At 40.0% G+C, this 72,089-nt stretch overlaps 1 protein-coding gene and 1 long non-coding RNA gene across 5 annotated transcripts in view; both read left to right on the top strand.

Moving 5' to 3' along the window:
* The first annotated feature begins 352 nt into the window (after positions 1 to 352).
* On the top strand, positions 353 to 30,763 carry LOC140659582 (uncharacterized). 2 transcript variants are annotated; one of them, XR_012045161.1, is made up of 3 exons: positions 353 to 489; positions 28,883 to 28,974; positions 30,646 to 30,763. It is a non-coding gene; the product is annotated as an uncharacterized lncRNA (long non-coding RNA). The 2 variants fall into 2 exon arrangements; XR_012045160.1 differs by lacking the exon at positions 30,646 to 30,763 and adding an exon at positions 29,772 to 29,948.
* Positions 30,764 to 52,573: 21,810 nt separating this feature from the next.
* ZNF217 (zinc finger protein 217) overlaps positions 52,574 to 72,089 on the top strand; it is a 28,952-nt gene continuing 9,436 nt past the window's right edge. Inside the window, exons 1-3 of one of the 3 annotated variants that reach the window (XM_072879523.1) lie at positions 52,574 to 52,723; positions 67,527 to 69,315; positions 71,522 to 71,647. In XM_072879523.1, coding sequence (XP_072735624.1) covers positions 67,917 to 69,315; positions 71,522 to 71,647 — 1,525 coding nt within the window. In that variant the 5' untranslated portion in view covers positions 52,574 to 52,723; positions 67,527 to 67,916. Of the gene's footprint in view, positions 52,724 to 53,122; positions 53,191 to 53,228; positions 53,392 to 67,526; positions 69,316 to 71,521; positions 71,648 to 72,089 lie in introns of those variants that run through there. The other 2 variants (XM_072879525.1, XM_072879524.1) reach the window with 2 other exon arrangements.

Here is a 72,089-nt window from a genome sequence, read left to right on the forward strand (position 1 = left end):
AATGAAATATCGTTGAATATTTTTACACACCCATAGTTATCTGAGGTTTCATTGACATCCCTGGAGCTGCAGACAGCGAGCCCAGACGCAGTATCTGTTTACCACGCTGCTGATAGGAAAGGTCATGATCTAATTTCTTAGCTTTGCATGAAGGCACAAGAGGAATATGTGACCAAGAATTACTCAGTACCAAGTACTCGGTTTGAATAAGCTGACGCCGGGTGTTACACAGAGCCCGCGGCGCTGGTGGGAAGCGGCTCGGCTTTGCACAGGACCGTTTCTTCCAAACAGGGAGGAAAGATAAAAAACCCCGTAGGGAGAGTCACGAGTGACAATATTGTTCCTTTAATGGGTTAACTACAGTATGCGAAAACAGAGAGCTCTTCTTTAAAACGGTTAATTCAGTCAAGCCTTATTCAATAGATAAAAGCGGTTTAAGGACAGGTGCCAGCCCATCAGCCCCTTTGCAGCAGCGCCGAGTTTCAAAGGGTAAGTCACTTGCAAATGCAGTCTGTCAAGAGGTGAGGCATCACTGGCAGGAGTAGGTAGTCACTGGGCTCTCGCTAAATGGCACAAAGGGTAGTTAATACCAAGTTACATTTGCAGTGTGAAACTTCATTTTGTTTGTTTATCAACTATCTCTGACTTTATAATTTATCCCACCCCCACCCCCCGGTTATTTACAGAGTCGGTTCAGGAACACTTTCGGAGCTCACATTTCTTTGTTCTAGCCCAATCGTTCAGAGAAATGAAATCTCTCCGTGTGGGGATGGAAATGCAATTTTCTGAGAAGCCGTGTAACTGGCCAGGCTTGTTTAAAGCTAAGAGAGTTTAACTCTATTGACTTTACTGCTTTGCTTTGCTGTTTAGTTGTACTTGAGTGACTTCATTAAAAAGGAGGGCAGTTACTTAATCGTACAATCCAAACCACTGGTGTCATTTGCAGTTTCCTGTTCTATTCTTACTCAGTGAGCTGAACGAGAATTCTCCTTTAAACTTCTCCTTGAGATTTCATCTGAACAAAAATCTTCTCCTTACACTGCGAGATTTCCTTCCTATCATTTTCTTAAGAGAGCATGTTGGAAAAATTATGCTTTATGGTTTGCTGTAAATGCATTTCTAGCTCGGTTAATGCCACTTTGAAATTCTACCCGCTTGCATAGGCGAACGCTGCCATACTTTATAAGGGCTAGATTGTGTCTCAGCATACCCTTGGCAGGAGCTGATTACCTTTGTTTAGTATTTGTAATACAGTAACACCAAGAGGCCCACTGTGAATCCCTCATAAAAGCAGGCATTGTGTACACAGCCTTCCTAAGGAGTTTAGCCTCCAAGTGTAGGAGACAATTAGTGAATAAAACAAGGGGAAGCGCAACGTGACAGCAAGAGCATTCGGATGCGTGTTCCTGCAGTCCAGTCGAACAGATGCTGGTGCCTCCCAGTAGAGATGGTATTTAAGGAGGAACTTGGAGGAGAGTAGTGTAGTATTTTGCTGTTTCGTTTTTTCTGTTTAACCTGGGAAGTTCCCTTCATACATTAATATTTATTAAGTGATTAAGTACTAGTAGTGCCATTACACAGGCCTGGCCGCTGAGCCAGATATCAGGGTGTTGGTATCCGACACTTAACTTTTACACATGTACACGCAGAGCTGTGACGCTGCTTTTCAGGCACAAGCTTCAGTGCAAACCCTCTTTTAAGGAATTTCTTTTCTGAGGAGAATTAATGAACTTCAGTTTCGTATGCATTTGTGTTACATGCTCTTATATCCCCCTATCCTGCCAACATAACACCAGACAAGATTTTGATTCCCACTCTGTGCAATAAACCCCAGCCTTCTCCCCATCCAACTGCAATACATCTCTTTTTGTACTTATCTTTTTGCCTGCTGGCTGGGCAGGGCACCAGGATTAGGCTGTTGGCAGGTATGTGCTGATTAGTTACCTGACGGTTAAATAGCTATGGAATTTTACTTGCCTTTCCCTTGGTTTGGGTGCTCTCCCCTCTGCCAAGTCATCCATTTGCATAAAAACCAAGGGATTAATCATCACTGTGATGAATTAATCAAGAAATTAATTAAGAAATTTCAGCAGCTCTGCCAAAAATGGTCTGCAGGTTCTGAAATTGTCAATAAGGGGAAGGAGGGTGCTAAACAGTTTGGTTTCATGAGCACCCTTCCTCAGGTGGCATGACTGTGCATGCTCAAGCGTTAGGGCATTTGCAAAGCTTAGTTATACAGAGGCACTTTGAGAGAGGAAAATTGGATACCTGATCATGTGTAAGGTAAGATTTTTTTAAGAGTAGAAAAAGTGCACCTGTAGTTTCCCAAGTAATAACACATAAAAGTATATAATTTTACAAATACACATAGAATTATATAATAATATGTTTACATGCAAAAATTTGTGGAAATGAATGGGCAACAGTGAGGAAAAAACGTAATTTTAAATTGACTGAGTTTGTACCAAAGCATCCCACCCACATGCTCTGACGTGGTGTCCCTCAGCCTGCCCTAAATACCTGAGGAGCAGCAGCATTGTTAAAAACATCATTTCCATCTTCTGTTCCGTGTTGTACAACTGCTTTCTATGTGCTGCTTTATTTTTGGGAAATAGCTAATGCCTCTGCAAGTAATCACACTTTGCATTTTCCCCAGCATTATTCTGTGTTGCCTTTCTTTTAGCTCTGTTCTGACAATTAAAAAGTTACATGCAATTATCTCAGACTGTTTCACACAGTTTTAGGGTGGCCTGGCAACAAATGGTGCTCGAGTCCCGTGAAGATAATCTTTATTTTACCTTCACATAAATATTGCAGAAAAAAGTTCAGGGTACGCATAAGGTTAGGGTGCAAGAGTCCAGGATGGCCTCATTTTTAACTCAGGCCTCTATTAATTTTTCTGTAAGCTTGAAAAAATCTCAGCAAACACTTTTTCCTAATAATTTGAAAATATAATTGCTTGTTTTGTAGGTGTTTAAATGTTATCGAGAATACCCATAAATAGAAGGAGGAGGAGGAGGGAGGGGGGTATCTATTTGTAAGACGAGAAAAGGAACCACTGCCTATTGTTTGACCTGAACAGCTCCCTGATTGACTGGGAGAAGGAATATCTCCATGGGAACAGATGAATGTCTGGTTTTCATGTGGTGAAATCCCCAATCGAGCTCACAGTGGCTTCACTAACATGGCACTCTAAATTGGTTGTTTGCATGCTGTTTCTTACCTTTCGTTAAACTAAATAAGAATACTTCCTCCAAAGTTACTATCCTCCAAAGTATAATAACGAAATAAAAATGCAGGACAAATAACAACCTAAATTAATGTTGGTTTGGGTTTTTTTAAATTTATTTTGGTTTTTAAGTAAAGCAGGCAAAATAATTAAATGAGATTAAGCATTTAGTATGGAACAGTCTTTTCAACGTGCTCTTTTTTGCAGATTTGGGTGATACGGGAGGTATTAACATGCCTCCTCATGACAGAAGAATGCTGTTCGTTTGGCGGAATTTGGAGAACTCCCGAATCTATTGTGTCTACGGGTTTGCTACAGCCATTTACAATGGTCTGTTTTCCCTCCTAAGAGGAGGGAAATGTCAGTTGACTTCAGTACTGCTGAATCTAAAAATAATTTTTAAAAAAAAGAGATTAGAGGTAACAAAAGAACCACAGTTAATGTAACAATAAAAAATTTGCAATCCAGGTTGGACGAAGGAGTGATTCCTAAATATTAAAGCCCCAGTGGTCTTATCTGGACCAGCTGCTTATAATGTCTGTGAGGAATGTGGCACATCAAGTGTGTGAACACTGCAGCTATTGTATCCTAACAGGCTGATTGAACCCTGGATAATTGGCATGTAACCTTCTCTATTAATAGTGCAGACAGATATGTGAATTAGCTGAATGCCTCAGACATATGCCATGCATTAACCAAAAGGGCTTACAATTCTCATAACAACTTGGCTAACTATTACACCAGTAATTATTCTTTAGAACTTGATAATATTAGAGAAAAATCAATAAATAATTTGTAGTTTCAGGACAGATTATGAATAATCGGTTGCACTGTAACGTAATCGCCAAAGGTTGGATTGTAAGGAAGATTCAGGACTGATAGTGTGGCACTTTGATGTTTTTAAAGGGGTCAGAGTGTGATTCTCTGTCTTTGTTTAGCTCTTGTAACTTGAAGGAATCGATAGGCATGTGAAACATTTAGAATAATTTCAGGATTGCTATTCTTTCTGTTGTACAAGAGATGTACAGTCGGGGCCATTGTCTTTGGAAAGACAATAGATTCTTTTCCTTTGTGAAATATGATGTAGAGGGGTAAGTTGGACTTCTTAACTTTTTTATTATTATTATTACATTGTCTTACTGTTCTGAAGTTCTCATCCTTCCATTTCAGTTGTTCGTCTAGGATGAAATGGCAAAAAACACCTTTTACTTTTTAATTAATAGGCTATTCTTAATTAATAAATAGGCATTCTTTTGCTAAAGTGATAGATTGTATGACTCAACTCTGAGTGATCTTTAAAGAATGCAGCATTACAACACTTTAAAAGCAGAGAAATATCAACTATGGGCAGAGAATATTTAAATATGGGAGCCCCTAGAGCTGCATAACCTGTCTGGGAGTGTGTGTTTGGTGTAACAAGCTGCAGCAAACAGAATAATCTGACAGAGCTATGAGGCTTTTTGTTATTTGAGAACCATTTGCAAAGGACTTTTCCTTAGAAAACCTTCTTACAAATTAGTGGGAAATAATTGGATATTTTAGCATTGAAATTCAAGTTTAGATGTTCCAACACTTATGATGATTGTGCTGTTGTTTTGCCTGAAGAAATGGAGATGCATGCAGTCTCTTTTGCAAATGCTTTAGTCATTTAAATGCTACGCTTAGTAATTGCCATGTCAAGTTGGAATCAAATAAACACAGACATAAAAAGTATTTTAAACAGCTACAAATACTACACAAATAGAGACTCTTTCATTTCTGAGGTAGTTTTATTTACATTTGCCATATCCCACAGAGGCTGAGTTGAAAACAAGGTCTTTAGAAGATGTTATAGTATTAGGGCCAGAATTCAAAGAGCTCCCCAATAAAAAGCGAGCACCTAATTTCAGATTATTCCTTGGCATTGATCTATCTTAATGCAGAATCTAAAACTTTTCTTGCCCTTGTCTGATTGTCTCCTGCATGTGAGCTTCCCATCATCAGCTTACAAAAGCTGTAACACTTTCTTCCACCTGCTGCACCTTGTTCTCTAATTACCTGCCTTCTCTCTTAGGATCCTACCAGTATCTCTTCTTTACGGGCTTTTCAGCCACAATATAGCAATTAGACCAAGACTCATCTTTCAGGTTTAAGATGAACTTCCTTCTTTCAGGCCCCCAACTACTAAACCCCTGCATAATCTCAGCTACTGCCAGCATCAGAGAAAGCCCCTAGTTCATGAATGCACCCAGTAATGTGATTTGCACCAAGCAGTTGCAAATGGTTGGAATATGCATCGTATCTAGACAAACTGAAAATCAGATCGTTGGTCTGAACTGTGCTGGTTTGGTCTTGCTCATGCCAGTTCAACAGTATTTATAAGGAAACTGAGGTAGCATAAACATTGTAAAACTAACTTGGCAGTAGTGTTATAAAAAGCTGAGAAGCTAGCATGGGAGAGGGCTGAAATACGTTCCTTTGTGTGCATGAATTTTGCTGCTCGTCTTTCTCATTTCCTGTCTTCCCAATGGAAAGATAAAAAGCAAGAAAGCTCTAAGAGGCAATGGTGTGACCATACAGTCACCAGAACGAGATCTAAGCCACCACCCCAGAGCTCAGCTCCTAGTTTTGGGAAGAATCGGATCTGAATTGATCTTTGCCACTCAGCCCCCTCTCTGACAGCCACAGCGGTGTTGCCTGCCCACCGCGGAGGCTTGGCTTGGAGGCCCATCTGTGGCTGGTTTACGACGAGCTAATTTCCTATCAGCAGTAGGACGTCAGCAAATCAGCACGGTGGAAGTCCTGCTGCCTTTGCTGTTTCCCTTTGGAGCTCTCGGGACACATGAGAACAAAGCAAAAGAAGCAGCCCAAATTATGGCACCCTTTACTCTTGAAAACGGAGGTTATGCCCAGTTTCTCAAGGTGATTTTACCGGGGCTGAATCTCTGCCAAACATGGTAGCCTCAGCCCTAATGTATAATTCCAATTCAATGGATTGCCATCTAGTTCAAAAGGCATGTTATTCTGATTTGTTGGGAAGTCAGAACAATTTGGTATGGTCCTTCACTAGCTCTTGTGACCATAGTAATAATTTATATAAAGATTTTTTTCTCTATATCCCGGCAGATTTTGGGGGAGTGCATGTCTAAGAAGACTTTAAATTGTGCTTGTTTGAACTCAAATAGGTATTTTTGTTTGATACCTATTTATATTTTCATATGTCTAAACTGTGTCATCTATAAAATGTATATAAACTTGTTTTGTGAGAAACGTATATTAAAATGTACATTCATTTCTGTCCTGTCTGTATTGGGTACATTTTAACTGTCTCTATGTACACAAAATATATAACTATATAAGCCTGGATTTATGTCTTTCTCTGCAAAGATGCAGAAAGACATATACACTGCCTCAGAAGTTCTCTGGCTGCATCCATTTGTCAGGTTTCATATTTTCCTCAGTGGCAGACGTGCCACAGTCAGCAGCGAGGAAAAGACTAGTAGAAGCTCGCAGATAGATGACCTTAACTGGGATCAATACAAAAAGCTTCAGGAGCTTATGATATAAAATACTTTGAAGTAAAATGCAAAATTGGATTTCACAAGCCATCATTACTGTTTGTCACTTTGGGGAGGGGAGAAAAAGACCTATGTGCTGTATTTAAAGTGTTCACATAGGAACAGGACTTGAATGAGCTGAGTTCAGAGCAAGCTTTAAAGATCACACTGCCCGTGAGCAAATTACTTCAAAGTCCCCTTGCTTAAGGGGAAAAAAAAAAAAGTCTAAGTAATAAGCTGGTTGATTTTGTGTGTCACCCATGATGGCCAGTGTCAGAAGTATATGCTGAACTGAGAATTCATATATTTTATAGCTCCAGCTTCCCCAAGATTTAGGGCTGTAATTCGTAGCTGCATATGGGTTTAAGCAGGACAGCCGAGGCACTCGCACCTTCCTGGGGGCATCCATCTCCCCTTTGGATGCTCGTGGCCCTGCCCCAGGGACAGCTACGTGGGCATGGATCTGCCCTGCTGCTTCTTCCTTAACGCCTGATGGATTGTGGGCAGAAAATTAAACACGTGGGTCAGGTTTCTCTAGATGAGAACTTGCATTAGAAGTCGGCGTCATAGAAGATGTCGGTACTGTCTTTCAGCCCTAACAACATTAATAATTTCCAAATCGCATCTCAATTTTGGCTGCCCCATTGTTGCTATTCTGAGATGATCAGATTTATTTGCGCTATTTTCACTTGATTATTAAATCAAAGTGTATATTGTCGTTCAGGGTTTTGAATGACTGGTAAGCGTTGACTTCTGAGATGGGAAGCCTTTACTTCTAAAATGAGGGAAGGTTTGGTTTTTCATCTGTATTTAGCATCTGGGAGGGCTGGGTTCGCCAGGCTGGGTTAACCTGATGGGACTCCACAGTTTGAAATTGTTGGAACTTTCTTGGCTGGTGGGTGAGGAAGTGTTTGTCTGAGGGTCTTGCAAAGCACAGAGCTGCTCAATCGAAAGTTTTTGGCATTTATCCGGCAAAGTAGGAAAATATGTTTCTGCTTTGGTCCTTAATGCCCACCCACCATCACATTTTTCTCTCCTGCTCCTGAGAAGGATTAGGTGAGGGGAACAGGAATCTGTCTTTGATTTAGAGTCCTTAGGCATAGTTTTCTCTCTCTTTAAAGTACTGAGCAACGATTTTCAGCTTTTCTTAATCCTGGGAACACCTAACCTTGGAGGGAAAGAAGTCCAAACCTGGTAAAAGTTAAAATAAACTTTGGATATATCTCTTTTTTTTTTTTTCCATTTTCTACCTTTGGTTTGCACTCATGGGGAAGGTTTGCTTTGTTTCATTTGGCAACAGCTTTGTGAACTGCCTTCTTGATGTTTAAAAGAGCAGAAGTAGTGTGTGGCCCTGTGGCTCGAGAAAAATGGAACTGATGCTACTGAAACTGCCTGCTTGGGTAATGCAGATGGTTTATCCGAGGTGGAAAGGGTTATTAATGCAGATTTGGCTTCTGCATTTAATCCAGCTGGTAATAGTTAATAGTGGCCACTGCAATTAACCACAATGCAGAGTAAATATTTCAATTTGATGTTGACATAGAAAAAAGCACAATCTTGCACAAGCTGTGGATCTGTCTCAATTCCGCTAAAAGATAGTGAGATACCGATGACAAAATACATGCACTGCAAGTGGGAACTTTGTGAACTAACCGAAGAGTGGGCTAGAATTTCTGCCCCAGAAGATGTTTGGTGAACATATACTATTTAATGAGACGGTACCGCTTGCAGAATAACTGATGACTTTGTGGCTAAGGCTCCTTCTCAGGATGGGGTAGCAGCAAGTTTTGAGCCTCTGATTTGGATTTCTCTGGGATGGAATGTTGCTCAGAAGCGGGCAGGAGGCTGGACCCACATGTCAAGTCAGTATTAGGACATATGTGTAGAGTGGTAGCATCCGATTAGCTTAGTGGACAGGAGCTATTTCATATCCAATTTCCTCCTAAAAATGAGGAACCAGAACATGATAATCAAGACCTTGTCTTTGTAATTCAGCATCAAAATCAGAAGGGAGACCAGGAATTCTCACTATTAGCTTCTTAGAGTAGAGATCCCAATGTTTATGGAGATTAAGAGAGGTATTGATTTGTCACAGGCCATAAGGTTTCCTGTGTGCCTGACTTTTTCTTTAATTCCCCTGGGTTTGACAACATTGACTTAATCTATTTAAGGACCTATGATGAAGGATAAAACATCACCATCTGCTAATGCAAAGATTTATAACTTACAAAAATCCCATCAACTTAAGACAGTGGGATAGAGAATAAAATCTTCGTGTACCTGTTTAACGTGGCGAAAGAAAAAATAATTCGGAGTTCTTTTAAAGCATATACAGGATTAGCTGAGGAAGAAGATCAATGGATAGAGAGCATCTCCTCGATTACAAACAGATTTTGGTTTATGATGAAATGATACAACTTGGTAGGCAACAGGATGTATTGTATTTAAAATATGTGTTTTGGTTAAGATGTCTTTGTCAGTAAGTACTGTTGCAATCTATATGCCACATACAGTCACAGACACACAGACAGACACACAAGAGCTGTACTCACCTTTCCTTACAGACACTATGAGTCACAGAGTAGTTTGTGTCTTCCTCCACACAGACAATGTACCAATAGCAACATTTTGTAGAATGACAAAAAAGTGACTCACTAGACAGCTTGGTTTCATCAGAGATAAGATTCTGGACACTTAGACTTATTATTTGGTCTGGTGCATTCTGAAAATGAACTCCTTTGATGTGTTTTGTGTAACAGCTGCCACCACAATTCCTGCAAATCCCAATAAACAAGGTATTCTCTCAGTCTCTGTTGGTACTAACATGATGGCTGGCAACATCTAACAAATATTGCTGCAATCATTTGAGAATATGCTCCTGCAGCTGAAATTAGTATACTGAAATATATGCATCTTTCACAGCTTTTCAGTGCTTAGCGTAAGCCCACCTTAACTGATAGGGCAGGGCCTTATCTCAGACTATCTCAAACGGGACCCACTAAGCATGGACATATCTCCTTCCAGCTGTGGGGCAATAACGTCCCATCAAAGCCACCCCACTTTGAGCTGATGCTGCTGCCCTTGCCCTTGCCCTTGCTGGGAGGGGGGGAACCTTGTATGCTGGGCACTAACAAACAGCTGGAGGCAGTAACTTCTTAAACTGCTGCAGCTATATCTACCTTGAACATCAGCCCACAGCCTATGTCTATATTGCAGTTGAAGGCATGATTGCAGCCTGTGTTGACATATCCAACTCTCACAAATTAGCTAATTTAGGTAGTGATAACTGTAAAGCTCTGAAACATGGACTTCAGGCACTTGTACAGTCTGAGCTTGAAGCAGTGCTGTTACAGCTACTTATTATCTGCTGTCTTGATTTCTCATTGTGTTGCATAGACTAAAATATGCAGCAAGTAAAGTGCAATTTAACATTGCACTTAAGCCAGCCTAATGGCTAACTGGCATGCAAAAGAATAGTCTGTTAGATTGGTCTAACTGCTACATCAGGCTGCACGCTTAACCATTTGCTTTAAATGTCCCTGGTTTTGTAAACCCAGCATCATTTACACTTTCTGAAGCTCACTTTCACAAACAAATGTGCAAACATAGCTATGTTGCTCGACTGTAATACTTCTGAAACTCCTATTTATGGCTTTCAGGGTCCAGCCAATTTAGATCCTGTTCAGAAAGTTGTTTTGTGTGTAGCCTGTGAGTAGCAGGTAGGAATTGTTTACATTGATAACCATGATTAACATTGTACTCTTTGCTATGAATAAGTATGTGTGAAGGTTGAACCATGCTGAGTTTATTAGGCATGTTAGTGAAAGAGCACAGTCCCTGTTAAACCTCTGATTTTTGAGGCTATTGTTTTTATTAAAAGAGAATGGTTTTGTCAAAAGAAGACGTATTGCAGCATATTCCTTTTAGGTCTCTAGTGTAATGATTATTCCATTTTTTCAGCATCTCTCAGTCTACACAGGGCACAGCCTCAAAATCATTGAGACCAATGGGAGTTTTTCTTTTGATTTCAGTGAATGTGGATCAGGCATACGGAAAGCTGCACATGAGATCCTGGGAAAGGGCAATGTATCCAAATGAGAGGTTTGTTAATGTAATGTAGACATAAAGCCCAGATTTAAACAGTTCACTAGCAGAAGCCTGTGGTGTAACTGCAGGAATTCTTGATACCTTTACTTCCTGCGCCTCTTAAACACACAACAAAGCAGGAGGGAAATTGTTCATAATAATTAACTGGTTAAAATAAGAGTGAAGAAATCTAATATCATCAGGGTTCAGCAGTTATTGAATAGTGCATAGACCTCATGCTGATTCTATGTAAAGAAATTAATTTCAGCTGCAGAAAATAACCGTCTTCTAATTCAGTACGGACTGGGTCCTCCTTATATAGATGGATGGTTAGCAACGCTGGGGGGGGATTCTCAGGGCACAGTTTGATATGTTTGCTTCAGGGAAGAAATTTACTTTAAAGGGTAATTTGGATGATCTGGGTTACAACACAATCTTATAGACATGTTAATCTATATAAATTAGAGTGGTGAAGTCTGGCCATGGCAGGAAAGGGTGGAGGGGAGGGGGTGGAAAAGGGTTAGGAATGTCTTGCCAAGCCACTGCTGAAGAAAATATACAGTATAACTCTCTATATCAAATATACTGATATGAAAGTATCATTTAACCTGGGCAAATTTTGTTGTTTTTTTTTTTTTATTTGGACAGAAAGATAATTTTAATGTAACATTATGTGATCTTACACTATATTATGTTGATCCTTATCTTATGTAAGAACATGGGCAACCCTTCCCTTGTGCTTTGGAGGAAAAATAATTTTATTGGTGACTCAATATCTACAAAGCTGAAGATTTGTTAATAGGCAGGTACATGGAAAGAAGAAAAGTGGGAGTGAGCACACGTGGGCATGCTTCCTTTGAGTAAATCTTAAGGAAAGTCCTAGCAAAAGAGGAAAAAATATTGGAATGGAATTCATAAAGTCAAACAATAAAAATACATAAAAAAGAACGGATTGTCAGCTGGTATAATTCAGTCCTCTGTGGGCTGTGAGAGAGCAGCGTTGCCAGATGAGCGTGTTTCTCACACAGTATATAAAGGGTGCTTTACCCAAATGTTTTTTTAATCAGTCCATTTTTAAACAATGTAAGCTGACAGCAGCCCTTTAATATGCATCGCCAAGGCTTTCTGAATTGTAAGTAGAAAGGACGAGTAGATTTCCCTGAATTTAGGAGCATGGTCTGGAATTTCATAGGTGGAGAGAAAAGGCTGCTTTGCTTTGAAGTTTTCTGCTTTATATGCTAAACAGTGCTGTTGACTGATTTACTGCAATTTCACATTCAGGGGGCGGGGAAAAAGGAAAGCAGTGACTTTTTGTTGAGTGTGATGAGGAATTATTGACAGATAGGGGTACAAGTTCCTCTTGCTTGCAAATTTGCTTTCAAACACAACAAGTTAACACAAGCGAGGGCTTGTAACAGTGCAATGCAACATTTAGTAAAGACCTGCCACATCTGGCAAACTTAAAACATTACCTGGTTTTCCACAGGGCTTAGGAAAGGCTGTGCTATTGAGGGAAATGCATAGTTTCCAGCTAGCATAAACATATTTTTTATTTTACTGGAAATGCTTAGTGTACCACACTCTTTCACTGGTATTAGAAAAGCTCTTTTACCCTATCTTTCTACTGAATGTTTAAGATTCCTGGAATATTTTGTTTCCACTAGAACATTTAACCAGCCTGATTATGCGTCAGTGGCAGGGACGCATCCTCAATAATAAATTCATATGCATGTGGTGAAATGAACTGTAGCATATGTGGAGTTCCAAGACCAAAAACCTTTGTGACAAAGAAATTCCTACTAAGAAGTGACCTACTAAATTGTGTTCTAAACACTTCGGTTAGAAATTGTATCTTCCCAGTTTTCAGGAATAAATGCCAGACTTTATGTGAAAATACTAAAGCACATTGTACAATCTCATGTCAGCATGTGCAATTTTATGCATAGTAAAAAAAAAGGAATGATACGAAGCTATGAGCAAGAATTCAATAGAGGTTTTGTTTTAGTGTCTCTGAAAGGAAACGGTCTCCTTGAGGAGAACGCTTCTTCCTCGATAGCATATCATTAGTTACTTCTTTACATGCTATGGAAAGATGTTTCTTTGAATCTTTATGTGTGGAAAGAGGCAGAAAAGAGTGTACGATAAAAGAGTCTGCTAAATATAGCATAAGCATCTGAATGCACTAACTCGGTGCATACTTATATGCAAAATGTGTAACAAAGGGAAACATGCCTTATCACATCAAAATATTATGTTTTGTTAGTATGTATTTATGTTCTTTAATGACATTTATATTGGGAAGGAAATGCTTCCTCCTCCTTTGGCAGTAACCAATAGGACAAATTTCATTAACTTAATTCCCAGAAGTGGCATTTGCTCATGTACAGTCCTGCTTAACTGAACCCTTCTGTGCCTTAGTTTCCTGTCTATCAATTATACTTGTTGAATTCTCAAGCATATTATTAAGTCATTTATATGTTTTTAAAGCACTTGGATATCTCATAAAAATGATTGCATAAAAGTGCATTTATATTAGTACACCTTAATAAAAACAGATCATGCCAGGCACAATTAAACTCTTTTTTATGTCCCACCATGCAAATCTTCCTGTATAGCTTGAAGTTTAACTTTCAAAGCTCAGCTGAGTTTATTCAACTGATTACTATCTAATCCACCCACCCATCATCCCACACTCCCTCAAAAAAATGTTACAATCCTGCCCAGAGTGATATTTTTATTTTTAAACTTGAATGTCTAAGCATTCCTCACAGATGTGAGAAAACTTGAGCCTTAATCATTACAGTAAAGCCATGCTATCATTAGACAGAACACAGTCTTTAGCAAAAATCTAGATTTTCACAAATAAATTGGCTGGTATCTACCAGTCAGTTCTGTAGAAAGCCACATTTGAATACCTGGCAGTCTTACATCTGCAAATAGCGTACGTCACTGCAATGCATTACTTGCTTATTACGCTGGGAAACAGGAGCCACCGTCCTCTCTTCCTGCTCCAGCTGTTGCAACATACTGGATCATTTCCTAACTTTCCAAAATGAAAGCAGGTATTGCATCCAAATGACAGCTCATTTGTACATATGCCTTTGCTTGGACAATTGTTTGTAGATTAAAATAATAGACACAATAGGTCTGTGTGATCTGGCCTGTGCTGAAGCATGGGGGCAGAGAAGCGCTGGAGACAGAGGAGTTGGCGGGGGTACAAGATGTGTGTGCCGTTTCTTGTTGGTTCACTCTGTACCCCCAGGTGACCCTCCTGGCTCCTATTCTTCCCTTTACTGTCTTCGTCAGCTTCTTACTCTCAGGGTAAAAACATTTAGCTCTTGTTTGACTCGTAATTGTCCAAGTCCATGCCCAGTGCCCTTTGGGAGTTTGCTTGCTCGCTCAATGCTGTAAAGAGGATTCCCAAAAGAGAAGAAATTTCTTTCTGCTTAAAATATCTGCTCTAGCTTGTTGAAACACCACTCTTACCAAAAAGCAGGCTTTTGGTAAGTGGAGGAAAGGGCTGGCTTTATTTCTGACGGGGGTCACACTAGAGTCTGTTGGAGGTTTTGCCGTACATGCTTTCTTCCTGGTTTCTGCTGTGCTGTTCAGTACTCACATCAAGCTGTTTTGTAGGAAATATTTTATTACATTGAACTGTTTAATTCCCTGGGCTGATGTAAACAAGTATAACTTGTTGGTACTCAGTGAAGTCATGAATATTTATGCCTGCAGAGTATCTTCATTATTTTTAATCTAACTACATTAATGATACTAATTAAATATTAGTACTTGACACTATATAGCAAGTCTGACCAATTCCTTTTGCAAGGATATAGACTCTGTATCTGTCAAAGTAAGGTGCTATATTGATATAAAGACTAGTACTGCATGATGTGTGAAGTTTTAGTTATAATTGTATCATTCTGGGGTACAATCAGAAGGATGGTCATTGTGCACAGCACAGACTTGCATTATAGTGGCAAGCTGCAGCAGCTGACCGAGTGTAGCCGTTAGGAAATTGGCAATTTGGTCTGTCTTTATAATTTTAGCACCTTGCAAAGTGATCACGGAGGGCTTGGGAGGCAGTTCAGGGCTCCTGAGGACGCTTACATCTCTTGAGTTTTGTGGTTTGTGAGATCCAAAGACTCACGTGGGTTTTAGTGTGAGGAAAGAATGATTCCCAAGAAGATCAACCCAGAAGGAATTCTTTAGGGCAGCGTTCAGTGGAAAATCCTACTCACGAAGCCACAGCAAGTACTCCTTAGACAAAACACCTATTTTATGTGTAGATGCAGCTGGTTGGGCGAGACTATCCATCTTTGGGTCCATAAAAGTCTGATCTATTTTATATGAAAATGGCTAATTTGCACAGGCTGGGGAGAAGGAAGCCTCTTCCAAATGATCAATACTTCGTTATTTGTAATAACATTGACTGGGTTATCATTAGTCTTCAGATACTGCACACATGGGTGTATCAAAAGAAGATTAATCACATCTGATTATATACAATTTTAGGATCAGTTCCAATAAACCAAATCACAGTGTTTCATAACTAATAAGGCCTCTTTGAACTCAACGTACCCCTCTTAGGATGCAGATTTACATGGTGCTGAGCACCTCTGGTGAGACAGGGAACAGCCTCTGTTAAATCCTGAAGCCTGAGAAAATCAGGCCTCCCATGAGTTAATTATAGGGGATTAACGACCTATATGAAAAATAACAGATGTGGCTAAACAATAAGTTTGCAAGCAGCAATATGACCAATCAATACAAAGCTGTGTTTAGCAGGCGATTATGCACCAAACATGGCAGGAAGATTAAAAAAAAGCAAAACTCTTCATACTTAAAAACATATTTGAAATGCTGGGAGTATGCAAAACATCCAATTATGAAAACAGCATGCTAGAACTGCTGAGATAACTTCTCATTCTTGTTATTGTACAAGGTGATTTTTAAAAGGTTTGCTTATTTTCATAGCTTCACTCAAACTAGAACAAAATGGACCACAGGTAATAGAACTGCCTTAAATAGTTACTTTGTTGGCAAAGCATAATTTAAAGTCCATTTTAAATCTATATACTAGAGTGACTAATCTAAGCTGGAAACGATGGGAAAAAATAAACACTACGATAAGTAGATATGATATCAGGAGCTGGCTGTGCTTGAAATTTCTCTTGATTATTGCTGCTAATGCTCGAGACAGACAGGAACTGCAAATAAATAAATACGTTCTGTTAATATTTGCTGAAATTTTTGAACACATTCCCTTTGGCTCTACTTGTATCCCGTCCCTCTTTTGCTTTCTGAGAACATATGTGTGATTGAGTTAGGGAACAAATGTTTGGAGAAAAAGTTCAAAGTTTCTAAAACTGGCACACATTAGTATTTGTGTCAGAGAGATTTGTGCACTTTAACCCCAACTCAGAAAAACCGTTCCTGTTCAGGACAGCACTAGCACATCAGGTAAAACCCTGTCTGCACCAAAGCCAGAAGGTATTTGGATGGGGACAGGACTTCTCCCATGGCCCTAGAACTTTTGTGCATGTTTGGGGTTTTAATCCTCCCCCAAAGCCTAGAAAAGACAATGAAATCAGTCCCTTGGGATTTTAATGGACTTTGGATGAGGCTCCCAGACAGCAAACAGAAAAGGTTTTATGTGACTTTGTTCCAGTACTGCAAACTCAAGGATTCAAAATTTGTAAGTCAGACCCTGCAGAATTGTGGCAAAATCATATTTAAAATTATAAATTTGGGATCTTTTTATTGTCTTTTTGTATCTTGAACCTATGTGGTTCATATTTTCCAGCTGCCCTGCTATGAGGGCTAGAGGCTTGCTTTATATTATACAAGGAAACGGAAAGTCTCAAGTGATTGCATGGCTCCTGAAGCATTGGGCTTACCAAAGTCACTAACTGGCACATCGTTTTTAATAAAATGTTGGTGATTTAGCAAAATAACTGCTAACTGTATTTCAAATATCAAATGCTGCCGATTATGACCATTTGGCAAAAATCTTTTTTTTTTGATGCGAGTTTTCCAAAACACTTTAGTAAATCACATTCAACTTGCAAATCAAAACATTGTAGGAAAACTTGACTCCAGATGGATATTTTGCCAAGAAACAAAGAGTTTAATATGAATTTATGTTTATACTTAAAGATATTCTCTACCCTGCAGCTGGGAGGTGTGATGTGAAAGCTCCTAAATAAGTGTCCATAGTGCTCCTACATGCAGACTGGTAAATTCTCTGAATTTTATGCCACCTTAGCTTTGCTATTTGCTTGGGCTAGCTAAAATATATATCCACTACAGTCTCACCTCTGAGCTCCGTTCTTTTATGTGCCAGCCCATAACACACTCTCATTGTTGCAGGTTTTCTTTTAGAGTAGGACACTAGTAGCTATAATAAAGGGCAAAATTTGGCTTTGTATAGATAGACTGTATGGCCATCAGAGCAATATCACTGCTCTTTATACAATTTTATCTGACATGCAGCCGTGATTTGGGATTTTGTGTCTATTTTTACCCTCCGAACTCCTGATCTGAAGGATGTGACAGTGCTTTTTCTAGAAGCCTGACCTAGAGATCAAGGAGGCGCAGAGCACCCACTTCACCCACAGCCTGTAGAGTTTCCTTTACATGCCTTGAGCTTCAAGGATGTCCACATCACCTACAGCAGCCAAGTTCAGGCTGCCTATAGTTTTCATCTGCTTCTGTTTTAGGGAGTGGCCATGGAAAGGATGGATGGCCTGTGTGATAGAAACTGGATGAGGTGCAGCCCATCCACGTGAGAAACTGGAGCATCTTTGGGTCTGTTCGGTGCAGATCCAGTGGGGATAGTTGGAAACTTTGAATAGCCTTGAGCATATCCTCGCTGATTCAGGAGAACCAATTAAAAAATCCTTCCAGTCAAGTAGATGCATCTTACGTTGCATTCAGAAGGTCATAAAGTTCCTGATTAAGCTATCTGCTTGTTATAAACTAGACTCAGGTTTTAGGTATGTTCCAAGAGGCCAAAACTGTAATTCTGGTGTGTGAGAATAAACTGTATTGCTACAAGTAGCTCCAATTCTGTGGTTGAAAAACAACGGATCAGCCATTAAGTAATTCACCTATTTGTTAAAAACATTAATGCAATGTTTTCCTCAGGAGCAGGAAAAAACAAAACAAACAAAGGAAAACCATACCACAGTTTCAGTGAGTTTCAGAGCTATTATGGCCTTTGATTTATGAGTTTTAGCAGGTTCTGGAACAATGTCAGAAGAAAAACAGGGAGAAGCTTGCTGTTACAGCATAACAATACTATAGTATTCTGAAGTTTTATTTCAGAGGATTTAATCTTTTATTTTGTGGCTTTATGACACCAATGGGTTGCATTATTTGCAATTTGCAGACTCACAAAACTGTAAAATATAGTGTGCTTACATTTTGGAATTAAAAAACTGTCACAAATGAATCTAAGCAGATTGGAAATAATACAAAAATCTGTTCATTTTACTAGAAGAATTTGAACAGAAACTGGGCATGATTTCAAAATCAAAACACAATACAAAACTTATTTGGGTTTGCAGTGCTGCAAAGATGCAACCACTTGTCATTTATTCACTGATCATTAAATCAGAGCAGATTGGTATCACTTAAGTGGCAAGATGAAATCAGCATTCCTCTCCTGTGGTCCATTTTCTGTTTATTGTTCTTATCTTCTGTACAAGTGGATAAGGGAAAAAAATAGAGCTAGAACTTAAGCAATTACAAGGTCCAAATGCTCTTGCTTGCCAGTGTTAAGGTAGATCTGTTCTGCATGGGAAGAGACACGGAGTGAGAGAAAACTACATTTTTCTTCATATGAATCATCCTATCTAGAGTCAGTAAAATTCCCACGGAAACTTTAGGGCCATCCAGCAGATCCTGCACTATTTGTTAAAGGGAAATGTTGTGGTTTCAGATTTGCCTTGGGTTCCTATTATGCCATCCATGCTCTTTAGCAGTACAACTCCAATAAATACGCTAAGTCCTGTGGTCCACTCTCTCAGGCATGGAAAACAATCCAAAATGTTGCATTTCTTGGTGTAATGGTAGCTGGTTCCCTCCTGAAAGACTAGCAGGGACACTAGATGCAGAAGCTAAAGAGCTGATAATAAAAGTATTGGCTGCATAAACCCTGCTCGGTTCAAACAGCACTTCCCAGGTTCCCAGAATCTACCTATATCCTGAAGATCCTACTAAGTATTTTTTTTAATTAGCATATATATAGACTTTGATGGGATCAGGTCTGCCCCACATGCAGCTTCCATACCAGCATGAGCATATCAGTTTATCAGTTTGATTTGCCTGCAGAGCTATAAGCTCTAATGGGGAACTGCACCGGGGTGAAGGTGCTCTGCATTGGTCATGTGCTGTGATTCTCCTTCCTACTGAGCTATTGTAAGCTGAAGCAAGGCTGAGTTGTTACTATACAAGTTTTTGCTGCTACAACTGCTGACTTCTGTTAATATAGCTACTCTAGTTCCTGACTCATCACTGACGTAACCGTGCTGACAGAGGACAGCAAGATGGATGCAGTTTCTTCTAGTCAACTAGGTCTTTGTCTGAATATGACTTGCATTTTTTTCCCAGTAGGTTTTAGCAAGAAAAACAGAACATTTCACTGGTAGCCCTTGCCCAAGTAGGGCTGGGTCTCCTGCCATAATATTTGTTGGCTGGGTCAAGCATTTTGATTAATTTTGATACAGTAGGGAAAAAAAAAGAAAAAAAAAGGATTCCCAGAGATTTTCTGACTGATTTTGTTTCTGTAATAGGGCGGTAGTAAAAATGCTATTGAACTTTGAGGTACATGGAGAGTAATACCAGTCACCAAGCAACTAACTTAGGAAAAAGGATGAATGTTAGCAGGAAAACAAGGATATTAGTAAAGCCAAACAAAGCAAAAGCATAAAAAATCAGGACGCCAGCTAGTTCTGGTTGTTCCAAAAAAAAATCACTTCAAAACAAATTCCAAAACAAACAACACTTTGCACTTTAAAAAATCCAAACCAACACATCAGCATTCTAGTAATTCCTGCCATTGAATGTCTGACTTTTAAACAGCACATATTTTAGGAGGAAATATTTGAGCTATATAAATAAAAGGCATCCAAGAATCTTTGTTTTCCTCTGAAATGCAAGGCCAATAACTTATCTCTTATTAACAAGTTCATCTTTTGTTTCCCCAAGGTGCTTTTTTTTGTGTATGTGTGCTCTTGGCAAAATTGTTTGGAACAAAAAGAAAGCAGCTTCCCCTCCTGTTGTTTTGCTGCCTTTGCAAGCATTTATTTTCATGGAGACAAAGCTGGGTTTCCTCTGTGGCGGTGTTGTGTTGCGTGAAATGTCCCAACATTCCTATGAATGGAGGCTTCTAAAGACAGGCTGTTCTGTTTTGAACTTGTTATGACAAAAATAGCCAAAAAAAAAGCCAGCTTGTCAAATTAGGAATTACATGAGGTCAGCAAATTTGGGAACAACCGCAACTGGAGGAGAGAGAAAGAGAGAGACCTAATTATGACTTGGGGGGAGGGCGAAAGGGTGGACCTTTCTGAAGCAAACCCAGAGCTGCTTTTGATCTCCGAGCGCGGTGGGGCACTCAGGACGAGTCTCCCACTAATTTTGGTGGCAAACGATCGGGCCTTAATATGCCTAAAAATAGCATTAATGTGGGCCAACATTCCAGCTTGCCCTCTGCACACCATACAATTATTTCTGCCAGATGCATAAACTTCTTGAATTGTGAGGTTTAGCAGTGCCCTAAAATCCTGTGCCCTCTTTCTCGGGTTTTTCTAAAGTACCTGCCACTATGACCTCAAAAGCTAACTTCTGCAAAAGTCCAGCTCTGAGAAAGCTCTGGAAAGTGAATTCAGCCCATTTTGGAGAAGTTTGGCATTGCAGCACAATAATTTTACACTTGGACCTTTGTCCGGCCTCAGATGTCATCAGGCACAGGGGTTTCTGTCAACTTGGTACAGGAATAAGGATGAACTGTAAAATTCACATCCAGACCCAAGTAGTAAGTCCAGAAGTGGTTTTGATTTGTGCCAAAGTCCAATATTATTTGTATATGTAATTGTAGAAAGCAGTAGATAGTCTAGCGTGGTCTAGGAGACTGCAGATATAGCAGTAATCCAAAACTCCTGTATTCTGATCTTAACGCAGTGCCTCAGTTTGCTTATCTTGTACAATGCAGATAATAATCCGATAATAATGCTGACCGGCAGTGGCACAGGAAGGCGTCAGCAGGCATCCAGCTCAGTCCTGGCAGAGGCCGGGGGAAGCTGCTGGGGGATGCTCTCCCTCCACCTCTCAGTTTTGCAATGCTTGATGAATTCCTGGATTATTTTTTTTTCCCAAGCTCCACCTATCAGTCCCATGATTAAGTGTAAAATTTTACATCCCTAATAAAAAAAGGTTATATCTGCATTTGTTATTTCAGAGGGAAGTTAAAGTTGAGATTTGTATGTGGCCAAACAGCTTAAAAACAAATTAATAATTGTGGTATTTTCTAAGAACCTGATGATTCCTAAGTCAGCTGTGGGGGTGAGGGTGAAGGATGTCCTGACTCCTGAACACTTGGGAATGGCATTCCCAATTGTTTAGACTAATACGGACAGAGCACATTAAAACCTAAGGCAGGAGTTGTTTAGTCCTCTGCCTCGGCTCCCAGAGGGTGCATCACAGAGGAGCGCTGTTCTTGCTTCTTTCCTTTGCTCATATGCAGATGCAGAATCCAAATCACCATCTAGACATTAACCAACTATTTATTCAAACCAAATTCAACCAACTAATTGTTCCCAAGCTTTTCCCTTCACTATTCATTATTTGGTATGTACAATGGGTCCCCGAGGACCTAGGTCATATGACATGCCTCTTTTTTTGGGCCTGTTTGGATAATTAGAGTGTGAAAGTATGACAAATAGTAAATACCAAATTTCCTTGGCAGCAATCAGTTATAGACACAACCACCCTCTCTCCCCATCCTCTTATATCTCTGCTAATAAAAACTCATTCATGCCAGTGCTCACAAATAGCAAATGAAATGGGGCACAACACTGAATGTAAAAAGCAAATGTTCTTTGCAAATGTTTGCAAATCCTACCTTGTAGACTGCATTACTTCTGTTAGCCATGTGCCATACCCAGGGATGTGAAGGTGACGGATATCTCACTGGTGTTTGCAGTAGGACATAAGTCAACTATAATAAACGTGGCATCTTTGAAGTATTATGTCTGGAAGTGGCCAGCATATTTTCACATACATTTTCAATCTTGTAGTGAAAATATATTCCAATCTTACATTGTCTCTGACTAGTGAGTTAAAAGTCCAACATTCTGATTTGTTAATTTTTAACCTGGGTATGTAAAAATGTTCTGATTTTTTAAAATTAAGATGTAAAATTAGCAAACCTCCCCCCCCCATTTCTACACTTGAAACACACAGTTAAGCACCACTTGAACAATACAGTAATAACTAAACTAGATAACCTATCTGGATTTAATCCAGCCTGAACAAAGACAGCAGTTCAAGTTGAAACTGAAAGCCAATATTTAATATATGAACTGGTAAAGTTACAGCATTCGCTGTAACTTTAACAGAATCACAATAGTTTAACAATTGTGTGGGGTTTGTTTGTGAATTTTAACCTTCTATTCATTGCAAACAGAAAAGAAATATTTTCACATAGCAGCTGAAGAAGTTTACAGATTAAATTACATGAATGTGTCTAATCTGGGAAGAAGGAAGTTCTGCCTCAGATACACAACATAGTCTGTTTTATGCAACAGAGCTGTTTACTTTATTTGTAAACCCTTCAAAATACTGTCCAAAGTTCATTCTTTGTTCAAGGTAAGACTGTAATTGCACTGCCTGAAATGCAATATAAGTAATAAAGTTAGGATTCACTAGAGAAAGACAATTTGGAATTAAGAAAAAGCAATTTAAACAATCTGAATGCCTCTCCTCCCTCCCCTCCTTCTTAATGACTCTCTCTCGTCCCCTTAAGAAATCTTTGAAGTAAGCCAAAAAGCACGAGCGAGTCTGTTTAAAGGTCATGTGTATCTCTGCTCCGTTTCCCCTTGGTGCAATATGCCTTTGACAATCCCAGGAGTATACACTGTTGTTTTACATTTTCATCCAAGTTTCGTTTTTAGGGAAGACACAGCAATGACCAAGCTTTATATACAACCTTTGATATGTGTTTAATATTGTTAATTATACTCTTGTTCAGACTTTCAAAAGCAAAGCCTATCAGTGGAAGTCCAATGGAGATTTATTTGCAAACACAGAGCATACTTACGGAGAAATAAAATTAGGGAAATAGGAAGGCATACTGAATATAGGCACTCCTTCCGCAAAGATAAATGATTTAGTAATGAATAGATTCTTCAGGCCATAAAAAATCCATTTATTTTCTTTTGAATTTCAACTAGAGGTCTTGCACTTTCCCACTCAGTTATAATCAGTTAAAATTAGAATACAGAGAATGAAACCAGTGGACAGGCAGACCAGACAACAACCATAATGTATAATAATAGAAGTTAAATTAACAGATATTTTAAAAGAGGCAGCATTTCCACAGAAAAGTACTCTTTTATTACCATTCAATGTGGAATGAAGATGTGATCTAAAACACACACTGCTTTTACAAATTATCTGCCTCATAACAACATGCTGCCAGATTTTAGTCAACTCATTAAAATGAAGGATCCACTTGACCTCTTCTGTAATTGTGGAAATGAACCAGAAATATGATTAGTTCGATAACTTCAAGAGTTGCTCCACATTAAGCTTGCCTTATCAAGGAATGTGATCTTGCAACAGAGTGAATGCACCGAGCGCTGGCTTCTGCTCCACTCGTGTTTCCCTGCATGGGAAGAAGAAAGTTGACGTACACTTGGCTGGGGAGCACAACAGATTCTCCTCGCTTTGTGCCATGCTTCATCCCTCATTTTCAGAGGGGACGGACACATCAGCGGTGTAGTCATGGGGGCTTGTCCAGGTTGTAGCCACACGACAGGGACTTCTGGCCCCAGGACCAGTGACTTGCCGATGGCTACGTGGCTGCTCAAAGGCAGAGTCCGTGGGGCAGGTCCATTGGGACAGTTCTGTGGCCTAAAAGCTAAACCCAGCCTGGGCAAGCAAAATGGCCTTGTTAGGACTGAAAGAGTATTGACTCAGTGGCTGGACCCAAAATATGGTAAGCAGCGATCAGCTACTGTGGTAGCACCATTTCCCCTTCCCCTTTCATTTCTGTGGTTCCCAGGGTCTAGCTGAATGAGATAGATATAAGATTTTTTTTCTTTTTAAATATGAACTAGAAATAGGTCCAGTATTGCTCCCTTTTGGCCCATGGGGACTTTTACTGTTGAAAAGGTCCCACCGAGGTCAATAACCAGAGCTATTTGCATGATTAAGGGCTTACTGAAACAAAGGAGGGAGATTGGAGAAATGTAAGGACAACTGGTTATTTAATTTTTGTGTTACCTGTAGCCTTCGTATTTCGGCGTTAACGTGGGTAAATGTGTCAGGAGTTGGGTAAATGTGTTGAAATTAGCTGGATGATTACAGAACAGTGATACGGGACCCAGTTCTGCAATAGCTCCGCTCCCAACACCGCCACTGTTTCTCTCTGATATGAAGAGGTAAAACACAGTTGCCTCCAGTTCCAGTCAGACCTTACCACCTCCTGTCTGCTCTGATTGCTGAATTTACCACAGTTTTCATTTAAAAAATACGATTTTCCTTAAAACATCCTTCTGAACACCAGGGTGGCTCAGGAATTAACAGGTGCTGCGATTTTCATGTGGCTGTCAGGCACATGGCTGGGAGCGATGGCTAGATCTGCCAGTCCAGGCTTAGTCCTCCTTGCTCATCCTCAGGCTCAGAGTGTGCAGTAAAGTCAAGTGAGGGGACTCTCTGCTGTAAGCACCAGATTGACGGTTCCAGTGCTTTTTAACAAACACAATTTGGGCAAAAAGAACTGGGGTTTGATCTTCAAAGTATTTTCTAACTTAATGCCTACAAAAGTTATGAGCAGTTGTATGATGCTTTGAAAACATAGAGGTTTTAGCATTTTTGTCTGTGCAGATTAATAACTGGAAAAGTCTGTATCCCAATCAACTACCCTGAAACACTGAAATATCTGGATCCCATTTCTCTAATGATAATCCATATAGTTTAGAAATTAGAATAGAAACAGAAATAAAAGGGAATAGAAATTAGCTTGAATAAAGGTCAAGTAAGAACTTTAGTCCTGATTTTATCCCGTTATTGTTTTCTCTTTCCTCATGCTCCTCATCAGAGCTGCAAGCTAGCTTCGTCCCCGAACCACTACTGCACTGGGCACACATCTGGAAGCCGAGTGCTGCAGGAGGCACCCTGCTTGTTTATTACAGCTGTGCTTGAAAAACACATTCAAGCCAAAAGGATCTCAGGGTTTGATCCATCCTTATTATCTATAATTTGACCCATGGAATTTCTGTATATCCTGAAGCCCAGGAATTTTAATCTAACAGTTTACATGTTTAAAGACAAGAGCTTTTAGTTACACTCTGTAGCTGCTCAGTAGATGACTATAAATCTAAGCAAATTGCTAAAGACTGAAACTCCAGAAGGCAGGAGGAATGATGCAAACAGAAGGTCCTGTTCTGACTCAGTCACTTACCAACTTGTGTTACATTTTTACTGCAGGTCAAAAGTCGACAGAGTATGCAAATTAAAAAAAAAAAAAAGGTTCTTGTTTTGGAAAAATACACCATTTTAGTATTTAGAATTACACACTAAGGGGCTTTTATGCTCAGCCTCATTTATCTTGGATTTTTGCATAATTTGAACTAAAAGTGGCAATATATGTAGAGCTCATTTATTCAAATTATACAGGGTTAGTGTTTTCCCTCTCTTGAACATGGTGTGCATTTTGGGATAAGTGCCAGATTCAAGGAGGGAGGAGGAGTATAAAAAGAAGAGACTGGAAAAAGACTACAGAGATACTTGTTCCACTTTTAAAATGGCTTCCAAACCCTCATGAAAAATTAGATGTGTAAGTTAAATCCTCTTTCCTTTGTAAGACAAATATATTCTCTGCAGATCTCAATAAATCCAACTGACATTTGCAGAATTACTCATGCCATCTAAGGTGTACAGAAAATTACTGTTCTCACCTGTGTAATTTAATAGAAGGCAGCTTTTCTGCGTCCTCAGACACCAAGTCTTCCCTTTTCACTTGCCATTCTTTAAAATGACATATGTCAAATATATTAGCTTAAGAATTGACTTACCTTGGCTGTGTGCATGATGCTACAGATTTTACTGTAAGAATTACTCACTGGGCATCCTGTTGTAAATAATGTTGTAAATAGATCTTATCATCCATCACAATCCAGGCAAAACGTTTACAGTGCGGTTATCCAGTAAATGAAGTGTTTTGTATTCTGTTTTGTACTATACTAATGAACACTTAACATGGTTCAAATTAAAGGTATGAAATTCCTGCTGAACTAAAATCTCCAATGCAGCAGAACTACTGTGCCGGACAGGACAGTACAGTCCTTAAAGGAAGGTGGTATAGGGCAGCCTTTAAGAGACTTAATTATTCCCCGATGTAACGACTGTAGCTTGTATTGAAGTTGTTCTGTCCCCTCATGTTCAAAATGTGATCTTCCCTACCTTCCTGCAGGTTCCTTCAGGGGGCTTTTGCACAAATATGTCTACTGAGCAAACTGAAATGAAAATGCGTGTTTGCCATGAGCACTCTGGCAGCTCACAGCTAAGCAGGAAGCAGGTTATTCACTCCCAAATGCAAACTGGGTGCAGAACATTTTAATATATTTGGAGACCTTAATGATCTATACTTAAAAAGTGAATTTGCTGTATTCTCCACTGGTGTAAATCAACATTCCCCCATTAAGTGCAGCATAATTTTATGTCAACATGATAATCTACTTTGAAACCCATAAAAAAGCACATCCCATCAGCACATAAAGAGAGGACTTGTGTTTCTATGGGCACAACACAGGTTGCCTAAACAGAGTCATTTTTGTGTGCCTACATTTCCAAAATGTCCTTCGGTAAGCAGGGACAGATGCAGCCCAGATGTGAGCTGGACATTTGAACATCGTTCCCTCCTTCCTTGCCCCCCGCTGCCGCGGCTCCCGTGGCCGGGAGACACGTCCTCTTCACCGCCCTGTCCTGGGCCAGCAGGGCCTGTGGCTGTGGCTGCCAAAGGGGCTGCTCCAGCCAGGGCGCACCGGACCCCGGGGAGAGCCCTGGCCCCCCGCCACCACGGAACGGGCCCAGCTAGCTCCCGTGTCCCGCTCCTTGCCCAGAGACCTGGCCCTCTTCACAGTCTTGCTCCCATCCCCAGGCCTGTGCTGGTGACTGAATTCTCCTTGAAATACAAAGTGTAATTGTCACTGCTGTGTTTTTTACACAAAACGATAGTTTCAAGCTTTCAGATTCCTATTCCGGTCCATTTCCTGCTGCACTTCCAGATCGTGAACCCAGCTGAGTCACAAGCTCATCTTCGGGAACTGCCGATTTAACATATCACCGTAACTCCGCTGCCAAGCTCCAGTGAAGTGCTGTGATTAGCAGGATTTATTTTTCTTTTGTAATAATACATTTGTTATGGAAAGAACTGAAGTTGATCTTCCATTCCTTAGGAAACAAAGATGCAGTGTTCCTTTTGTAAAGAGATGGCCTCAAGGAACGAGTAATAGGGAAAAAAAGCAAAAAAAAAAGCAGACTTCCACTTTTTAAGACATCAAACACTAAATTGTGCTGTACAGAAAATCTTTTCACAGCCCCTGCTATGCTTGTTCCATCTCCATGATGGGCCATATTGTTGCCCCAAGGAAATCTGTAGAAAACTCCCGTTAGAAAGTTGCTTTAGTGCTGCTGAAGGGCAAGTGCTGTATCTATACGTGTTATGTTTTGAACCATTCTTTCTCCGTGGCTTGAAAAAGAGCGTCACCGCTTCCACATGTAAAATATGAACTCCCAGTGATACTCTTCCCAAATGCTAATGCACAGCTGTGGAGTTTGGATATTCCAGAGCTGACTCATTCTGCAACACAGCAGATTCACAGAGATGAAGTGGAGGAGGGGCAGTGCAAAATAGCTCTTTCAGGAATTAAAAGAACTCCTAAACCCCAAAGTATTACTATTCCATTACAGTATTTCTTTCATTGAAAAGTTTGGGTTTTAATGACCCCTAATTGATTTTTTTTTTTTGGCTTTGCTTTGTTTCAACATAAAATCTATGTCACTCCGGCACAGCCTGCCAGTCTTTTGTCTGATGTTACAAACAAATCCAGCCAAACATTAAGATTCATAAGGGGGATGGGGGGGAAGCACAGCTTCTTAAAGCCACATCAAGTATGTTAGAGACAAAACATTTAATTTAAATGGTAGAAACTAACACAAAACAGCTTCAAACCTAGTAAGCAGAGTTAGCTAAGTAGAAACACATGTTCTTTTGACATTTGTTTTCATGACAATTAGAAGCAACCAGTTTTCAGCTAACATTCTTGTTCATCCCTTTGAGGTTTTGGCTAATACATTAATTCAGAATTACTGCAGAACAGGTGCCGATTGGAACAGTATAGGTAATTACATGCAACTTCATAGTATGTAAGGCAAATAAGCCAAGTCTGGTTCAGGCACGTACATAACCGTATATTCAATGAGTCAAGCAAATGAGGAACACAAACGCTTTCATTTTTATGTTGCTTTGACCTCAGTGTATGTTTTGTTCTAATGTGTTTTGCATGCTCTGATCACCCTGATCACATGCATGTGTCTCATTCACTTGCGGAGCATATAGTTTCTTCCCCCCATTTGAAGACAAAGCCCTGTGACAGCTTGCAAAGAAAGACAAGAACAGGTTTTTAAGTTGGTGTCATTAGCTGGTTGGGTTTGGTTGCAACCATTTTAATGCCAGCCCAGAGCTACTGAGAGGATTAACTTGTCAATAGGCTCTTCCTCCCTTTTTTTTATTTTCTCTTAGCCAAGAAGCGAATCCTTGCTTTACTGAAGTCAGTGGAAGGTTCAAGACTGATTTCAACAGGGACAAGATTTCACATGCAGTTAGAGACACAGGTGAGGTTTTAAAAGGGCAGAGGGGTCTGACATACCCTGCTGACTGCAGGGAGGTGATGGGGGGGACAGGGACCGTGCCCTCTCGGGTAAGTAGGTAGGTAGGTAATGCTAGGCTTGTGTTCTGGGATAACTGTGAAACTCCAAAAGAACCAAAATTGCCTCAAAGCTGGTTAGCAGTGCGCACTACCCTAAAATTTGTTGCTCCAGGAATAAAGGACCACAGTTTGGCCAAGACCAAGCCACCTTTCTCACAAATAAGCGTGGAACTGGATTGAGGATACAAGGGGAGAGCCGTGAATGATTTGGCTTGCTATTCCTGGGTGCCTAAAAGGGGTAGGAACGACACTGCCAGAGAAACGTCAACTCATTCGCACCCCAGTCCCTCCTGGGGTGGAGCGGCATCGTGGTGTCTTCCCTTTGGTCTGACACAGGTGCAGTCTTACAGACTATTTTCCCTGGTTTGCATCCCATTCCTTCCTATCGCCTTTGGCAACTGCATGCCTTATCAATGCCGGTATCGGTCCTAAGCGGAGTTACTTGGTAAGGGTCTAACAGATAGAGAAGAATTAGCAGGTTGTGTCCCAGAGCATATGGAACAGGGAGATGTCTCTGGGAACATTAATAGAAATTGTATTAGCACCTCTGAATCCAATTTTCAGAAGAGCTACGAGAACTAGCAGCACACACTGCCGTTGCTATCAAGGGATTTGTGCTAGTAAGTGAGATTTTCAAGAAATCCAAGTGACCTGTTATTGTTAGCCAACTACTAATTATTTTCTTTTTGTTTGTTTTAACAGGTTTACCATGCTACTGAAAGACAGGAGTAATCTTAAAACTCTTGCTAATGAGTTAGGAAATGCAGAAACACCACACCCTGCACTTGGTTTATTTCAGTCGAACAATGGATTTGTATGTGATGAAGAATGCAGATGGTGTCATATGACAAACCCTGTATGGATCTAGCCTGCATTAAATGGATATATATGTGACCTTGGCCTTCATGAAAGACCAACAAAAAGTTTGGCTTATTATCCTGAAATCTTCAAAATACCATTTCAGCATCCATATAAGCTCTTGGCATACATGCATCTGTCTATGCAGAGCTGGGTTTTCTCCCATACAGCATGAAAACATTATAGCAGGATGTCACAGTCTTGCCAATACTGCTGTCTATAGGGGAGAGCTCCTGCTAGCACAGTGGATGGGTGAGGAGCGCATCCCTCCTCAGTTCTCACTGATGCCGTTGCAAAGCCAGGCAAACCAGGTCATTTGTGCTGGCATCAGCCACTGCTGTGCCTCCTCGTTGGAGGTGTGCATTTGCAGGGGTGTGCATAAATTTTAATACTAGTACAGATTTAATACAACTAGGTTAATGAATTTCACTTCATGGAATAAAATAGGTAAAACCTTACTAGAAGTACAGGACTGAATTACAGTATCATAAATTGATTTAGTGCAAGCATGGTTTCACAGGCAGTGAAGGTTCTCCTGTTCAGTCTCTATCAGGACTCCAGCAATTGCTCTCCCTCTGACCTGATCGACTCTCACCCATTGTTAAAATATTTTTGGTTTTATTTTTCTTTCTTTGTTCTTGCTTCTCCCCAGTAATGTACATACTTATACATTATATATATTATTTATTTAAATACAGCAGTACGTTTTTGCTTCTAGGAGGAGAAGAGAGTCTGGTACTGCCCAGACAAGCTGTATCTATCTCGGGAGGGGTTTGCCGCTATAACCGGTGCAGTGCAGCGACATGGCAGGCTATTTCTCCGTACTACGGACTTGGTCTGAGGTGTGGCAGGAAGCGTAAGTAGTTCAGCGGGTGGCTCCTTCCCCAGCTGCAGCGAGCCAGCGCACAGCATGTTCTTGGGGACAAAATGTTGTCATTGCCATGAGACATAAAGCCGATCCTACCCCACTCTGCTCATCAGAGTCCCAGCAACAGTTTTTGCAACAGCAGGGTGCTCACTTCATATCAAAATCAAATTATTTTGCTTTGATGACCTTCACCTCCAGTTGGATGCGACCTGGTATAATCTCACTAGGAGGAGCATTGGTTAGACCAGCAGAGAAGCTGTCCCTTAATTCCAGTTTGCTAAGCCTGCAAAACACTTCAGAATCAGCCAGAGTGCATGTTAGTATATATAAATGCTGCTATTATCATGCTGTTAAATTATGCCTTTTATATGATGAGCCCAAGCAGTTTATCAACAATGAATGATGCCCTCACAACATCACTGTGAATCTTGTAAATAACTGAGATAAGATAATGCAAAAGAATAGAAGGAGCTTTACACCAACTCTGTACTTTTTAACAAGCTGTAATAAATTGTGTATCACAGGGTGCAAAAACACTACATAAATGCCACCTCTTTGCCAATGCTATATTTTGTGCATATGATATTGATTTAATCTCACTTATTGCTGAAGTCTATTAGACCAATTGCCTTAATCTCACTTATTCTGCAGTGTATTTGCTCTGTGTAGCAACAGTATTAATAAAAATCCCTCTATAAACACACACCAGCTGGAGCAAGCACCACAAGAACTGGGAAGGGTGACCCCCATATGCGGCATTATCCATATCCTTTTTATTCCAGATAAACATTTTGTCTGGTCCTTCTCAGGAATGCCTTCTCCTGGATGCCCTGCCCTCTCCTCCTGTCCTACAGAGAGCCAGCAGCTGCAGCAAATCAGGCAGTTTTCATCATATCCCCACCCCATGGGGAAGCAGAAATTTCTCTTCCCCTCCTCTTTTCTCTCTGTTCAGCCGGAGGTGATAATCCCTTCGGAATGCAGCATTTAGCACTTGTCAGGTATATGGTAATTGCTACATTCCCAGGGGATTAAATCCGTGGAATCTAATTACAGTGGACTGAAACCTCCCTATAAGAGAGGAGCTCGGCTGTGTAAGAGGAGTGAAAGTCTATGGCAGAGTAACAGAGGTCTGAGGGAAGGTGAGGCCGTTGCCTCTTTCCTACCCAACAAAAGCAATATGGTGGTTCTTCTGTCTGTCTGTCTGTCCTTTTTGGGGTGAGCATGGGCACTGCCGTTGCCAACTGTGTGTGCAGACCAGTCTGTGGGAAAGGCTATGGGCAGTGCTAAGCTCTGGCTGCAATTCCTGTAAAGGTCTGTGAGTCCCTGCTCAGGGTAGACTTGTATCAGAGTCTGAAGGACCCTGTAAATCAGGGCTTCATGTTATGGCTGTAGAAATGCATGAAATATGAAGGAAAAGGTTCTTTTTGCCCTAGACAGGAATAACGGGGCCAGGCAGCCAGGAGTGGGATGAGGTGGAGAGGCAGAAGCAGCCCTTCAGCAGCAGAACAGACTTCAGGCAACTTACAGAGCAGCAGAGCCTCACCCCGAGAGCAGCGTGTCCACGTCCTGCATCCGCAGGCACCAGGTCATACGAAGTCACCTCACAGCTTCCCTTGGAAGGGTGTTCCAGGTGGCCCTAATGGCTACAAACGTCTTTATTTCTCCTTAAGTACACCTATCATGATCATTTTTATCTCCACTTGTTCTCATAACGACTCTGGATTGTGTTTAACTAAGCTTGTGCTTAATTATATGCCCTCTTGTATGTGTTGACGCTTGCATTTAAGGTGGGCAGTGGCTCTTAGGTTTGGCCTTGCTAGTGAGGTTTTTCGTTCCTTGAATAACATGGGTGCAATCCAAACCCCACTGAAGTAAATTGGAATTTTACAATTATTAAAATTAATTGGAATTTTACAACTCATAGCCCTTGATCAAACATGATTTTACTAAATCAGATTGCAGTATACATCCACAAGCATACCCATAGACACTCATCTACATATGTCCATAAAAATTGTTATTATGGAAAATCTAAACCAGCTTCAGTTGCTACTAATGTGTCACCTAGAAGCATTTTAGTGCATTTCAATTTGAAGTCAGCAGAGCATATTGCAGAGGAGGAAAAGAAAATTCAGAAGTATGTAATACAAATATGCTGATCTATAGATGATACCAGTCGAAAATGGAGACAGGAAGAGGTTTGTTTATAAGAGGAAAGATCTCACTACATATACAAAGATGAAGTGTGTTATGTCAAGATACCAAGCAAGATTCTTGCTCTGTTTAGATCAAAAACGAACAGATGCGCTGCAAACTCATCTACATAAGCTATTTTGTTGCATTCAGTTTTCCAGTGGATAGTTATATTTGGAGAGGGGAAAAAAATATATATATACAACACCTTGATACCTCAAATCAAAGCCCTTTGCAATTGTATGTCTGCCTATTCTAGGGAAAGGGCTCTGTCTTTGATTACCCAACCTAATCTTCTGAAAACATGAGTTTCAAGGAGATGAGTTTTGCCTCTGTTAAAATGTACACCTGCCAACCCTGGAACTGACAAAACCCAAGTGGGAAGATTTTAAAATGTTACTGCCTATCTGCATTATTTGTATAATACTACCAAGACTCTGTTGCCAAACAACAGTATGAGAAATAAAGTAGTAGAACTGATTTTCTAGAGCCTTAGGTTTTAAAAATATTGGGTCCATTTTATTTCTGTGTGATTTTTGAGACTTTATGTATTCTCAATTCATATTTTCAAGCTTTTGTTTTCATTCAGAAAGACTAAAAGAAATAAAGAAATAACTTTGAGAAAGTACTTACAGTTCTCATGGAAACACATGAGAACATTTCTGCCTCCCAGAACTGAATCTTAAACAAACCCCGATATTGTAAGGCTTAGTGACATTGCTAGAGTTGATACACTACGCAAAACGTCACTTCTATTGTCTTTGAATATTATTTATAAAATAAAGAGGTGTACAAACAGTTCTGCAATGAAAATATTTTAAAATTTCTGTACAAAATATTTAAAATTTGACACAGGAAACCTGTGCTGAGAATTAGGAGACCTGGCTCCTTTACTAGCTCAGCCACTGAATTTCCATATGACTCAATTTCATCAGTTCTTTGCATCTTCACTTTCTGCATATATGAAGTTGACTTGTAATCCCTAATAAATGAATCCTTGAAAATGTGCTCTGAAATTCTTGGGTGGAGGTCATATACATGTGTAGAGTATTAATCCATGTTATTAATGCTATGACTAAGAAGCATGCATAATTAGAGTTTGGAAACATAACTGGACAGTATGTATATAGCCTGTTACAGACACCTCACCAGCAGGGAAATTATTATGCCACTGATATATTTTCTCATTTGGGGTAAATTATCTCTGATGCTTGATAGTTTGCTAAAAAATAAACAGGGAATACTCATTCCTCCTATCCTTTCTGGAAATGCTTTTCTTCTGATTTGGGAAATGTTGAGTGTTTAAGTCCCAGTAATCATAGTTAAATATAGTGTCAATAAAATAGTCATATGAGAAATGGACTGATAAAATAATTCTTTATTCACTTATTCATAAATCACAAAACCATGATTGACCCTGGCATACCTACCAGCTGAGCAGCACAAATAATTTTACACCTATTTGCTCCATCCTCTTTTTGCAATTTTGGTCTATCTTTCTTCATTTTGCCTGTGTATATTTGGAACAACATTTTGATACGCAGTAGTGTCCTTTTGTGGTTTCTTTTTTCATGTTTTCTTTTTCGTCTTTTCCTGTGGTCACCCTCTATTACAGCGTACAATAATTTTAGACAAGAGGATGGACGCAAAACAAAGCTGCTCAGTCAAACACAGGCAGAAAAGCAAGAGCATGTTACAACCCAATCTCCATTAGTCCACAACTGACAAATTACATTGCAGTCTCCTAAAATTTCCTCTGCTATTGCACTGAATTTTTGCATGTTATTTACGAGCTGTTGCGTTCGACTCCAGAAGTGGCTGCACTTCCCTCGATGAAAAATTCACCCTACGGTTTTGAAAAACTCATTAAGTTAGCTCACGTTTAATTTAATCTTTGCTCAGAGTTTGACTGGGTGTAAAAAACAAGCGAGGAGTTGAAGAGCTAGCCCAGTCTCTGCAAAGTATGAAGTGTTGCTTTGTCAAGAAAATGCCCGTGTAAACAGCGAGCAGGCTCTTTGTGGCGATGCCTGGCAGTTAATAGAGAATGATGTGTCCTAGACAGCCGGCTGGGGGGAAAGTGTTAAAGGTGGCTGGCACAGGGGGAACATACCCCAGGCGAGAAGGACGATCTGATGGGCTAAGTAAGGAGTCTGGAGGAGTTTCTGTTTGGTGAGGGAGCACTGGGCTCGCAGGAGGCCTGTCGGCTGCTGCTGTGCACCTGCAGAAGGAGCTGGGAGGGAGCCGGGCAGCGGCTGGTGGCATCGCGGGAGGTTTCTGAGGGAGGTGGCCATGTGAAAAGACACGCGCCGCTTTCTCTCCATCGGCCTGCTTCTGTTCTGCGGGCCAAATCTCCCGCCTCACCCGGCGATGGAGCTTTAGCGCATTATCAATATCCCCCTCGCTTGCTCATAGGCCAAGCGCAGCTCCAGCCTGCTCCCCTCCACGCTGCCCAGGTTCACGCCGGGCGTGCTGGTCTCTGCCTTGCTGGTCACCTGTCCCCTTCCCGGCAGGGTCCCAGGGCTTATTGCAACTGTTCTGTTCTATGGACCCGTTCCTCCGATAGTTATTGACATGACTTGTTCTGCTTCCCAGGTAAGAGATGCAGTCTTCTCAGCTCCACGCACAAAAAAACCTATTTCATATTGCTCTTCTGTCAGAAGCCATAGATTTTATATACTGATTTTGGGACCTTCAAAATATAGTAAGTCCATCAAAAACTCCTAGTGAAACAGGCACAGAAACTCACTGTTCATATTGACACTGTGTTTAACCTGTGTCCTTACCCCTGTAATCTCTGCAGGGGTCAAATCAGAGCAGGGAATAGTTTTTTGTGTTCCTTTGAACTTGCACTTTTTTTTTTCATTACTTGGAACTTATTGTAAGGAAGATTAATACTTAGTAACTTTGTGAATATCTTCACTCATTTTTTTCAGTAGCTGGACAGCTATTAAATACAGGGAGGTGCTTTTTTCAGCCAAATAATAAGGGAAAATAACATTATGATAAATGATCATGTGACCTTTTCATAAAACTTTTTTACAAGTATCCCATTTTCTTAGTTTTATTAACTACTAAGCTATTGGATTTCAAGTTAGTTTAATTTTTTTCTTTAAATCTGAGTCATAACATTTATGCCATAACAGCAGCAGAGCCTGCTAGGGAAAAACAACTGCACATGAATCCAACCCAGATTAATTTTGATTGAAAATCTTCACCTATTGGTGAAATTGGCCTATCAATGTAGTGGCTCCAGCTGCACGAGTCTCTGCACCCAAAAGGCATCAGTGTGGCTGACGGAGTTAGCGCCTGGCGGGTGAATCTCAGCGAGGTGACCCAGGAGGATGCGGTGATTCAATCCCCACCTCCCGGCTGTTGGTTTCAGGTCAAAGCTGAGCTTCTGGCTGTGTTCGAGTGGTCAGGGCCACTTAGGAGACATTTCCTCCCTGTTCTAGTTTTAGAGGAAGAAGAACTTTATTTCTTCGGGTTGTGATGTTTTAATAAGTACTAGGTTTTCTTTTTGGTTTTTTTTCCCTTCCCAGAGGATTAGGGTGAACTCAAGCAGTAATTTAATATCTGATTACAGATAACTGGGAAGTGTGACCCAAAATCTTAAGCTTGATCGCCAGAGAAATTTGGAGAAGTCCTACCTCAGATGTACGCTTTGTCTTTCTCGATGAAACACTGTGAACAGGAAGTATATTTCTGATTAATATTGGGAACACGTATAGATGAAATTACCAACTGTCTACACACATAAAATGAATTCGCTAAGTATGAAATTAGCAGTTTGCTACTGAGCTCAGGGTTGCTGCAAATTTAGAAGGCAAAATACACAGCAAACCTTGGTTTAGTCCTCAAACTCTCATTTACATTGAAAATATGCATATGCATGCCTATCAGGAAACATCTTCAGAAGACAGCAGTTTAGGGCAAATTTGCAATGCAATATGTAATTTATTTTAGCGAGGCTGCTGCGAGATGACTGGCCATCATATGTTTAAATCTTGCAGCTGTGTATTGACTCATTCCTGCTCTCTTTTGCCAGCCATTCTTCCTGACTTTTTAATGTGGAGATGAGAAAGGCGAGTGGAAAAACTGAAGGGGAGGCCTCGCCGCTCTGCCTGTCACAGCTGCACATGGGCAAACCAGTGGGATTTTTGCAGATACTGCACAGACATTGGGACTAGGGGCTTTATAGACGTGATCACTTTATAGGGCAGGTTAAAAAAATCTTTTCCCTAAATCTTCCCTTGGAGACACACTAATGCAAGTGATTGGAGCTCTCCGTATACACAGAATTTGCAGGCTTTTAAAGGGAAAATAACATTTGATGAGCAAGAAATGTACCTGTTACTGTAGGTGCTTAATGAACTTTGCTTGTGGTGAGACCTGCGAATGTGATGGAGATTTGTGCATAGTTATTTTTAGGAGCATCAAATTGATGTCACTGTGACACTGCGTTCATGGCTTTTTGTGTTGCTTTCCTGAAGAGCTCACCAATTTCTTCATCTCATCAAGACAAACTATCAGAATCATTTAGAAAACGAGAACAAAGGAGAAATCATTCTCTGCTATTGCCAAATCCTTCTACACTCTTGCCAAATTGTAGGGCTTCTTTTTTTTTATTGCTTGAAACAGTATTCAAATATTTTTTTTTTTTATTTAAATTGAGTGGGGGAGACAGGAGAAGAGGGGAAAGGGAAGAAATATTTTATTTGTCAAAACAACTGACATTGTCCATGAAGTGAAAAAGAACAACACATTTCTGGACACTGGTTATAAAACCTATATTTTAGTAGATTAATTTGCAGCCATGTAGCTATTGTCAGGCTAAAAAAATTACTTAATAGAATTCATCTCTTTTTTTTCCCTAAAAAACCCCCCACAGCCAGCTATTCTGCCATTATTTCTAATCACTACGTATAAATGCTTTGCTAGGAATACATTATCTCTGTTTGCAGACTGCAAACTTGTATTCCTGATGATAAATCTGCTCAGACATTGGCTTAGTTATGAGCACAATGCATGGGTAGCTGGATGATATTTCATGTACTGTTTTATATCTAAATTCAGACAATATGAACCTTATGTTCCTAATACCGCCAATTCTGAAAATGTTTCACAAATGTCAATATTATACCTGAAACGAAGTTCATGGAAAAAGTAGGAAAACCCTTAAGCTAAAAGCAGTCCTGTCATGAGACAAAAAAATATGTGTATACTTCACTTTAGGTATATGTTGAGGTCCTGTTACACTTAACTTTTTTTTTAAACAATGTCTTAATGGCATTATAATTTAATGCCTTCTTATCAGTAAAAAAATATCTATTTTTAACTTCTCCATGCACTTCGGAATGCAAGGTACCTTTCCACCAATAATAACCAGTCAGGGCAGTGGGTATTCACAGCTGGAATTATGCTAGATGAGGTGTCCTGTGCATTGCAGCAATCTCTGAGCAGGTACAGCAGTTAATTAGTCCCCCAGCGTGAAGTTTGCAATCAGGTGTTGAAGCAGTTTCAGTTACAGTGTTGTGGTGAATCATTTCCTTCTGATGCTTGTGGTGATCAATCATGTGGGGCCCTCTTCTAGATTTTCACACTAGCTTTAAGACAAAAGCCGTTCACAAAGAAAAACAAAATATTATCCATCTGGGTACCCAGCATGTATCTCGCATCACTTTGATTATGTTCAAACTACAAGGTTATACAACATTTTACTTTTTAAAGTTTACATATTAGTCTGAAACAGGCTTCATAAAGAAATGTTCTAGAAAAAATATCAGAGTCTAAAATACAAAAACTATACATATTTTTGAAATGCTGTTTTTTGGTTTTTTTTTTAATTGCTGGCCTTCTTTCTGAGCATTAAATATCTAACCAATATAACACTCAGGAAAATATCCTGCTTTTCCAGAGGCAGCTTTTAAACTGCATAGCACATAAAACTAAATACCTTCTTTTCTTCTGAAATAAATGGCAATACAGGCCTGTACTTGTATGACCACGCATATTTCATTACGTACACAGAAAGCACATATGAAGAATTTTCACCTGCAGCTATTTTGATAGATTGATTTGGATTCAGGAATGCATCCCTATTTGAGACCACGCTTAAGCATGTGGTTAACAACATGCACAAGGTAATACTTAAAGTTGGTCACGCACTTAAATGTGGTCTTGAGGAGGGCAGGATTTGAGCATGTGCGAAAGTGATTTCTCGACTTGTGGCCTTTGTCACTGCAGCACAAAAATATGCACGGGGAACGCCAGCCGCACACGGCAATTACGACAGCCTAACCTCCTGTCCTCAGTCATGTTTTAATATATAAAATAATTGTGTGATGATGAAGACCTTCGGCTCTCAGAGGTTTCAGTGGGAATTAAGGATCATTGGAGGTGGCGAAACTAACAATATTTGCATAAAAATGCACATGGGAAAAAGAGCATCAACTGGATAATAATATTCCAGGCCCTATTTTCAGTGTCTTCTGTATCTTTGTAGCTGACTGCTATGTTCAGGATGGATTTTGCTAGGAATGTAAATGAACATGCATTTCCAAGGATATACTTTTTTTCTTTACCTGATGGTAATAAATTATGGAAAACAATTTTTAACTTTTCCCCATTGTTTCCTCCATTTTCCAAATCTGTACCCTGGGGTCTGGCAAGATTATTAACTGTGAAGATTGCTTGCTTTCCATTGCTACTTATAATTATAAAACGGTTAAATGAATAAAGAATAAGGAACGTGACCTTGTCACCCTAACTCATGAGTGATTGTCAAGTGAGGTATCCCAATAGATCAAACACTGAAGTCTTCATTTATTTTTTTGTTTTATCACGAACTAAAAATGGAAATCCTGATCTCCCAAAGACTTCTGCGCATTCATACTTTAAAGCATCAGAAAGAAAAGCCTATGCCTTAAATATATATGTTACAGAAGTGAGACCTAAGGAAATCAGAAGTCAACCCCATTGACTGCAATAGAGGTTTTCCTATGAAGGATTGCAGGATCGGATTCCTGGGTGATACAAAGGGAGGTTTACAGAAAGTGCTGGGGGTGCCATTATTCAAGATATAATCAAAGTTGCAACAGTAGTTACTAAAGATGACTTCCAATGAAAGACGCAAACTATATGCCAAGTAAATTTGAAAGCCTCTGCTCTCTTCTCAATTTAATTTCTAACAATAAGGATCCTTCCGGAAAGCAAGAGGAGGGCAGGACTGGGGGATGGGTGCATTTGCATTTTCGTAAGAGAGGGGGATATCACTCGGGTAGGGAGAGTCCAGAATAGTGATTATGTGGAGACACTGGCACTTGAATGTTATTGCCCCTGCTACAGTATTTTCGATAGCTGGATCAATATAACATTGGCTGTCCTTGCAAAACACAACAGGTCAATAAATAAATTTGTCGGCATTTTTCTAGCTTGCCACGCTGGGAAATAATACAGGTTACTAAAGAATTGTCACCTTTGATTTATAAAGCTAATTAAATGTAGGTGGTTTGGCTTCTCTCAAATCATTTAGCAAATTAAAAGATACAGGGGAAGAAAATTCTACAAGTGAACCAGAGAAATACAGTATATCTGAATACTTCTCAGCTTATGGAGACATCTGACCTCGATTACTACGACTGCTTTTAACACAGCACTTTAGTGTTGCTTACCCTTTGCCTATTGACAAGACATGATATTCAAAATAAATCTGCAGTGAAGCAGTTTTAAATTACCGTTTAAGATTCTAGGAATTCATTCCAACTTAAGTCTTGGGGCAACCGATATTTTCCCTAGTGATTTCCTGCTTTTGCAGCACTTACTATTTTTTACTGCTTTGCATGACATTATATTAATAAGACTTGAGTTCATTCATTTCATTGGGATTCATTTCATGTGCAAACTGGCTTTACTCTTGTATTAACAAATATTTCAGTTGAAGACACCACCCTTCTAGCAGACTTTGGAAATAATACACGCTATTTTGTCCTGTTGTGTTATAAATGAGTGGCTCTTGCAAAATAAAGGAGCAGTTTCAGGGATTTTTTTTTAAATCATGGACTTTTCTTAATCACCTTTGGCTTGCAAACAATGAGAGTCCCAGATGAGAGCTTCTAATATTCCATCTAATTAGGATTCCTTTGTTTCCTTTTTTTAAAAACCTTGGATTAAGATCCTCGGCATCTGACTGCAATGGCCCAAACCATGCTCGCAGTGACACTGTGCAGCCTTTCTCAAGGAAAACAGAGCCTGGCTGGTACTTCCTGAATATTGTGGGATGAAAGGGGGTTTGGAGAGATTCAATCCTAAGAAACCTACAGCAATGAATGGGGGGAAATGAAGCTGACTTGTTAATGGAAATTTCCTGTATTTCCCCTTGGGATTTTGCATTGGGGATGATAGGTATTGTCTCTAAAGCCATGAGTCAATATATTCCTCACAGCCAGCAGCTCCCTAATCCACTCAGCCCTTCCTTGGCTATGAAGAGCTAATCTGGGGCTGATGCATTTCTGTCTGGGATTTCCTGGACAGAAATACGTGCACATGTGCTGTGTAATGGCATGTAGAATAAACCTGATGTATCCGGGATGCATCAAACTTATTGCACATGTGTGAATCAACCATACATCGTGTGCTCAATAAATCCAACATTTCCGAGAAAAGCAGTACAAGAGCTACACACCCACTACACAGATCCCGGGAATTTGGGATGTATGAAAATTCATCTGACGCTACCGCACAAATTCTAATTGCGCTGCCCTTTTAGGGAGAAAACCCAGATGAAGGGCAAATCCAGCCCTTGAATTTTTCTTGAACAAAGAAGAAAAGGACAAAAAATTATTTTCTCCATCTTCTTGGTGACAAAAAAGGATGTGCCTGCAAATATCTAAGCATAGAGTAGCCCCAGCTAATCCCACTGTATCGCATCTTCCCATTCTGTTCCTCCTTTGGCTAATTACTGACAGATCCATGGGTTTGGTTCATTAGAAGATGTCATATGGCTATTGTAAGGTATTCTTAAAAGGTTTTATACACTTGGTCCAGTAGCTGTGTCTCACACTTGTAGTATCTTGGGGAAGATACTGTGCCTCTCTAAGCCTCAGTTTCTCCATCTATAGAATGGGTACAGTGGTGCCTACCACTATTTGTAAAGTACTTGGACCAGTACACAGCAGCGGTTCTCTTGTTCTTCTGGCCATCTATGACTTTCAATTAAACTGTGGACGGTTTTAAGTAAGACTTGTGCTACCTATGCAGATTGTGCCTCTGTAAGTCACTCACTCCTACACAATGCATTTCTTAAAAGCCCCACAAAACTCACGTTACCTTTGACCTGTTCCTGTTTCTAAGACACAAGACATGAAACTCTAGGACATTAACATAGTGCACGACCCTCTCTGAGCTAGCTTCAAAAATTTTATATAGTCATAGCTATCTTCAAAAAGTCTTTTTCTTCCCTTGAAAAATGATCAAGTAGAAACAAAGGCTGTTCAGATGACAAATATTTCTTACTAAGAATAATTTAAATGAATGAAAATATTTATAAAATTAAGTAGTAGGTGAGTATAGTGAGTCTGTTGACTTCATGTAACTGGTTATTATTATATTAAATGCAAGGCATACTGTTACTACAAAACCATTATGCAGTATGTGGCTTCTTGTTCAAAGCAGTTAATGCAGTTATAAACCTTTAAAAAGGATTAGTGAATTTCTTGCCTTAGAAAAGAATTATTTTCCCTTTATTTTACAAATTGTGATTTTATTTTCAAAGCTGAAACAAAGGAAAGGCTGTACTCTGGCAAGGAGACGCACTGCTTAAGGCTGACAGCTGGAGTACTGTATATAGGATGGCAGTTCTTGATTTGTCAGCATGTTGCTAGGGGTAGGGAAACTGAGAGTATAGTAAAATGCCTATTGAGATATTCCTGTATCTCATGGTACATATGCGCACTTGCTTTTTCCTTCATCTATCTATATGCACTGCAACTTCTTTAAAAAAAAAAAAAAAATCCTCTTGACAAACCCAGAAAGACACATCCTGTGTTTCCTTTCTTCTCTCTGCCTTTGTGCACAGGTCTGAAATGTAACAGAATGAGGGGCAGCACAGAAACCGAGTCTGCAAAAAAGTCCGAAGGGAGTGCTGGGCTGGAGGACGAGCGCAGCAAAGCTGGGCTCCCGGGGGGCAGCATGAAAGGGGAAGGGGGGGCGGTCAGCAAGCTGACATGGCCAGGGGCGCTGAAAACTATACGGGCTCCTTACTTCAAAGACAGTTCTGTATGGGGATCCGTAGCGGGATACAGAACCTTCCATCTTTTTGGTGTTGGTGTGGGTAGAAAATGCAGAGGGCACATATTCACAGTGAGTTCTTCTGATTTCTCCTGAGTGTCTGTACAGGTAAAAGGAAATGAAAATTTGCCCCATTAGCTCTTTCCATGTACAATTACCTGGTTTGCATACCTGAATTAAAATAATTACATGCCTAAAGCAGCCATCCAGGTTCATGCACATTTGCAATACTCCATCGAGTTCCTAATTTCTCTTGAAAATCCATCTTTGATGACGAATGTCTAAAACCATTTTGGTCTCTAACCCAGCAGAATAGATTATGGAGCCTTTCTTACACCATATAAAATGATCACATTTGCTATTACCTGTCAACATTTGCTAAAGGTATTTCTCTAAAGCTACATATACAACACCAGAGGACACAGCATTACCAGTTTACACATTTTTCGAAACTTCTGTGTGCTGCGTTAAAGGCTTTAATTCACCATGCAGCCTGATAAAGATATAACGTCTGAAACAAACTGGTCTGGGCTGTTCCTGCAGCAGAAGCAGGAAGTCTGCAGCAGGAAGCATTTTTTCACTCTTCTGGTTTATAGTGTCACCAGAAGTCCTTGATAAAGCTATGGTTGCATCTGTTGGCAAGGATTTTGTCAGCACCAAAAGCTGGTATTAGGAGACTTGGGAGAGATGTCTGCTTCTCTACAATATTAATAGCTAGCTACTGCAGTATACTTCAAACAGGCTTCTTTTTTCCTGTAAGTATGCATGCACATGTACTTTCCAGTTATTATATATAGTCTATACTGAATGTCCTGCTTTCTTAATCACAGAAACAAGCTGTCTTCTCCCAAACTGTGTTAATAGAAACTTCATTATTATAAAACTATAATATCTTCTAACTTTGGAAGAACACTCTCATATTAAAAAAGTCCCATATAAAAATTTTCTCCTATTTAATCTGCGGTAAAACCATCTCAGATGAATAAACTGAAAGGGGTTTATATTTCAATTCTACTCATCATATCATTTCAGATGGTTAGTTTTTGCATTTGCTTCCACAGAACAAGTCACCTTCCTCTTTGTCTAATGTCAGTAGTTGCAGCTTAAAATGTCCTCAGTTGCATGTGTTACTATGAGGCTTCACGGTGGCTTGTTTGAAAACAGGGCGTTTAACTGTAGAAAAGTTTCCAGTTATGTTAATTTATTTTTAAAAAGTCCTCTCAAAAGCTTCAATATGAAGTAATAGCTAATTTCTTTTGAGGGAAAAAAAAGTCATACAGGAAATACTGTAACAATGCAAAAGTGAAGCAAAATCTGATTATTTACTTTGAATAATATCCTGACACAAACAGACCGCAGGGAAGGTATTGCTCTGTCCCATATACAATACTTCCATTGTAGCAAAACACTAATGTCAAATTTTGAATTTCCACATGTGAGTGGAAATCCTGCTTGTTGACGGGCAGACTTCAGAGGGCTGCCAAGTCCGTACGACAGCCTGCCCATCACCGCAGGATTAGGCCTTACAGAAGAGTAGGTTTTAAAGTCAAAACTCTTCTTAAGCATGCTAAAATCCCGCGGTGAAGTCACAGCTGCTGGAAATTATTGTAGCTCCATTAAAGGCAATAGTGTGATATTGATATGCACCAGCTGAAGCCCTGCTCTGAGCAGCCCCAGCCCCAGCCCCAGCCCCAGCCCCAGCCCCAGCCCCAGCCCCAGCCCCAGCCCCAGCCCCAGCCCCAGCCCCAGCCCCAGCCCCAGCCCTCTCCCTCTCATCCAGCTGTGCCCCAGCAGTCAATGAAGGCTGGTAGGGAAGGCATGCTAGGTAAGCAAGAACTCAGTGTTTTCTTACATGTATTTTAATTTGATAGGTTTTCTGATACTGGCTGGCTAGTGAGAGTTGTCTGTATCTGAGCCGGCGTATTGGCAGCATATTGACAAAACTTCCCTTGTGGGACGGTTTGGGAAATTTTGGTGCGACTCAGCATGGCCGGAGTTGTGGAAGCTGCGCAAAGAGGCTGCGCTTCGGGCTTGGTTTCGAAAGTTACTTGAAAGCTTCTTAGATCTGGGAAGTGTGGGGTTTTCTGTTCCCCCTCCCCCTGTAACCCAGAACATAGATGGCAAATGTTCGTCACCTGTTTATCAGAGCACCGACTGCGTCGTCTCGCACAGTTGCAAGAACGTTATTTTTGCAAGAAGAGGGAAGCAGAAAAATGTAAATCAAATAAACATAACAAATGTAAGGACAGGGATCAGGTTACTAGTCAGTTGTGAAAGGGGAAAAAGCCAATGTGTTCTGAAGTAAAATGATATCAATGTCTTCTTAAGGTGTCGGAACAATAATTCTCAAAATGGGGAAGCACATTCACTGTGTGTAAGGACATGTGAGGCAACTCTCTCTCCCTCAGATCAAGGAATACTTGCTCTCATTAACTAGCATTAGAAACCAGTGAGATCTGGCAAGGTACCATGCCTTTGTCAACTGTCATGCTAATACCTCATTTTAAACAATTGCTTGTCTTTTTTTTTTTATAACCTTTCAAATGCACATTTTTGTCATACCAGCTCTATGGCATTCACAACGTTAAGAAGCCTCAGATTTTTTTCCCTGCATTTCTGATACAAGGAGGAAGTGTCGATGAAGGTACAATAGCAAGCCTAGGAAGAAACAAATAATGATAACAAAGAGCCAAGCTCAGGGAATTCTTTCTGTTATCAGGTTAGAAAGAAGAAAAAACGTTGCAACCCTCCAAGAATGGTAATACCACTTCAGGATTGATCAATATTAGCTTTCTATTTATAGAGCACCTTTCATTCTGAGGCTGTGTGGTGTTTATAAATTAATAAACACATGTGCAAGAATCCCATCATCCATTATTAATGTATCAGCACTTTCAGTTTATGAGAGGCAATTATTGTTTTTAACACTGTGAAAGTTTTGGAAAGAATCACAAAATTACTTTTTGTATCCCATTCTCTCTGTCCTACAATTCAGGCATTTAAGTGCTATAGTAGCACTATAGCTGAGTGTGAGAACATACTCTAAGGTAAATACTTTTGCAAAACTATGTCTCAAAAAATTAACTGAATTTACCATGTTGTTCCGAGGGATTACACCTGACAGAGTCTGGGGTAATCTTACATAAAACCTTTACAAAATGAATAATTCCTTAACTCTGAATTAATATGCATAGATGTCTTCAGTCTCTCTGCTATCTTAAAGCAGATAATTTTGTTTCCTTGCCCATGGTTCAGTTCTCAGGGATCTGCCTCCACATCACAATTACAAGCAACAGTAACTGCCACCCTCTAAGGCAGTTTTGGTCTTTGAATGCACTTTGAATATGCCATAGAAAGTAAGGGAATTACTCTAGAAATGCCTTCTTCAGTTTGGGCACATCTTGTGAAACTCTGACAGGCTACTTCCATTATTTTGATGATACACCCTGTTATAAATAGTATTGGTGTGCCTGAAATTTCTATTCCATTTGTTTAAGGTTAAAACAGAGGAGGCAAACTTCTTTAATGGAAAGCAAATTGGAAAATGACCTGCAAAAGGAGAAGTGGAGAAAAAGGTGACATTTGAGTTACACCTACAGCGTAGCACAAGTGTCAAAACTGAAATGTGGCTGTAAAACAAGAGTTTTACAGACTTGTGAGCTCTGTGAGATCTTAGATTTTTGATGTAGATCAACTTATTTTGTAACAAGCGTGAACAAAGCTCACTAGCGGAGTGAGCACAGTTGTATTAACAAATACAGGATTTAAGCATGTCATCATATCAAAACAATACATTTAGGCTTCAATTTTAGAACCAGTTCAGTGTATACCTACCCCTGCATGTGTGAGTAGTCAGCTCAGGGTTGGGCTTTTAATATTAGTTTTGGGTTTTTTTTTTAATTGAAGAATGGTGTCAAGTGCTAATTAGCATGGGGGAATATCCTTTTATTTTGCCATATTCAAGCAGTGGAAAGAAGTAGTTTATAAACTGAGAGTGAGAAGACTGGAAGCTCAAACTAATCAAGGAAGAGAGAGGATTAATAGCCAGGCTCTAGAGCTGACTCTTGATATTCAGAGTAAAGGCCATGGGATACCGGGAAGGACAATTTGGAAAGTTACAACAAAAGTTTAGGGCCTCTGGTGCTGATAACCGAGCCATTCTGGGCAGAGGCTATGACTTCATTATCTGCAGTTTGTTTATCTTCTCAAGCAGCCTTTTTTACATCATTTATATTTCACTGATGTATTTGTCTTCATTCACCGCACAGCACAAACATATGCATGCTTGAAGTTTTGTTTCTGTTTTCAGTCCTGAGGAAGGGCTTGCATGCCTGAAAGCTCTTCTCTCTCTTCCAACTACTTCTAATAAAAGATATTAGTTCTCCATGCAAATCTTTACTCTCTTTCTATCACCGCAGTAGCAACAATGCTGCTGTTATTGCTATTGTGATATACTCCATCAAACAACTAACGTGTGCTTGAGTAAATAACAGTAAGATCCCACAGATCTTTCACCCCAGGAGTTTTAAGAAAAGAGAACATACACATCATGGTGTGCCGTCATTTCGAAAAGGATCCATTTGCAGAACAAACTACAGGAACAAAACTGTAGGTTGAGCAAAGTGAGCTTTGAGAAAGGGATATATATTTTCTTTGAGAAATCTACATGCTATGGAACGAGCTTCTGTTTACATGTCTCTTCCTGTGCTACATGTACTGTGATAAGTAAAAAGAAAAGACATGTCATGCTTCAAGTCTGTTAAAGTTCATACACAGCAAAAACAAAATCAAGGTCAAATAGAAAATCTTTAATAGCTGTACTGTCAATGTGCCTCGCAGGATTTGAAATCTATGAGTTTATACAGACAGGATGTATAAAACAGTGAAAGAAAAACCCTGCAATTTCTTTCTCATTATAAAAATAAACTGTTCTACGTTAAATGTGCTGCTTAGAAGGTAACTAAACCTTCACATTTTAGCTGAGCATAAAAATACCTACGAATGCATTTTTAAAGAATGCAGCACTTTGGTCTAGAATGCAAAGTGAGGGGAAGAGCCGCTGTTGATGCGAGGGAGCCCGGTAACTGAATATGGGTTGCGGAGATAGTTACTAATGCAACAGCCAGGCACATTCTTGGGGGGAGGGCGCGGGAGCCTTCTGCACGGTTACTGCACAAAGTCACTTCATGGATTATCTGATGTTGCAAGAACCTGATTGCTTGCAGCTTTCTCATCACCGTCTCATCTGTGTCTTCATTTAGTAAATCTAATCATGTGAGCATGTTAGTCAAATCTGAGACCGTGTCTAACTAGCAGAGTGCCTCTGCAGCAGGCGTTTCCTGTAAACATACTAGTGCGTGTGCTTCTGCAGGGGCAAAAACAGGAGAATCATCTGGCACGATGGGATTTTCTTTTACTTACTGCTGAAATAATGCTGAAAGAAGTAATTTGTGCAAAGGGGAAATTCAAAAAACAAGCCACAAAACACTGATAAAGCCTTCTCATAAGAGATTCTGTCTGTTTTCTAGTCTCAGTCTCATCTGAACATTGCACAAACAATTTCTGAACAATTTTGTAAGCAAAGAAGCAAAATGATCCTGACTTTACAAACAGAAATTATTGTGCAGAAATGAAGACTGTAGAATTTCATATTCCAACTCATGGCCCAGACACCTATTTTAAAAAGGACTCCTAAAATTTGTTCTCTAACTTTGAGCCATTAGGTTATGCTCTGATCATGGTTTCAAGCTTATCTCCTTAAAAGCTGAAACACTGCCTATTTACTTTATTTATCTATTCATGCCAGCAAACAGAGAATTTTATGTAATGGCTTGACTGCTAGAGCAGGGGCTTAAAAAAAACCCAAAACATGCTGAATTTTGTGAGCCCTGTGAGAAGACTTGCCCAAGATCACGCAGGAAGTCTGTGGCAGAGCTGGGACTGAGCCCAGATCCCCTAAATCCCATTTGTGCCTTAACCACACGGCGGGCCAGATTTAATAGCTGCCTAAATATGAATCTAAAATGAGAGAGTCCCTGTGCAAAAGAATGAACCTTGGCCGATCTCCTGCTGCCAGGTATAGACTGGGTATTTTGCTACTCAGGTCAGTTGTTTGAGACAAACATCCACACTAACCCTCGAAAGACTTTAAATTGAGGTACAGGCTTCCTGCTGCCTGATCAGCTCTGTTTTCATTCTCTCTGACAGCGAGGGTTTTCTCATGTGCGCTATGCAGAAGAGCAGGACTCGAGCCAGTTCGCAAGACTTTTAGTATGGATTTTTACATAATGTAAATGTACATAATGTAATTTAAAAGAACTTCTAAATGTAAGTACATTAGGAGTTTGGGGACTGAAATTAAACTTTTCAGCTTTCAGCAATGTTATTTTATTTTTTTCTGTTGTTATGGAGGAGATTATCACAATTTTGGGCATACTGCCTGGTTCCAAAGTCTAGTTTGGGGCCAGGTTTAATATTGCAAGACTGTGGAGTAACATATAGTGCAGAACAGTAAACACATGTCTGTCAGTCTTTCCTGTGCATTTGTTGTAGAAGTTTTTACTTCATACATAATACATGGATTGCTGAAGCTTCTCCAGAAAGGCAGCAAATGTCCTCAACGCAAGGCAAAACAGAGGGAGAAGAAAATACAAGATTTATTTTTACAAGTTTGCCCTTGCCTCATATCAAACATTTCCAGTGCCATGAGCATAAATCACAGAGGTCATTGTGGCTAATCTGTAAAAATAAATTGGATGTTTTCATTTCAGTCATGTAATGTGATATTATATGATGCATTTTGAGAAAAAAGGAAAAAAGAAGAAAAGTTTTAAGATATTCTGAGCCTCTCATTTTTTCCTGAAACAGTCTCTTTACTTATGTTTTCCACAGAGGTACCATATCTCAGCGGATAAAAACCATACAGCTTCTATGTTCTCTGCTAAATCATGTTTACAGTCATCCAGAGTCCTGGCTGTAGTGAAACGCCCCTTGTGATCAAGAAGGTCAGTATATTTCACCTGAAAAAGTACAATCTTTAAAAAGGGGTAAAAAATGAAAGGGAGGGGGGAAGTAATGAGTTTTGGTATGTCATGAGGACAAGAAATATTGCAAAACCTGATCCTGTGAGTCTTTTAGGAGGCATAGTTAAGAGCAAAAGCACAAGTTTAATATTTTTTAAAGTTTGTGGGCCCTGAAGTTGTTTGTAAGTCTTCAATATAATGACTTTAAAAATGCTAAAATCAAAGACAATAAAAAGACTAATTTTTTAACAGTCATGATTTTTGAGAGAGTCATGTGACTCAGGACATTGGGTGTAGCAAAACTGGTAACTCCCACACCCATTTCCAGGGAAATTCTACTTTGTTCTTTTTGCCACACTGCCTTTTGTAGATAATCAATACTTAAACTCACAAGTCCTACTGAAGTGTACTGGCCTACCTCTATGCTTAAACTTGGGAGTGTTTGTGGGATCAGGTTTGGTCACATAGTACAAATTAGCGTGCAGCAAGTTACAAAGAAAGGTGAAGCTCTTGCAATACAGTGGAATATTTTGCATGCATGTATGAACACCTCGCTCAAAGACATCATACTGCAAAAAAATCACACTTAAAAAAACAACTGCAATTGCTCATTGTGCAGCAAGCCCTATATCAGTTTCCTCCTCTATCGATTCAAAACTCTCGGACCACTCAGCAGCGGGAGGACCAAGACGTAATGCCTGAAAACCTGTAAAGCAGCAGACTGAGGCAAAACCCCGTGGTCTTGGTTCACACAGCTGATTCACGCAGAGGTGGTTTAACTTTCAGGAAACTAGTAAGGGTGCATCATCTACCATCTATGACTAGCTAAAGGGACAGGTCTTAAACATGCATATTTTAAAAGTTCGGCCTTATCAGTTTTGACCTTCTTTTCATGAAAAGAATTCTGTTTCAAGTTAGTGTGAGGCAAGATTCAAATTTGCCAATAAAGATATTTCATCTTCCAGAATTACCTGGTAAGTGTATTACCATATTCTGTAATGTTTTTGATTAATCTTTATTTGCCGTGTAAGTGACCTAAATTTCAACCTGAGTGGTGCTGCTCATTTTAGACTGGGAGAACATTTTGAGAACACTTTAAAAAAAGCACATTAACCCCCCCCATATAATTTTAGTTGCAATTATTTTAGAAATGTCCTCCATTCAGCCAGGATGATTTTTATATTGAAGCAAATAAGCCCCTGGGTGTGATCTAAACCTACTGATGTAAACTAAACTGACTTTAGCAGGTCTCAGTGTGTCTTTGGGGAAAAACAAGAGACCACATGGAAACTCACCTCTTTCTTATCCATTTACTTGAAAAAGGTGCTAACCTCAGAGTCTAGCAGAGATTAAGCACTTTGCTAACGGTATTATAACAGTATTACAGTTTGCATTTAACTCCTCAGTTCCAAGTGGAATACTTGAAAAAATATTTGAAGTCTTTACTTAATTCCACTTCAGCGACCGTACCTCTAGAGAAGTAGCGCTTATGACTGTCAAATGCAAAATGTAAGAAATGCCCGGCCTTTTTTGGGTAGCGTCTACAGCAAATTGCGGCCTTTCCGTGTCGTTCCCCCGCTCGTGAGGCGGCATCCCCATGTGCAGGAGCCATTTCTGGCGGCGAGCTGCTCCGCCGCGGCCAGAGGTCACCGGCCTGCCGGCAGCACGACAGAAAGAGATGGTTCGGGCCATTCTGCCCCTCAACGACCCACCAAAGGAACCCGACGGGCAGTACTCACGACGTGCATTGTTTTATTTACATTTGCAAAGACGAGGCTATAGGAGCAGCCCAGACCGATCCGGCCCGTAATGGCCCCTGGCGGGTGCGCGCTTTACGTCAGGGCGATATAAGGCTCTATAACCGTCCTTGGCTGCGTGTTGTTATTCAGGGAGATAACCATCGCCCTGCATCACAAAACACAGAGGCCGCCGAGGCCTCGACCCGCCGCCGTTGCGGGGCCGCACACCGCCGGGGCCTCCCGCGGCTCCCCCTCGCACCGCGGCGGCACAAAGGGAACAATCGCCGCGTCGCCGCCCGGCGAGGCCGCGGCCCGCCGCCCCGAGGCGCTACCGGGCCAACCGGCGGGCCGGCAGCCGCCCCCCGCCCCGCTCCGGGACACGTTACTGAGCGCCGGGGCCGCGCCGGGCCGGGCCGGGCCGGGCCGCCCCTCGGCCCCGCGCCTCACGGGCCGCCCGCCCCGCCGGGGGGCGTGGCCTGCGCCATCGGGGGCGGGGTCTGCGCGGGGGGGCGTGGCCGAAGGCAGGGGCTGCCCGGGCAACAGCTGCGGCGGGAGCCGTTTACAAACAGTGCCCCGAGCGCCAGCGCCGCCGAGTCCGGGCTCCGGCGGCACCGCGGGCGGCCGCCCCCGCTCCCCTCCTCCCTCTGCCCCCACCTCAGGATGCCGGCCGGGGAGGCGGCTCAGGCGCAGGTGAGGGAGGGCTGGGGGTCAACTTCCAGGGGGCTCCGGCCCCCCTCCCCTCCTCCTCCTCCCCCTCACAGGGGGCACCTGAGGGAGGCGCAGCCCCCTTCCCCTCGGGGCGGTCTCTGCCGTGAGGGGCTGGTTGTGTGACTGACCGCGGGGGGGTGGGGGAAGCTGCCTTCCGGGACGTTTTGAGGGGATCTGGGGTACCCCCCCCCTTGTGAGGAGGGGGGGGGGTCAGGCAGGGCCGCCCCTCCGAGCAGGGCCGCCCCTCCCCGTGCTGGCCGGCGCCTGGGAGGCTGGCGAGGCGCACTGACCGCCCCTGGGAGAGAGGAGGAGGAGGAGGAAGGGCAGGTGTGTGGGGGGACGCGGCTCCCGGGGGGGGAGGAAGGGCCGGGGAGGGGGCCAGGTGTGTGGCAGCCGGCCCACCTCGGGCCGCCTCAGCCTCGCCCCCTCCCGCGGCGGAGCAGCAGCAGGTAACGAGCCCCTCCCGCCGCCCCCTCCCCGGGGGCCGGCCGGCCCGCAGCGCCCGCGGGCGGGCAGGGGAGCGAGAGGCAGCGGCGGGCGCGGAGAGAGAAACCCTTCCCTCGCTCCCTCCCACCCGTAAACTTCTCGTTGTCCCCAATTCCTTCTCCTGCCCGGGATCGCCTCCCCCTCCCCTGCTTCCCCCCGCGCAAGTAGGTGTCTCAAACTTCCATTGTATACCTGGGTATTTGCTTTTAAACACTCCAGGCGTCGAGCCTGGGTTTTGAGGGTGCTTTTCTGCCGGGTGGGGGGGGGGGGTGGAGCGGGAAGAGACTATTTCTTTGTGAGTCAAAGATGTTCCTGGAAGAAGGATTTGTAGTAAGTGGCTCACGGGGCGGAGGGGGGGGGTTGTTAATGAAAAGTTTATTGATCCGTTTTGCCAGTTTTTGTTTCGTTTACCTTTGTCTTCAAGACTAAACCCTTCCTGATAATTTCTTTGGCATCGTGTTTCTTTCTCTCTCTCTCTTTTTTTTGGGGTGGTTTTTTTTTTGTTAAGGGGAATAGGAAGTTCAGAAAATAAATAAATAAGCCTCAACTGACTTCTTAAGCAACAAAAGACGTTGCCAAGCAAGGACAATAAAATTCTAGAATACCTAGAGATTAGATTTCATTCCTGTTCCGTGATACCTACTGGACTTTCTGTTTCTGGGTGTGGGGTTTTTTTTTGTTTGTTTGTTTCCCACACAGAAAACCTGCAGCCAAAGTAAGGTCTGTATCTACTCTAATGAGCCATCCCATAAAATGTGCTGTGTGACTCCCAGTAAGTATTTGAATTGAAGTGTAATAGTTTTGAAGTGGTGATGAACAAAAATCTTTATGTTGCTTCATCTGCTGATGAAAGGCGTTTGAATTTGAAAATGGTTTAGTTTAGGGGTTTTGTCTGTTTAAAGGTTTTTTAAGGCAACAACATTTTTTTTTCATTTCCGAAATGACCTTGAGAGCTTTAAAACTACATCAGTTTCTACCAGTGGGTTTGAGGGGGAGGCAGTAGCAGAAGGATCTAGTGAAAATCGAAAATAGAAATAGGAACTGAAGTAGATGCAGTGAAATGTTTTCTTATAGAAGTATGTGAAAAGGGAAGTTTTTGTAAGAATGTGTGAAAAAGAAGAGAGGGAAATAACGCAGTTTCAGATGCAATGAGAGAGAGGGAGCATATCATTCTTCACATTTTATTAGGCCCTGAAATGCAGGAGTGATATGATCTGAAAGACACAGAAATAAAACGCCTAACTACAAGTTGAATAGCAGGCATTGACTTGCTGACCAATGCTTACATGCTTGTTGGTTGGTGGGGGCTGGTTTTGTGTCTGCAAAGGTATCAGAGCACAGTGCTATGACAATGGCTTGCAAATGCTTTAACGCCATGTTTTATTGCTCTTAGGAGCTCTTATTAACTGTAGGTTTGGGAATACGACTAAGACTTTAATTTGTGATGTCCACACTAAGGTTTAAGCGTTTCCTTGGATAATATAAAAGGACAGTTTCAAATAAGTAGGATAAACTGCATTCTTTGGCAGAGGGGGAGGGAAGAGGGAAAGGGTGGAGGAGGCTTTTTTTTTTCTTCCCCTTTACTAGTTCTGTAACTGAGTCAATATTTTAAGATCTGTAGCAGGAATGTGGCTTTGTGATCACTAATCTTTCTGTAACACATTTTTTTAATGAGCAGTGTTGTAATTCTGTGCAAAATATTTGGATTTTATATCTCACAGCTCGTTCTTGAAAGCAGTATGAGTTTTCAAGTTTTGTCTTTAAGTTTTTAGGATGATGAATATGAAAACCAAATAAGTTCAGAAACATGGTTATTACAGTGATTATTGATTGGCTTGGCCTACAGCCAGGCAACTCTTCTGCATGCACCAGAGTTGGTGATTTAAATTCTATAGATTCTTTTTCATATGTTAGCCTTTTTGAATCGTTAAACAGTATATATAGCTATTTAAGAACAGGAGATCAGTTTTTAGTTAAGGCTGTTCAATTATGTCTTCATCGCTTTGGAGTTGGTTGAATGACTTGACATGAGATTAAGCACAACAAAAGAAAAGGCAGGGGAACAACAGCTGCCTTCCAGTACCAAAGCACTAGTATTCTTAGCAGTTAGGCATTTTACCTTTTAGTGTTACGTGGTGTCAGGTTTAAATTTTAATATTTATATTCGTGTTTACAAGAACCTTAGGCATTCTGATAAAACATCAGACACTCGAATCGTGGATATTCGTGTTTTGGGGTTGTTTGTCTCTTGCATTTTTAAGAAAATTATCTGAAGATCTGATACTGAGGAGTGAATTGATCTCATTAACTTTTCAGACAAAAGTAGCAAACAGTCACCACTAGTTTGTACTTGTTTAGTTACTGTGTGGTAAGAACTTTAAGGTGTGTCCTTAATGGCAACTGACGATTCTTGCTGCGAAGCCTTGTTTATTTTAGGTAGATGTTTTATACAGAATTTCCAGTGGGACAAATTACTACACTGGCTGCACTTATTCTTTCTGAAGACTGGCTGTAAGCATAAGAGAATAATTTTGCCATGCTGCAATCAGTATATATTTTTAAATTGAAGCCATTAAGTTTTGCTGTGTACTTTGAGGCTTTTCCTACTTCCTTTGTTTAAACATTCTTAAACAGTGCATATCATATCTGAATTTAAAACATTCATATGGCACTGTTGGGGCCGAATTTAAATTTAAAATGAGTACCTATGTCCTTGTTGATCAAAATAGAAAAAACATTTCTTTAAATAAGTGGCTGTTTTCTGGTTTTGAATGTGGTAAGAAGGCTATATTTGTATCTTGTAAACAAAGTTTCATATTAAGTAGTCTTTAGAGAATGGCTTCCAGGCTTTGGATTAGAGGATTTTTTTTCTGTTTTTTTCATTTTAAGTGAATAATGTTTTTTGGTTTTGCTTTGTTTTGGTAGGGGTGGGGAGAGCAAGTTTTAGGGTAAGGGCTAGAAGGAGGAAGATAATAAACTTTAGCACCTTTTATCAGACTGTCTTACACAAAAGGTTACTTCATTTTGGTTTCCCCTTTCATTAGATCACACTCAAAAATTCCTTTTTGAGCACTTATTTCTAATCTTCAGAACGTATCTTCTCCTTACTACTATATTTTCATTTAGAACTATGTTGATAGATTAATATTACGTTTTATATGAACAAAGTGCTAAGTTATTACTGTGATCAGGGGGAAATAATTTTAAAAGGGAACTGTGGGTTTCACTTAAACTTTCAAAACGGTGATTACATTAAAGTTTTAGTTACAAAAATCTGAGAGTTTTTAATTAAGAAGCTCTGGGGAAATGTTAAGTGAATTTTAACTTCCCTTTGTTCTTTGGGACTATTTGTTGTCCCAGCTCTTTCTAACCTGAATCTTGATTTGGAATTCATTGTCCTAGTAAAAGATTCCATACACTGTATATGTAAATACACTCCCTCTTTCCTGTGTTATGAAATGCTGTAACTACCGCTGGCATATGGAAAGAACAGTCCCCCCTTCCCTAAGGTAAAATGGGCTAAGCTTTCTTTTCTTTGCAAGAAGCTGAAAGAAGAGTTTGACCTTTGAACTCACCCTCACACTTCCACACTGCTTTCAGGATGATTAAATAACCAAGGATATTTGCCTGTGTCTTATGCTTATTTATCTCACTTAAAATGTTCTAATACTTAACTGTTGAGGTATTGTCTTTAAATATAGCAAGACAGTACATTTCGGTTACAGCAGGGCTGCCATTTGCCAGCTCAGCCCTCTTATTTTTGAGACTCTTGATTTAGAACATCAGTGTTCCAATCAGATGCTCTTTCCACATCTCATAACTACATTAATTTCAAACTGCTGTTTACTTTTAATGGACTTTGGGTCATTTCTGATGACCCTTGACCCCCTTTTTTAAGGTGACTTTAGTAACAAAAAAGTTTTTCTTTCTGGTGCATTAATACGATCAGGGGATTCTGCTGACTACTGTATGCATGCTTTTAGAGAGATGTGACTCATACCACAAGAGATTTGCAACTGAATACAAAAGTAAGGAAAAGGATATGACCAAGCTGTGTAAGATTCTCAGTATGTGTTGGATTTTAGGATTAGAAAAAACAAAGACACTTTTCCAGCCTAAACTTACCTAGGTTTTTGTGCACCTCCAAACAGAAAGCTACTCTCAAAACGATTTGCTTCTAGAAATCAACTTTTTTCAGTGAAATTCACAAATAATCTTTTGTTGCTGATGAAAACTTGTTTATGCCAAACCTGGGTGTATGTCGGTGGGAAAAAAATATTAAAACTACTGCTGTCATGATCATATGACTTTGGTCAGAGCATAGTTTATAGCTTATCATAAATCCAGCTCTTTTGAATCTTCCTCCTTAATTTTTTTTTTTAAGGGGGACAGTAAGTTAAGTGGTATAAGAACAGACTTTCAGTTTCAAAGTAAAACAATGTATGTCCTGGGAAAAAATGAGTTACAAATCAAAAATATAGGTGACACACTTGTTTTGAAATACAATGTCTTTGAGTTTATTGCCAAAGATGGAATTGGTTATCAGACTGCCTTGAGAATTTCAAAAGAAAGTACAAGAGGAAATGTGGTTAGAATATGCAGGAAAATCTGTGTAGATCAGTGTGACTTAAAGATTTGAGCAGAAACCCATCCAAGTATAAGTGAATAATTGACTGGATAGTGATTTTCTATGTGCTAAAGATTTTATGTAACTAAAAGTATCAAAGTCTGAGTTTGTTTATGCGCAATGGGTACACTTGCATTTGTCAGTGTAATAAAGTGAGTGCAGTTTACCTCTGACATAAACTACATACGGGAAATTAAAGGCCTTTGTATTGTGCTTACACTTTATAATGATAGCTGAGAACTGGTTGGGTGAAATCCTTGGGGTTATGTCAGCCTCCCCCTCTTTTGGTACACAGGTAGGAAGAAGGAAATCAGATGTACTCCAAAGACTATGATGTTTAGTGCATTGTAAGGAAAATGTATGTAAGGGTCATCTGGAGAAGCCACACTTTCTGTTTAGCTTTAATGTTTGTTTCTAATATTTTTTTTCTTATGGTAGTAAAATTTGTGTATGAAACTACTGCCTGTTTGAAAGGTCAGTTGGATGTTGATGCTAACTCTCCTTTCTAGGACAGTTTGTCACTGTGAAGCCCAGTATGTTGGATGGCATCATCACATACATCCCTTCAGTCCACTAGTGTGAGATAGTGTAATGCTAGGCAATTGAAAAGGTTTTAGTCTCTATCAGTCTATGTGGGTCTCTGGAAGATCTCCCACCTGCATGGAAGAAAGGAGGCAGCTATTTGAAGTGTCTATTTCTAGCACTTTTCTATTTTAGTATCTTCAGATGCTAGTTCAGGGGATGACTTAAGTAGAAGTAAATGTCTTTCCCCTGGACTGTGCACCTTTCTCCATCTTTCAAGACTGATTTTTGCAAATAACATAATTGTGGATATGTTTGAAAGTGACAACTTCAAAGTCTGTGCTCTGCAGAGGGGAGGGATAAGAAGTTGCTACTTTTTCTTCCAAGGTACAGGGGTACAGGGGTTTGAGCTGTGTTGGGTAAGAGTTAGATTCGGAGTTGAAATCAGGTGAGAGCACTAGGGAAGATTAATGACCTTAACAAAGTGAACTGTTTGGAAGTGACTACTTCTCTCAAATTCACGAATAGTAAAAGAATCTCTTTTCCTGTTATTTCACCCATGCTGCCCAAAGGGATGCAACTGGCCTATTATTGCTACAGAGGATCTCCTGGCTCTTGAGTAATAAGGAATTAAGTCTAATTTAGTAAACTCTGAATTTACCACTTCTTTGTAGTTGTGGCCACTGGGAGACCTAGCATCCTTCTGCCAAGAAGTAAAAAAGTCAAATTTGCTTTTCGGGTCTCTGAAAATATCTTCTTTCAAACAAAAACCAAGACTAAATGTATAAGGCAGTCTATGTAAGGTGAGACTGACTGAACAATAAAAATATATCACTCACTCCAAGAGAGTCTTTACCTGCTGTGGAGGGAACAATAAACTGTTTTGTAAGGTAAGGGGTCATTGCCAGTTTAAGTGCATGCAACTTCTTGATTTAATGAAGTTGCATCATCTTATAGCAGTGGTGAAATGTGTCCCAGACTTACTTAAAATAGGATCGTTCTTGTGTCTTTCAGCCTTTCTACAACAGGTATTTGCCACTTCATGTTGTCTAAAGTACACTTTGGTTTTGTGGTTCCTGAGAAATTCTCTCCTAATCAGAAGGAAAAAAAAAGGAGGAAAAATCTGACTGTTAGAGCAGTCCTTCTGAACTTTAAAAGTCAATACTTATTTGTAGCACTTCCTCCTTTAATGCCAAGAATTAGTCTCTTTTATATTTGCTCTTGCTCAGTGGAGGAAAAACATGTGCAAAATGATGCAAGCTTATATGTTCTCTGCTTTAAAAGGAATAATTACATCTTTTGATAGAAGAGGCATTCAGTCCACTGAGGAGACACATTCAGCTCATCCATCCTCTGCCAAAACACTGTTAGACATATAGCCTTAAAGAAAAAGGGACTCCACAGGAAAAGGTTTTTTAGAGAAAGGATATCCTTTGTTTCTATTAGGATAGATGTCTGAAATGGGGGAGGGAGTTTTCCTAATATTGTTCATTATTAACTACTAGTTATTTTCCACTGGTGATTAAAATCCTGTTTGCTAGACTTCAGGGGGAAAATGACTTGCATGTGTGTCTGTCTTATCTGACTTCAAAAGAGCTTTCAATAGAAATCTTTCTAAAGTGTTTGTGGAGAAATGCCTGGATAATAACATTCTTGCATTGTGGTGTATGTGTTTCTGTTTCTTCAGTTCTGTTTTTATGAATTGTCTTAGTATCATTGCATTGGAAAGCTCTGTGGTGGTGTTAGAAAGGACTGTAACTGAGGAAAACAGAGTAGCCTCTCTCTTAGAGGGGATAAAAAGATAAGCAATGAAAACCCCTATAAGAGTTTAAGTTTAGGATAACTTTGAAAACTTCAAGCCTGAAGGGTGACTTAAGTCATCTAACAAGGGGACTTAAGTTTGCAGATTTACGGAGTGGAAATTCCAAGTTGGGGTCATCTTTTATCTTTTCAACCTGAATGTCTTTGTTTTGATCTTTCCTGCAACTGAAACAAACAATGTTCTTCCTTCCCTCCCTCCCCCTAAATCTCCATTTCCTTTAAAGGTACTCATATTAGTTCTTTATCAGACTAAATTGTTAACAAACTTTATTCAAGTACATTTTTGTACTTGAACACTTGGCATAAAACCATGTGTGGATGAGAAACGATGTTAGGTGTACTCACATCCTCCTCCATTAACAAAGAAATACACTGAGAAGTTGTGTTAAAATGATATACTGTTAAAAGATAGAAGGGAGTAGCTCTTCCCTTCCCTAGAAAGCAATAGAATGCACAGTAATGCAGAGTAAGTTATTGCCTTCATGTAGTGTTATGAAGAAAAGCTGACTCTCCTGCTATTCTGCAAAATAATGTTTTATCTGTGCTTTTACAGCTTTCCAGTGTTTTAACTGAAGTCATAGGCAGATGGGCAGTTGTACTTTTTCAGAAATAAGGTCACAGTCTATGCAGCAAAGAGTGTTGTCTTCCCTAGATTTAGGGCCTATCCTTCCCGCAAATTGGGGTAGGCAAGACATTTCGGCCTAACACAGGAAAACACCTTATTGCGTGAGGTGTGACATGTATGTGTTTCTTCTCAAATGGAGAAAGGAAGTTAAGTGGTTGCCATAAAAACCCTAATACCTGTAGAGACAAACTTGAAATTTCATGCTGTGGATGTTTGGAAATCTGACTAGTGTTTCGGAGCAATTGGTGAATTAGAACCCCACAATGACACTTTGCTTCACTTTCTGCCCAGACATAGGAGCTGGGGAATGCCACAGCACACCAGTACTGCTCATACAATGGAGCCATTGTCACTGGTGGGTTCTGCAAACACTGCACACACAACCTAGGACACTACAGGTACTATCTTGAGAGTTTGGAGCTCTTGAATATTGTTAGCAACTACTTGGGGATGGTATTTCTGCTTAATATCCTCTGTATGTACTAGGTGTGGTGCAACTGGCTTAACTTTATGCAATGATATATAAGTATTAAAAAAAAAAAAGAGGTGCTCTAAAAAAGCTAAGTTCAGCCTCCCCTCAGACTTTTATTTGAGAATTTGAACTTGTATTTATGGATGAGCTACCCTGCCTATGATCGATATTATACCTCAATATAGATGTGCCCAGACAAAATAGATAGTATCCAGAAGATAGTTTTTATTTGTGGTCTCAATGAGGAAAAAGTGATGTTAACTGGTTCATTTTATTTATGTTCATCAAATAGAACTGGAACAACTATTCTGAAAAAGCAAAACTTTTAGACGGAAATAAAAAGAGGTGTTTAAATAGCTTGTGGTTTCCAATAAGCAATCAGCAGTATAAAATCTATTTCATAGTCAATGCCAAAGAGCAACAACCTGTTCTGAGGTGTAAACATACCAAGAGAAAAGAATGTTTCACGTAAAATGACTCTTAATATCCTGAAACTTCTTGAAACATGAGGAAAACGGATTTTTTTTTTTTAAGTGGAATTGAGTGGTACATGGAAGTTTCCCAAGTCAGATAGACACAGTAGTAATTAAGGTAGTCAATTCGCAGCAGCTGGCTTTCTGGGTTTTTGAGTGTGGGTTTCTTGTTCTTTGCTGGCACTGGATTATGTAGGACTTGAAACCCTGCGGAACGTTAGTAGGATAGTGAAAGAAACTGGGCATCTGTTAAACAGTGATAGCTTTGCTACTGGCCTTGAATTTAAGGATCTGCTAACAGTTTGTTGAGGTAGTTATGTCTGAGTACGTATCTTACAGAAAAGTAACATAGTATCATATACTTAGTTGTAACTCTTCTAGTTTTCTCACTTCTGTTTTTAAGAAAGTGTTGCAGCAACTAGGTTAACTTCTGTAATTGTTCCAGCTTGCTTTTTACAGTTTAACAATAGTTTTGCTAGCACAGAATTAGCGAGGTATAGTTGTTTTTCCTGATACTAGCTGTGCAACTTTTATTCCCAGTGCTCTGTGGTGTTTAAAGTGGGAAATTCAATGGTTAGACTCTGCTATTCTCTGAAAGGTGTGTCTAGAGTTTTTATTACATATTCATGGCAATTTTGAAATGCAGGAAGTAGAAATGCAATAAAATTACTACCGATAGGTCATTTCCCAAAGAAATCTTTGAGACGGTAATATGTTGTCTTTGGTTGTTTAATTTAATAAAAATAAATTAAACTTCTCTACAGGCACTTAATTAAAATTTTCTGTTTTAATAATCCATTTATATGCAACAGCTTTTTGGTGTGGTTCTTAGGTTGTGTGGCAAGTGCAATGAAAACAAGATGTTCTCATCTGTCCAGTTCAATCTTTATTTATACATGTTTTGTGGTGTTTATAAATATAATGGGTATCGCTGCAAACCTGTTGAAATATTTGACTAAAGGCTGTATAGCCAAACATGACTCAGTTGTGAACTAAAGTTTGCTAAATGCTCAGGTTCTGGACTGTTGGAAGAATAAAGTACAATAGATGGCATCCTGCAGTTGAGAAGAATTTGCCCCTTCTGGACAGACCACTCTAGGAAATGTCCAGGTGTGCTGAGCAAGGCAGGTTCGTCCTGGCCTGCTCATTCACCTCAAGGCAGTTGCAGCAACCACTGGAACATGTGGGCCCTGGACTCTGGTGTGAGATGCACGTTGACATTTACAAGTGGATAGGGGAGTCAGAAGTCAAGATTTCTTGACTCATTTTATTGTGAGGAGGGATAGTAATTCTTTATTTTCAACCTTGAGTTAATCTGTAGCAAATTGATCTCCTTTCAGCTATTGGAAAGACTTCCAGTTTTGTTCTGTTCCTTTACTCAATATCTCTGACTGATACTGGTGTTTCGTGTGTGTTCTTTTGTCTTCTGAAAGTGAAAGACAACAGAAGAAACCCTAGGTACTGTATTTTTTTGTTGAGCTAATATACAGACCTTCAGCCATGGATAGTTACAGTGCTCATCAAAACTGCAGGTTGTCCACTTTCCCAAGGAAGCAATAGTACAGACTTAAGGCAACTCTTGACAGTTTTGCTGCTCCCTACAGGGTTTTGAATAACAGGAATGTAATTAATCAGCATTTTTGGTCCTCAAATCCAAGGCATAATATCTTCACTAGGAAGAAGGGTTTTGTTAATAATGGATAAAATCCTAGTGTGGATATTTGGTTTGTAGTTTTAGCATGTGTTAGCAAGTCTAACCAGTGAGACCATAAAATCATGCCTACTTGTAAAAGCCATATATCTAATCAGAGTGAAGTGTGTAATCACCAGATACAAAAATAAAACTAGAGCTTTGTAGCTCACCTTCTGACTTTAGTAGTATTATCTTTTTTCTTCTCAGTGTAAATATAATTGTCTAGTTGCATCTGCAGTTTTCTTCAGAAATGCTACTTGTGGTTTTTTTTCAGTCTATAGGTACTATCTCCTGCATATGATGGTATATCCAAGAACAATAGTTGCCTGAACTGCAAATAGGCATTTCAGATTCCTAAAACAGGAATATCTTGCTCTGCTTTGCAATGCTGCCTAGAGGATGAGCTGTGGCCAGTTTTTTCAAAAGTGTTCAGAGCCTTCTATTAAAAACTGAGAGTTTGAAAAGTATTCAGCAGCTAACACAGGTTGGTGGAAGTGTGTAAAGTGTTTTGAAGAGCCATGGAAGAAGTCTCCAAAGGGCTTGTTCAAACCTATTGATACCTAATAAAATTTGGATCTAAACTCCTCTCATGATCCATGTGTTAAAGTTATAAGTTCTGTATTTATATGTGCAGTTGTGAGGACAGGTTTAGTAATGTCTGCTTTGATGCGTTTAAATGAGATGATATTGAAACAGACCCATTTTTCAAAGGGCTTACCAGAGAAAATGTTATTGATTGATTGAGGTGGATTTTTCATACATCAGTGACCAACCTAGGGCCTTCCCTGGATTTGATCTATACCTGTTCCTTAAATTCTAATAAACCTTTAAGCATGTGGTTTTTACAAAATGTTTGTATTATCCTAGGTTAGGTTTGAGTAGAACCGTGTGTGGTGGTCCCTGTTACAAGGGTGTCTCTTCTACCCTCATCCCAGAATGCTGTGGAGGATAGGGTATTGAGTGTGGATTTCTGCTGTTTTCCATCTGTTTTCTCTCTGCAGTGACTTAATTCTTGTTGCTTCTATTGTGTATATGTTGTAATGCCACAAAGTGGGAAGCGTAATAAAGCGTAATCGGCTTTTTCTGTATTTGTAGACACTAGCAAGGAAATAGTTGATGACAAATCTCAGCAATTCAGTACATGGGACTTTAGGCACTCTGGCATTTGGCTCAGTCTTCATACCCCAGAAATGTCTCTGGGCTTTTTGTAGGATGATTCTTATACCTATTACTGCAGATCGCTTACCTGTGGCTCTGAACATAAATGCATTAAACTCTTAAGTTTGTTTAATTTTAACTCACCTGGATATTCATTACTGGCGTTCAGGAGTCTTTCAAAGTTGCTGTTCATTTTTGGTTTGCAAATAAATTATTCTCAGGCAGATAGTCACCATTTATGCACATGAGCCTTGCCGCAGCATGTTATCCAGTTGTGTAAAAAATACCTCTTAAAACTACAGTAGAAATAGAATAAAACGGCAAGTTGAAACATGAAGTAAAACATGCTAGCCAGCATCCTTTGATATGTTTTTCCTCATGTTTTGTAAAAGGGAAAGCTTTTTGAATACTTCAACTTCAAGCTTTTGTTATAGTTTCTCCACCTGCCTATAGGGGGTGAGTGAAAGCCAGAAAGTCAAAACTGAATGGGGAAGGTAGAAAGGCAAAAGCAAAGGCAGCAATAGAAGCAATTCAGAAGTGTCGTACCATGGACTGAACCTGCCTATTGCAAAAGATTTTTGAGTCATTATGCAGAGGGGAAGTGTTAATCATGGCAGTGATAAAACTGAAAATGGGGATAAAGGGCGTAGTTAGAAAAGAGACTTTGGCTGCGGAAAATCCATGTTTTATTGATATCAACCTGATAGCCAGTGGCTTGTTCCCTCTTACACTCTCTACCCTACCCCTCAAGATCCCTCCATTCATGTTTAACTTAGTATATGATGAGTCTTTGGCCCAGTCCTGAAACAACTTGGGTTTAATAAAAGCTAGAAGCTTCTTGTTGTTAGATTTGACCATTGTCTAGACCTGGATTAGAGGACTGGACAATGAAGACACTAAGCTCTGGAGATACAGAAAAAAAATGGAAGACCAGCAACTGGCAACAATAATTTTATTCTGTATTGGCATTCTGATGGGTTTTTTTACACATCTTCATTAGGCTCCAGGATCTTGTTGTCTGCGTGATGGTGGAAAAGGAGCTGCTAACTTTTCAAATTAAAACCAAAGAGTACTCTCAGGGCAAGGCTGTAGTGCAGTGAGTGAATAAAGAGCTTGAGATGTTGGATCTATTACTCCTAGAAATGTGTTGTCATGTTTCCTTTCCCAGGTGGTTATCTTGCCTGGGCTTGATTGTTCTGTGGTAGGTAAAGGTATCCAAGATAGTTGAAGGCATCATATCAAACCTTGGGTCTATAGATAGTTGCCTTTTGGCTTCAGCTGGTTGAAGGTCCTGTCCCATGAACCTCCCATGGCTGTTAGACATAGTGGTTCTGCCAGCAGGTGGCCTTATGGGAGTGTTATCTGCAAACTTGTTTGGGCCACTGAACTGTAAAAACAGTTCGAGTTTTGGTGGCTGATTTCGACTGAAACGGTTTAAGATTTAATGGCTTAAGACCACCTTTTTCTGTCTACTAGTACTGCTGATCAGAAAAGGCTGGAGAAAGTAACCTCAGCTGCATAGATAGCCCTATCTTTACCTGTTACAACGACTTGTCATGGAAATCGCTGTAGCCTGAACTATTACAGGATTGTGTTTGAATTGCTACCCTTTCTTTGGCTGAAATGAAACAAAATGTTTCCATTTTTTTTCCAAATAAAAGCAGGGCAGAGGTGGAAGTTGAGATTAATTTTAAAACCCTACTTTGCCCATACTGTCTTCTGCTATAAGACCTATAGAGCATATTGTATTTTGAGGCATATTAATTCATGTAATGTGAATAACTGGCCAGCTGTCTTTTATGAAGTAATTTCTGAAAGTTTGAAGTTTGAGTCAAATTTTGAATGCATTCTTTTTATTAGATGTTCATGTGTTTGGAAACGTGCCTCATCTCAGAATGATTCCTCTTCAATTTATATGGTCTTGTATTAGTTTGGTAGACTTTTCCTTTATCCAAAAATTTGATCAAGCAGAGTCCTGAACTCCACAATACTATAATTTGACAGCCCAAAGAATGCTGGCCATTAATTGCTGCTAGCAGACCTTAACTCTTATAGACTTAGAGATTTAAATCGGAGTTGTGATCAACTATATTATAACCCTTTTTAATCTTGTGGAATTTAAACCTTCCCTTTTGGGTATAATCAATAAAACACTTATTTGTTGCATGCAATTTGAAATTGGAAGCATTTCCTTTTTAACTGTAATAGTTGGCCTCTTGGATGATTTAAATACTAAACTCCTGTTCAAGAAACAGTATCATTAGTTTATTTCAAACTTTGAGATGATCTAATTGTGCCAGCCCAAAATTGTCACAGAGACTGTAAATCCGTGAATGCTAGTAAAAGCTTTGAGTACTTAATACAAAGACTTGTACTGACGCTTACTGTGTACCAGAACTATGAAAGCTGATTCCAAGCTGTCTAGTCTTGAGGGAAAAAAAAGTATTTTGCTCAACAGCCTTTAGAGAACAAACAAGTAAAGTTTTACTGTGCCTCTAAACACTGGTTTCACAGGTTTGAGGAAAGGTTATTTTGGCTTGCTACATTTACATAAATTACTGAATTCATAACAAGTGTTTGAAATATGGTTTCAGCAGCTCTATGTAACTGGACAAGAGTAGGTTTAGAATAGATAGTAGGCAAAGTATTGCTTTTATATAGCAATCTTAATACAGAAGCCCAGCCAATGGAATACAGAGATGTTCAAGACCAAACTATTTCAACTGCGGTGGGTAGAAAGGTGACCAGAGTGTCTCCTAGCTGTTCTTCATTGAGTATTTATTAAAAGTATGCCTTCTGTGTTCAAGAGCATTCAATAGTTCTCTAGCCCTAATGTTTTCATTATTTGGGAGACAGTACCTTCCTTTTCTTTCGAAAAGTCTGACTGACTATTTTCTCTCTTCTCCAGGTGCTGGAGTTCTTTGTGGCACTGAATTCATCCTTGAGTGTATTTTGCCCAATGCAACTATTTGAAATGTTTGTACAAAAAAACTAAGTGCAACTGACTGTTTCTACCAACTTGAAAAATCAGAAGAAATAGTTCGAAAAAACCTCATTCCACCGCTGAGGGAACCGATGGATACACTTTCAGTGATGTGTGAACACAGATAAAAATGAAAAAGAAATAATTTTTTGCTTGTGGAAAAAAATCTTTTTCGTGGCAGAGGTCTTTTAGCTTAGCAGACTTGTAAGCACATGTTGGAGAACTTTACAAGTGTCCTTATTGTGATCAGTGAGCATCCCCAAAGAACTGAAACCTTACATTAAAACACGTAATAGGGAACAGAACGTAGGAAACATGCCAACTCAGCCTCTCTTGGCATACATGGATGGACCGGATGGAATAGCCAGTACCGTTGGTGCACAGATGGAGAATAACGATGCCTCAATGACAATAAAAGGAACAAACACAATTTCTTACAAAAGCTTGCAAGAAAAGTTTCTCATGCAAGCTGAAGGATGCATGCCGCTGGACTGCATGTTTTGTGACGAGACTTTTAAACATCCTGAAGAACTTGGTAAGCATGTTTTAACTCAGCATAGGCCCACTCTTTGTGAACCAGCTGTCCTGCGTGTTGAAGCAGAGTATCTTAGTCCTCTAGATAAATCTCAAGTAAGAACAAATTTGCCTTCACCAAACAATGAAAAGGATAGTGAAGAACTTAGTTGTGAAGTTTGTGGACAAACATTTGATGAGGCTTTTGATGTAGAGGCACACATGAAAAAGCATAAAGATTCTTTCACTTATTGGTGTAATGTATGTGGAAGAAGATTTAAAGAGCCATGGTTCCTCAAAAATCACATGAGAACGCATACTGGAAAGCCTGGTTCTAGAAACAAGCACCAACAAGGTTCTGAAAGCCCCATAACAATAAATGAGGTGGTGCAGGAGCATGTAACTGAAAATGTAACGTCACCTTACAGAATTTGTATGGTTTGTGGTTTCCTATTTCTCAATAAAGAGACTCTAATTGAGCACAGTAAAGTGCACACCAAAGAATCAGTACCCAATGGTGAAAGCCCCCAAGTGACTGGTGAACCTAATGCAGAAGAAACATCTCAAAGAGAGGAATTTTTGCGATTCTTGAACTTAAGACCAAACTTGGTTCCAGAAAATGACAAATCACAAAAACCTGTGAAATGGATAGCTGAACTAGATCCTTTCAACACATATCAAGCATGGCAGCTGGCTACCAAAGGTAAAGTTGCAGTTGGCCATGGACAAATTAAAGAACCAGGGCAAGAAGGAAGTACAGACAATGATGATTCATCTTCTGATAAAGAAGAACTTGGTGAAATTTGGAATGCAAATAAAAGTAGCCAGACTGAAAGTACAGGGAAGTCAAAAGTAAATAAAAACAGCAGTTACACAGGGAATGGTAACTTATCCCAAGACAAATTGAAACATCCTGGTGGTGAAGTGCCTTCTATGGAGATGGATTCTAAATTGTCCCAGAACAAAGAGAAACCAACACACTGTTCAGAGTGTGGTAAAGCCTTCAGAACATACCACCAGCTAGTCCTTCATTCCAGAGTACATAAGAGAGACAGGCGGACTGATGGAGAGACTTCAGCTGCTTCGAGGACATGCTGTGGTGATATAATTGCAAGTCTGGATGAAAATGGAGCAGGAGAACGAATAGAGGGTGGCTCTGAAGATGGATCTGAAGATGGGCTTCCAGAAACACTTAATTTAGGTGAGTAGCATTTTGAGCACATAAGTTTGAAATAGCTGTTACTGTAGTGTTGAGAGCCAAAGAATGCACGTTGCCTTTCTCAGTTATCTTTTCAAAACTTGGCCAGAGGTATGAAATGTTATGGGGAAGGAAGGGGAAAAGGGAAAAAATGAGAAGGGAAAAAAGGCTCTGACACCACCATTTTGACATCTTTGAAGTTGTGTTGGGCCTTCTTGCAGTTATGATTTGGGTTACTGGAATAATTGAAATACTTTTAATAACAATCAGTCTAGGAAAAGTCACTGTTTACTTACCCCTCCCTCTCTCCCCCTCTGCCCTGCAATAGCAAGATTCTTAGTTTTACTGGATGCTTTTGAGCGTTGCATATCCCTTCTTGTCCAGCACATGTTTTTACAAATAGTATTTCTGAAGAAATCATGGCAGTTTCACTTTTTTCCCTGCATCTTGTAAGAAAGGGCAGAAAATGCCCAGTGCTCAATACCAGCAGTTGTTAAGATCCTGAGGAGTAAAGAATAATTCCAAACTTTTTCTATCAAACTGCGGGTTGTATGTTTCTTTTCAACAGTATGTAACTTGAAAGCCTAAATGTCAGAACCAGCAATGTTAAATTAGTTGCGTAAGGACATGCATCCAAGGTATTAATATGTGGACATCATATATGTAAGAGAGGTATATATTTAACTCCTTTTCCTTGAAGGGCTGCTAACAGTTCTCTTTGACAGAGTAGATGGGCTCAATCTGTATGTTACCCAGGATTAATTCTGCATCTCGCTGTGTCTTAGAAAAACAAGTGATACTGAATGATTCATTAATTAAAAAAGATTGCATGTCTGGGGACAAAAAGGAATAGTGAAAAGTCTTCTAGCTAATCTAGCACTCTTGTGTGTGACATGCTTCGAGTCTGCATTTAAAGAACAGACACTTGCATAATCTCAAGAAAAGACACAACGTACAGAATGTCCTGGCACACACGACTGACTTTTCCATTTCTGGTAATGTGCAGCCCTTTATTTTGCCTCCAGTAACAAAGGAATGGAATTATTACCTAACATTAACTTGCTTGTTTTGTTTCTCAGTGTCTTACCCTAAACTACAACAGCTTTCATTGTGAGATGCTGAGTCATGCTTATTGAGACATTATCTGTTTAAAACAGCTATGGCTTGTCTTAGCCATAGTTTAGCTACACTTAGCATTTCCAGTATAGAAGCTTTCCAACCCGTAGGAACTTCTGAGAACCTTTTTAAGCTATCTATTAAGTATCTAAGACCTTAGTCAAGCAAAACGTTGTCTTCCTTCTCTTCCCGCTGTAGCTTTCTAGTCAGCTTTGACTTGGATGTTTTACTGAAGTTGTCTTGATGTTTTTTCAATTCAACCTGCCAAAGAAATCATGTTCATTTGAATGGTGTATTGTGTGTAAGCTTTCTCCCCTTCCTTGTTAGACATTATGCTGTACTTGCCGCCCTCCAGTGGTAACTACTGCTGCTTACACTTGAGTGGAACCAGTTTTTAATCTGTGCATTTGTTCCTTGAATACATGTTTCACAGAATAGGAACCCCTGTCACTTTCCTACTCCCATATTTGTCAAAGCTTAAGCGTTAATGCTTCTAGTGAAAGAAGATTACTCGTTAAATCTAACGATGATGTTATACAGGCATGATGCTCCAATGATTAGCACAGAAATAATAATATTATTACAATTAATAAGAAAACCCATCTTCCTCCCCACCTTCCTTCCCCAAAACACCTTGCTGTGTTTTGCCATGGTGTGCAGAGCAGGTTTACGACCTGAATCATCATGCTCACACTTACTAATTCAAGCACTCCCTTTAATAAAAGAATACAGTTTATAACATGTATGAATTTTTGAGATGGGCCATTCTCCATCAAGTTCCTGTAGGTCAGTAAAATTTTTTTTTTTTTACTTCTTTGAGACCTAGTTTTGCGTCTTGTTTGGGGCTTCTTTGTTACAGTCGCTAACCACAATGTTACTTGACACAGACAGAAACCTTTTTAACTCTTTTGCTCTTTGATTGCTAAGTGTGCAGCAGTACTGAACAGAAGATGCTTGTAGACTGTAGGAGTTGACAACAGTTCATCATTCTGTGTTTTTCCTTAAAAAAGACAGTTAGGAGTTACTTATAGTTTTAAATGAGACCCCAAATTTGCATTTGCTCTTTATAATATAGCTATATTTTCTCCCAAAGATAAAAATGAAGATGGTTTGGAAAGAGCAAAAGTTAAAAACCTTGGAGCCTCCAGAGAATGCAGCTATTGTGGAAAGTATTTTCGCTCAAATTATTACCTCAATATTCATCTCAGAACCCATACAGGTAAATGGGCTTCGCTGTTGTGGGAGGGGAAGGAAGTCTACTGAATCCAGTTGGATGGAATGTTTAGTTTTGCTTAAGAAAAACAGAAGTTGCCTTCAAAATTATTGATATTAAGAACAAAGTTTTCTCTAATGCTAAAAAAAAAATCCAATTGAAATTTACTAGAAGAAATTAATTATTTACATAAGTCTGAGTCTTTTTGAATAGGGCTAATTACATTAAGTACTGTTAAGAATACATTATATATTAAAACTTTAATTCTTTCTACTTTTAGCAGTCTAGCAAAAAGTTGGTGGGTTTTGTTTTGTTTTTTGGGGGGATCGTGTGTGTGTGTGTGGTTTTTTTGTTTTGTGGGGGATTTTTTTGGTGTGTGGTTTTTTTTTTTAAAGCCTATTTCCCAAATACTAAGTTGATTGTCTGCCACTTGCTGCTACCTGGGAAA

This window comes from Ciconia boyciana, chromosome 14 (assembly GCF_034638445.1).
Source record: "Ciconia boyciana chromosome 14, ASM3463844v1, whole genome shotgun sequence".
In the NCBI taxonomy this organism is placed as follows: domain Eukaryota; kingdom Metazoa; phylum Chordata; class Aves; order Ciconiiformes; family Ciconiidae; genus Ciconia; species Ciconia boyciana.